Below are 68,721 nucleotides of genomic sequence, written 5' to 3' on the forward strand. Positions count from 1 at the left end.
CAGGAAAAGGCCGGGTTGACATTTTTCTGCTATTTTCCTCCACCGAAAGTATTTTCAGCTTTTTTTGCCATTCTGCATTATACAAATAGCTTTCATCACATCCTTCAGTGCTCCACAGCTGGAGTTCAAACAATTTGGTTAAAACCTACTTGCAGTTACCTAATGTCAGTCAATTTCTACTGACTGGACCAATTGAGGGCGGGGGGGGGGGGGGCAAATATTCAAGTGGCTCTTGAATTTGCGAGCATAGCTCTTCTCTAAGAGGTTTTCTAAATCTCCATTGGAGGCTTAACAGGGGTATTCAGGTGCAGTTGTGTCAAACAGTTTCCATACAGCACACCAAACTTTTGGAAAGGCACAACCTCTTTTAGCTTACTTGTTAAACTAATATTTTTGGTGAGGTTGCCTGTAATTTATCTGTGAGGTTTGACTGAATATTTACCTGTTGTTTACTCCATGTTTCCTCATTGGCTACATGCAGTGATTGGATTAATCAACTTTAGCCAATTTGTAAAAAGAAACATGTCCTTGAATCAGCTCCCTTAACACTCAAGCATTTAGAAGGATGTCATGGTGATTGAATGTATTGTACGGCTTCGGCTGCGTTCACAATGCAGATTAACATTTGGCATAATGGTAATGATTTATTGATTGATGTTTGTCTTCATACCTACCTGTGCTTACTTAAGGTAATTGGAAAAGGGTGACAATTGCTGTTGACATGTTTGGTTTGACTCACAGCCCAAGCACAGCAAAAATCTACCATTTGAAATATGTTTTCCCTAGAATGACATAATTAGACAGGGTTGATTATTTAAAATATGGCTGAAATTGATTGTTTTTGAATGTAATGGCTTGGAGACTTGCGGTAAGCATGCTAAATTGTTACAGCAGATGAAATTCACTTATGTGCAATAACACTAAGCTGACACTGACTTCATCAAGGCAGCCACATTCCCTATGCCTAGCGCATATGTTTTCAAGGACGGAGGAAAAACAGCTAACATGCTAAACACACAGTGGACATTGATGGTCTTCATATGCAAGACCTTTCTTCCTGCAAGGCAACAGAACAAACCACTGAACCACCAGGTCACCCAAAGAGTTTAACTGTGTTGTTTTGCCTCTTGCACAACATAATCCAAAACAATATAATAAACACCATGTCACGTAAACATAATACACATGGAGTCATGGTGTGTTGTATCATACAATACTTTTGCACACCGCACTTTTCAGTTTTTCATTTTTAAAAATGTTTGAAAACCATTTTTCCCACTTCACAATTATGCACTTTGTGTTGATCTATCACAAAAAAAAAAACATTAAAATACATTTACATTTGTGGTTGTAACGTGACAAAATGTGGAAAAGTTCAAGGGGGGTAAATACTTTTGCAAGCCTCTGTATATATCATAATATATTGCATTAATGTATGCTAATATGTATATGTATCTATAGCTAATATGTATCCCATTATAATGTGTTGTATTGTATTATAATACTGTAAGATGTATCATAATGTATCATATTCTTACCTGTTTGTGAGAATGTCCAATGGGATGACGGCCAACCTGACCTACAATCCCAGAGCGTCAGTATTTGAATGACACCCAGAAATCATCTTTCTCACAAACTGGACCTTTTAAGTCAAAATCCTGACTTGAATAGCAGAGGGCATCGCGTTAAGCGGAGCAGGACGGGAACAATTTCAAACTCTTTCTCCTCCAAACTCTTTGGAAGCGAAGGGCTTTGTGTGATGGATGAGGAGAGGGATCCTCCTGCTTATCATTCACACATTCTTCTTTTCCCTTTTGCTTGTTTGGTTTACTCATCAGGAGGCATTGTGACGGGCCTGAATTGTAGCTCAGATTGTAACAATAGACTCCTTTACCATTGTAAAGTGCCTCGCTCGTCTTTTGATGCTCTCTGCAGCTTCGCATGTCTGTGCACCCTCCTCGGTGACGTTTGGACGGATGCTATTCACGGTGACTTTGCATCTAGTACAGAGACACCGAAATCTGATCACTCTTTGAAGTTTAGGCTTTGACAAAAACAATATTTTAGGACTCATTTGACAGCCAAGGTAATTACTGCTTTCCCCCTTTTTATTTGTGTATCGAAAGCCTTTTCTTTGTTCTTCCTCGCTGTTGTTTAGAAGGCAGTGATACCTCGGTGGATATGCAGCGCAAATAAATCAAACTTTGTCGGCGTAAACAAAGACGTCAGATAGGCATAGTCATGAGACGTGAAAACAAACAGGATGAAAGAAAATGTTACCCTGTTTTTGTTTTTCATGAAGTTCCCGAGCGCGCTTCGTGGCACGCTTCCCAGACTTTGCCTGCTTATTTAGTTTAAAAGGTAAGAGATGAGACAAGACAACGTAAATGTTCAATCATTTCTGCGGGGAAATCAGGTTATAAATACGGGCAACACATGTATTACATCCAATTAAGCATCAGATTCTAAATTTGTCGTGTCTCGATTAAAATTTAAACAAAGGAAAGGACTTTTGAAAGGCAGAGAGAAGTTTACTGTACAGTGCTGGATTTAAAAGGTATTTCAGATCCCGGGGAGGCTGTAAATAAAGTTTTTGCTAACTGTCAGCACTAACACATATAAGAAAATAGTGTAATAGTTTGTTTAAAGCAATAGTTAGTGGACATATTAAGAGTTAAACAAGAGGGTTGATGACACAGTGGGCAGTGGTGGACTCAGGATGTTTAAGGGGAAAGGGCAATCAAATAAAAAGGGCACCAGCGTGTCGAAACGGCACCACTGAAGGCACTTTATCATGTTTTACTTACAATAGGAGCATCACAGAGGGCCTCTTCCTGGCATTCAACCAGGTTAGCATTTTTTTCTGTTTCCAGTCTTCATGCTAAGCTGAGCTAACAAGCTGCTGGTTGTAGCACTACACTTAGCATAGAAACATGAGAATGGTAAAGATATTCTCTCCAACTCTCCGCAAAAAAATAAATAAATGTATAACCCAGAATGTAAATATTAACCCTACTACAACTAGTAGGCTTAGCTTAGCACAAAGTCTGCCACATGACATGAGATATAATGTGCAACTTCTGTTACCTGAGAACCAGGTGAGCATTTCTTCTCTGTTTTCCAGTCTTTACGCTAATTGGAGCTAACCAGCTGCTGGCTGTAGCGCTACAGTTAGCGCATAAACATGACCGCGGTATTGATCTTCTTACCAAACCCTCCACAAGAAAATGAATAAATGCATTTTCCAGAAAGCTTGTCTTCGTCCATAACAGAGCTTTCAACCTATTACCCACCTTGTCAATGCTAACTCATTCTACCGCTGTGAAAGTAGATTACATGTATGGACCCGCTTCAGGTGTTTATTATTTCTCTTCCTTAGAGTCGTCTTTATTGGAATGATTGAGCGATAACTTGATTTCTGACAGCTATGTAGTTGATGTCCTCATCTTGTATCTCCCCCCCCTCGTCCTCAACCTCCTAGAAGAGCAGCGGTGGGAAGAGTTGATTAAAAAGCTATAAAGCAACAGAAGGGAGAGACAGACAGAGAGACGGGGAACGATTATTTAAGACAGAGGATGACGGAGAGTGATGTATGATTGCGCTGGGATCATCTCTTTTTTTTGGCCAGACACCCTCTTGAGTATTGCTTTTGATAGCTGACTTCATTGAGTGCGAGTTTACCAGCAGAGACACTCTCGGCTGATAATGAGTAATGCAGTCAATATTCTCCTGACAGATAAGACTCGTTCGGATTGGACACACAGCGGCGCAGCGCTGCTACAGCTGCTCGCTTCAAATGAAGGACCCGGCCCAGGGGATCGGTTGGTCATCTGTTGCACGGCTCCCAGAGTTTGTTTCCAGAGCTAATAAATCAGGACAGATTGAAGTTCCAGCCTGCAGGGGAAATGCCATTTAATTTACAGTTAATGAAAACAAAGTGGCGCCCTCCTTTTCAATGTTCTCTCCTCGTCACCTGGAGCTACGCTGACTGTATTTATACGGAAAACGCGATTGATTTTTTTGTTTTTTTAAGCCCACAGAAGGGGCCGACATGATTGCTTTGTAAATGCAGTAGATCACGGCGCAATTGTGGTGCAAAGTCAACAAGTTCAGTGTAATACTGTTTGAATCATTGGTCCGTCTGACAAAGAGCAAAGCCTCAAATAAAACACTCTATGACAGAAAACTTGTCCACGCTATGATTTTCGATGTACTTCGATTGTACCTGGAAAAAAAAAAACACTCTACTTACTTTTGGCCCTGAATATCAGGCAGTCAAAAAGAAATGTATAAAAGCTGACAACAGCAGAGAGGTCAGCTGAAAAATTGAGGAATCCTTGGCTGTGAATTCTCTGGTTTCAAGTCTGTTTGAAACCAATTTCACTATCAAATTGACAAGTCCTTCTGCCCGTCTCACCCTCTGAGCCGTCTGCTATCATTCTGCTTCGAATCCACGAGCTACACGAGCCTACAATCTGTGCGGCAGTCGGGATGGAGAATTACAATTTCCATTGTTTACCGTTTATAACGAGCCCAAATTTCTCATCAGGGCTACCAGACCCCCACAAACAGGTGCAGCATTATCATAGAAACATGCTGACTGCATCCTGAACGATCTGCGTACAGGCCTTCTGTCTTCGGACCACACTGCTATCACAGCACTTACTGTCCAATGTGGCTATTTGTAGTCATTCTAAACCGTGGGTTCATTAAGGAACATCTGGTGCAGTAGTTTGGCTTTCTGGGTATAAAATTACCTGCATCTCCTGCATAGCCACCACACTGCAGGGCCCATTGCACCAGAGACTTCTGACAACCGAGCGGCTAACTTTAGTTTAGCCTTCTGCTAACTTCAGTGGGAATATCATAATGAAATGGTGCCGATCTTTGAGAATTTCTAAATGTTATCAGATCAGATACTGACAGTAAAACAAGTCCTGTCACAGGAACGCTCAGAACAATGTTGACATCATATTACTACCCATTATTTCACAACATTAGCTTTCTGGCCAGTATGCATCAAGTAACGTTACAATTACAGTTTGGCCTCAAAGCCTGAGTAACAAAGTATCATAACAACTGATGCACAAGGCTTTAAAAGAGGTAGCTAAGTAGGCTGAAGCAACAGAAATGAGTGTAGGTAGTATTCACTCAATAAAGTCGCTAACCTGGAGCTCTCTGAATGAGTGAAACCCCTCCATGAACGAGACCAGGCGTCCTGTTAGTGGCAGGATGATCTGGACATGGCACCCATTATTCAAGCACTCTGTACCACTGCCAGCTGTAATGACATGTTGCTAACGGGATAAGTTAGCTGTAGTTCACACTATAATTAAGCCAACATCAGCTTTACGAGTGGTTAAATGAGAACACTGTGAAATGGTTACTGAATATACGCTTGGCGGCAGTTTAAACCCACATTTCACAGAGTGAGAACTGCTGGTGTCCTCGTGTGGATCCATGCAGGACACATGGGAATTAAAAAAATAACAGGGTTCTTGAATTGAACAGTGCACTTGAGCGGCAGTGGGGAAATGCCACCACACTATGTTTTTCTTTTCCTGAAACTGGAACCTGAAAAAATGGAAATGGAAAAAGGGACAAAAATGCAGTTGTACCATTCAGCTTCTAATAGTTAGCCAGACATGCTAACCTTTGGATAAGCACAGACAAACACTAGTGTCGTCCTTACATGTTTGCTGTTGTATATTTGGTTTTGAAATATTATAAAAAAAACTTATCTTGCACCAGCCTCTTATTTAACTTTTATCAGTGTAACATGCACTTGTTGAACTGCTGTACAGTTGATTTACCTCAGTATGTGACTATCTCTGCATTGCTGTGTGTGTGTTTTATCCTTATATTCTGCTCATACTATTAAATTCTTGTTTACATTCTCTTTTAATATACGTTCGCATTTGTGTTCTGTCTGTATTGTATAAGCTATTAGATGTCTACATTTCCTTGGGGATCAATAAAGGATCCATCTATGTGGAGAAGCACAAAAATCAATGAAGTCCTCGTCCTTTGGCGCCGTGTGGCAGAAGGACGGCGTGAAACAAGAGCCAAAATATGTGGAAAATGAGAATCCCAACAGTTTTTAGTTGAGTGACCACAAGTTCCTCCGCACTTTAATCTCAATGCTCGGTGTGCAGAACCAGAAGTTAATAACTCTGCGCTGATGCTGACGCAGCAAAAAAGCCCAGGGCAGCCCCCAACGTCTTTATCAGCTACACACACCAATCGTCTCTTTCTCTTATTCCCCCTCTTTGCACCCATTATAAACCGCCATGGATTCACATCACCTTGATCTCTGCGTAAGACGTGGAACTTCATGTACCCAGCAGGCGCCCGAAACCAACAGGAATCCTGCTTCTTTATGCTGTCAGGCCCACATCCTTCCAGCACCTACACACTCATGCCCAAACCAGCCTCGGAGTGAGCTCTCCATCCCAGAGCACATTTTTAATACATCACAAGCATCAGAGGCTCTCCTGTCGGTCAAATTATATCCACATCTACCTGTGTTGGATACCAAAGAAAAAAAAAGTTTGACTCTTTTTTTTTTGTCCTCCTTAGTGATTTTAAGAAACAATATGTTCCAATTCTCCAGATACAATCAAAGAGTTCTGCTTTCAGAGCGGGCAGACGAACAAATGCACTCAGACGGAGGGATTTTGGGACTCCTCTGCCTTTTGCGTGAAATATTACAGACCTGATTGGAAGTGACACGGCTATAATTCAGCATGGTGAGAGGGACCAGCCTCTTGCGCCAGCACACATTCACACACACACACACACAGACCATATGGGCGCTTTGCAAGGTACGAGTCATTTTCTCACATTTTCATCAGTATATCTTTACGCTAATTAGAGCTGTGAAATCATATCATTTATAATTTTACAGCCTGCTGGCGTGGTGACAGTGCATGAAAATGAGCGGTGACATACTGCTAATGTTTCAGACAAACAAGCACAGAGGTGGTGTTTTTCTAAAGACGCTCAGACGAGATTCGGCACCGAATTAGGAACACTTTTGTTTGATTTGAAAAGTCTAGAATTACAGGGGATCAGCTCTGTCTTTATGTACATACTTTTCACCTGCGATTGTTGGTCTTGCATTTGACAATTTATATTTGTCGTGGCCTCGATTTTGGAAAAATGCACCTTTTAATTAGTAACAATTTTTAGATTGAATGGGGACATCTTAATTAAAAAGGACTAAATTACACACGCAGGTGAGACATGTACTATCTTTTTTTTCTCTGCCGAAGGGGAAAATGTGCTGACCTGATGAGATCAATGCGAGAAATGCACTTTGCAAGAGGCACACTCGGTTTAATTTCACCCTCAAAAAACGCTTAATGCTCTTCTAATCTCCTCAGATCTGTTAGTCAATAAACGGAGCTGTTCGTGCTTGGTTATGGATCATGTTGTAACTAATTTTAAACAATCATTTTTCTTGTGAGTATACATAATATATAAACCTGCTCGCATGCGAACCCCCTTCGGCCTCACGCGCCTCACTTTACGAATATAGCTCTCACAAGGCCACTTATGTAAAATGCTAAGCTTCTAGGTGAAAATGTGTTTCCCCCAAGCACACATTTAAGATCTCCTTACATCGGTAAATTTCTTTAATTATTCTCCAGAAGCAGCGTGACTGAAGCTTGACATGTTGTGCAGCTAGAAACAGCTGCAATTATTCAAGCTAATATGCTCAGCAAAGGGTTTAAATTGGCACGAGGGATGTATTCCGTTTCACCTGAAACATTGCTGCAGAATTCCAGCGTGGTCATTGTTAAGTGAGACGTATTATTATGCTTTTTCATGGTTTTTTCCTCTCCTTCTGTGGTTAATCGGAGTTCTTGTGCATGTACAAGATACTACAAGTTAAAACGGTTAAAGTGGAATCTCCTCTCTCCTGCAGAAAACACTGCTCCCATCAGAAGTCCCGCCTTTAATTCCATGACATCGTGACATTATCCTATGTCACACATTTGCGTAAGCCTTTTGAATAGATTTAGCACATCTGCTCTGTTGTTGTTAGTTGTGCTGGGTCAGGCATGTGTGAGCTAACCAATCAGAGCAGACTGGGTATTCATGAATGGGCGGGCCTTAAAGAGACAGGAGCTAAAACAGAGCGTTTCAAACAGAGCTGCAGAGCTGGACAACATGAGAAAAATTGATGTGTTTTTGGAGCATTAAAGCATGTAAACATATTCTAGTAGTAATCTAAAATAATTATTCTGAATTTCAACATAATATGTCTCCTTTAAACATCTTAATTTGACTGTTTGCTGGCTGAGCACATGTTGCTGTTGACCACCTGAAAACATGTGTCCTTGTTACAGGAGTTACAAGCTGGGTCACTTGAAGGCAGACCCCTTTAATGTGGGTCGTGTTGTCACTATGAAGAGAAGGGGGTTTGGCGAGGACACTTAGATTCTCACCTGATACGTCTTCTAAGACATGACATAAAGAGAAAGGACTCAAGATTCAACATTAAAAGTGAGTGAGGGCAGTCGTATTAACAAGTAGGAAGCTGTGCAGACGCCGGCAGTCAAAACTCTGCTGTCACAAATGCAAAGAGCTCTCATTTAAAGTGCGTTTGCTGGGAGTTGCCAACGCAGACAGCCAGTCATTACCCCGAGTCCAATTTCCAGCCTATACTTCATAGTTTTTTCGCCAGCCTCTTCTTTTTCTCGCGCTGAAACAAAATCTAGCAATTAGCCCTTATCTTCTCATTCTGCAGACAATAGCTGGAGCTGAAATGAGTTCATGGTTCATGGTCACGGTGCTTTTTAATCACAACCCCGGACATTAGCCATTAGGGGGAAAGCAACAGCTGTGCTTACACCCACCCGGCACACAATGGAGCCCACACGGTCATTATGGGAGGTTCATTTGGCGAGGTTGAAGTTACTAATAAGGCTGTCTTATTAACATGGGGAATCAAAAGAGGGCATTAGCGGCGAATATGGGGGATAGTTCTTCCATCATTTTGACACGCAGGGTTATCCAGCCCTCCACCCGGGAGGACGCAGTAACACTGAGCCCTGTAGGAAGCTGAGGGCAAGTGCATGTCACACGATGTGTGTACACCGCCTGGTTCACTGAACTTAACAATGAAACCATGACTATGATGGAGTTCATGTGAAGAGAAAAAGCCTCCCTCATAGCTGAAATTCAGTTAGGGGAATTAAGCTAAGCTAGCAGGCTGCCGTCCACGGGAGAGTACTGGTCTGCTTATCCAACTCTCAGTACAAGAGCAGAAATACACATATTTAAAAATATGAGTATTTTATTTAAGATGGAACATACTGTACAGAGGTGCAGTTAATGATGAAACACATGTTGTAGAAATGAAGGTTTATCAACCAATTGGAGTTTTTTCCCCTTTTTTGTAGGTTTTTCCAACAAAATATTGATAGAAAAAATACATAATTGTCTCCCTCTTGCCTTAACTGCTACACCAGCTCCTGTGGGTATGCCCTGAGATCGGTTGGGTGGAAGCGCGGATGGATGATTCCTATTATCTTAAGATCCGAGCTTCGTTGAGCTTCGCAGCCCGGCTGTTCGGCTTCTCCGACTTACAAGTTGGACTCTTGCGTCGAAAGATCAAGTCTCTGGCTCTGGCTCGCGTGGAAAGCAGAACTGAACAGGTGGCGTGACTGTACGAGACCGCAAAAACAAACATACACAAAGGATTACGTGACCGCAAACATGGATTAACCATCAGGGCTTTTTATTTACCTGACCTTTAGCCCTGATTATCATCTGTCGACATGTGGTCTTGGTGCACTGGCAGCAGCTGGGATCAGGGCTGCAATAACTGCTCGTGTTAATACACTGACAGTCCCTCATGTCTCTCCGACACGTACGCACACACACACACACACACACACACACACACACACACACAAACAAACAAACATGCTCACTTTCATCATCACAAAAGCATCACAGGATTATTGATTCAGTGCAAACAAAGAGCGAAACAATTGGCGCAGGAAAAATAAAAAAGTCAAGGCTTGTCACTCATTGATTTACTTGTCAGTGCAGGTCTCTGATCAGCAGCTGTAGTGTGTGTGTGTGTGTGTGTGTGTGTGTGTGTGCGTGTGTTTGTTTGTTTACTTGCTAAAGATAAAATAGGAGGCGCTGGACACAACAAACCTACAGTAAATCACTTCTAAATGAATGTGAGAGGAGACTGATCAGAGCAGTGCGAGGCAGCAGTAAGTAAATAATACTTTCTTATTGAATTAACTAATGCCCTCCTCCGCGGGTCTGCATGAGGAAAAAAATCCTCCTCGCCGTAACTTCAAGGTCTGAGCATGCTCACAGGCACAACACTGTGCATAATTAAGCATACAAATTGCACATTACTCATGGAAAATTCATAAAAGGCGCCTTGTCTCCTCGACTGACATGAACAATTCAGGAGCCCATTTCGCAGGGCAGACGCACACCTTGAGAGGAATGATTCTGCACCAAACCTCATTTCTAAGGCAAACAAAGAGTCACATTGTCCCTCTGCGACTGCCCCGCTCTTTTGTTTTTCCCCCGGAAAAACCCAAGATGCACTGCTTTCTGCTGCCTAATGTGACGTGAGGCTGAATCACATTAGGCTGTGCCAAATGGTAATGATGAAAATATGGATATTAGAGTGTTTCCTGAGCATTGGGAGTCTCGACTGATCAAAATGCAACAGGTTAAAGGGTCACTTCAGCCCTCAAAATATACAAAAATACATATCCTCCCTCCTACCTGTGCTCTTTTTTTATCTGTCTCGATTGTTTCGGTGTGAGGCGCTGAGTTTTGGAGATATCGACTGCAGATATGTCAACCTTCTCTCGCATATATACGATAGATTTAGACTGAGCTCAACCATCAAAAAGCACATTTGAAAAACTCAACAGTAATGTCTCTTTCCCAAAATCATGAACCAGGAACTATTTTCTACATCCACCAACCGCATCACAGCACAGAGGTGTGTGTCTTCTCGTGGATGAGAAGCTAGCTAACTAGGCTAGCTAATGTTACATTATTTAGAGGGTTCAAATCACTTAGAGGTGCAGTGTGTAAAATCGGCTGCTTGTTGGATTTATACCAATGAATACTGGTACAATGTATCACTGGAGGAACTGCTGACTGCTGCTAACTGTAGCTGCTGTTAGCCAGTTAGCTGTGTTAGCTGTCCAGCTAGCAATTCCAGACTGGGGCTGGCACAGGAGCTGCGGGTCAGGATAGGCTGGGGGCTAGCTGGCTAGCATGCTAACTTCGGCAACACAATAAACAGACATCATAGTATCAAAACTAATTAAAAAATGTTATTTCTTCATACTCTGTTGAATACTCATGCCATCATGAGCACGGACCTCTCGTCCGCGGGTGGATGTGTGCTTCCTCCTGCGTAGTGGCATGGGTAGTGGGTGTAGGTCAGTAAAAAAAAAAAAATACAAGTTCTCACACGAAACTGCTCACGATGAGGTCTGTGGATTATCATGAGTAACAGGGTCATGATTTCTAGAAAGAGACATCGCTACAGAGTTTTTTATGAATGTATATTTTTGGCACTTGATTACCACACTACAGTACAAGTAAGAGTACAAAAAATATGTATTTTGGTTTTGGAGTGAGCTGTCCCTTTAGAGAAAAATGAAAGTGTGCCTTGATTATTATTTTATTTTTTATTTTTTACTTTCGCATTAAATAATAAGACTGTGTTTAACCTTGGCTGCTCTCAGAAGTAAAAGTTAATAATTACAGCAGCATAGAAAGTGATATTTTACTCTCCACTCTTACTTATTAAACACGCTGTTTAGTCTCATTTCCCTCAGATCATAAAGAACTATTGATTCTGAACAGCGTCTCGTGGCACAAGAGCACAAAACATTGTTGGTTTGTGGGTTGGGGAACAAAATTGATGGAGGTTTATGAGGCAGGTGAATAGTCCTCCTGGTGATTTGGTGCACTGGTGCACATCACGTGAGCGCAAGTCTGAGTCATCATAAACTTTGGAGCTAACATCTTACCTGAGGCTGAAACCCTGACATCTGATGCAAATATGTGAAAATATTTGTCTTTTTATGTAATTTGCACTTAATAACCATTCAGATAATTAATGCATGAATACGGGCAGAAGTGATCTGTTACAAAATAATCCATAAGACCTTGATTCGCTTTTATTTTTGTATGTCATTTGTCTGCAAGCTTTAAAGGAGCAATTTGTAGTTTCTGGAAAGAAGTTTTTATCAGAAGAGAACTGATTTTGTTATACATTTAGAAAAACAACTAAATAAACAAAAAAATGACTGGATAAACTGAATAAACAACACAACTTCATGCCGTTTTACTTTGCTTACATCTGGCGGTCCGCTTAGCCCAGACATCTTTACAGTATTTAGGTCAGCATCACTGGGTTTAACGTTCAGACTTCGGTTACATGACGAAGGACAAACAGGTGTTATGAATTACGTTTCAGTCATTTCATGAAAGTTTCTTGTGAAAACTGAATTGTAAATCAAGCTCCTGCAGCCCACTGAAAGAGGGAGTTTTGGGCAGCGTTTCAGCCACGAGACGATGAGCCCAGATAGACAACACCTCACTGTAACAGAGCAGACTGTCATGATCGCTTCAAGTTGGAACAGAAGCACTAAGACAACAGTCACGTTTCTGGCTTCAAACAGCGTTCTGGGGACCTTGTTTACATCCGAGAGCAGCTTGTTTATTCCGTTATGGAAACGATAAATACTTCTGAGTTTGTATTATCACCTCATTAACACTGTAAATATTAAAATTCTGAGTTTGAATTTCTTCTCCAAAACTACATGCTGCCCCTTTAATTTGTTCCCAAGATGCTGTCTGGTTTATGCATTACTGGCTGCAGTGTTATATTATGTATATCATTGGAGTTCACCGGAGATATCCGCACTGCACATCCATGCAGAAACAGTGATTTCATCTCCAAACCACTGTGTGTGTGTGTGTGTGTGTGTGTGTGTGTGTGTGTGTGTGTGTGTGTGTGTGTGTGTGTGTGAGCCCCTGAACCAAAACCATGCAGGCTGCGTTCTGAAGCAAACCACTGCCACCTAGTGGACAAACTGTTCCCCTGACAGGATTGAGGCTTGTATGTGTGTGTAAGAAAGATACTTAGGGGATATATCTTGTGTGAGATGTGGCGAGATTCACGAGGGACGAGTACATATCTGGTAAAGGACGTGTTTCACTGCTGTATGAGGATTTGCGATCATTATCAGTGCACGTATCGATCTCAAAATGTCGCCTGATTTCAATCTTTTAAGACAGAAGTTTGCCATTCCAATGTACCCAGACGAAGGTCAAACTCAGCTCTTGTGGGCTCCTACTTCTGCTCCTATCTGAGGGTAATTGGCAGCAAACCTCAAGCCTAAAGAGTCCCACCGGTCTGTTTTGTTTACTGAGAAAATTTGGCATCCTTGAGACGCCTCTCTGCTTTATCGCCCCGTCTTTCTGAGGCAACTGCAGTATGCTAATCCTTGAAGGCTTTCGCTCCCACCTGCCAACCCTCATTATTTTCATGCTATTTTTGAGATAAACAATGTAGAGTAGCTCTGTGCCGGTGAGATTTCCTCCTATCATGCGGTAATGAAGACGGAGATGGCGAACCGACCCACAGGTAAAGAAACAGACAGAAGCTTCATCGAATATTTGCTAATGCCAAGGTCAGGTGCCTCGGTGGATCTTCGACATCTCTTTCACAAGTCTTTAAAATATAAATAAACTCTTTAAAAGTTTAAAACGCTGTCGATGCCTGTCAGATCTTCATGTTCGGTCTATTCAGTGGAATGACAGACACATTATCTGCTGTGAACATATGGCCGTCGTATCAAATTTTCATCCATATGTTGGCATTCAACTTCATCGGAGTGTTCAAAGGATTGATTCGCGTTTTTGTTTTTTTTTCAAACAACAGTCACAGATGTTACATGAAACATGTTGTTGGTAGCTGCAGCCGTGCCTCTGGTTCACGATGGCTGTGTTGTGACCAATTTCTGACATGACCAAGCGTCTGTTGCCGGCATGAAAAAGAAAAATATATTAACGATTACAGACTGCTGCCACCTGGTGGTACCGGAGAGTTATTTCTTCTCACAGAGGCTGCAGACCGGTCGACCTCGCCGGCCTTCAGCTGTAGTCTTTGTGGTGCGTTCAAGGGCAGCGTTTTTGGCCGGAGCAGTCTGACTTCGTAGCTGCGAGATCTTTGGTTTTTGTTTGTGTGGGCCCCAAGACACTGTCACTTTAACTGTGTAGAAAAACACGTTCCTCTCATTCAGTTTCATTGAGCCAGTCTGATTTAGCATGAGTCCCAATGTCCCAATGTAACGTGGCATAATCCAGCAAGTCGCTGCATTGGCCATTCACATACACGCCTACCTCCACTGTTGGTATTAAAGGATACGATATTTACCTGTAATTGACGCCTTAAAAATGTTCTTAAGTTGTATAATCCTGTCTCTGGGTCAGAGATCAGTTTTGGCAACTGATCAGCGTTTAATACTTTAATTGGACTTCCTGGATTATAGACTATTTCATGAGAGACCGAACCACCAACACTCATCAAGTCTACTCCAAAATTCAGCTGGAGCTAATATCAGGCGCCAGCAGATCAACACAAATCAAGTTCACAAGTTTCACAAAAAGAGACAAAATTCACTCAATACAAATGCAGAAACTTTCGAAGGTACTGATTTATCTTTCTCTAACTCAGACTGAAGGTATTGCATTTTTGTTCAGAGTAATCTGGGTAAGAGGAGGGATGTTTTAAGACTAATCTGCAAAATGGGAGTCTCTACTTTAAGAAGAAAGATGAGAACACTCCCATTTGACTATTTAATTATTGCCACAAAGGCCGCCATTCCTCCGCATGTATTCTGGCAGTTTCACAATCAATACACTCAGGTGAGGTAATTATTATAGGTAACCACAATCAGCACAGTAGACACGTCCCGACTGGGGGAACAGAATACCTGATGTCACCAGAAAAATCCCTGCAAGACAACACGGTTTGTATGAAAAGCACAAAGAAAGAAGCACATTCAAACTCCTCATCCATCCCAGCAGAACTGAGCAGAACCAGGGAGTTTATCAATGAGCCTCCTTTCATTTAGTTTTCCCAGGAGCACTCATTCCTGGACCTTTTTTTTTTCAAATCCTGGCACCTACGTTACCCGCAAACAACCCCGCTGAGTGACACCGGTGGAGGAGATTTAACAGATTATGCGCAGGTTATCTTTCTGTATTCCATCAAGTTGAGAGAAACTGTTTTTCACTTTCTAACCACATATATAAAAACAACACCCTTGACATCAGGCTCTTAACTTGGACTGAAGCTTAACATGCTGAAGGGGAGTTCAGTTCGGTGCAGGCTAACCTTGACTGCATGATGTAAAAAATAGCAAATAAAAAAATAATATTGCTCCACAACTCTGATGAAAATCACCTCACCTTGAAAATGAAACTGGTCTTGGTTGATCCTCAGATTTGATAAGATAATTTCTAAACTGTTCACACTCTGAGGTTTTCTGTTAAATACACATATAGATGCAGGTATTTCTTTTGTCCCTCAACATAAACAATGGCAGTGAATACAGAGTAAATAAAATAGTGAAGATGAAAAGGCTGTACGATCATGCAGCAGCTGGTATTATTAGAACAAACATGGTTTCTGTGTTGATTTTTAAGACAATACAGTCTGTATCACAGATCCCCCTCTTCCCTCTCTCTACACCTCCAGCCCTCCCCCCAAACTCTTGGATGTTCCTGGCCTTATCTCAAACACCTCTATCCTCATGCATACAATTAACCCCTTCCCCCCTGTATGTACTTAATTCCACCCTCTTGACCATTACCTTCATTACCATAAGCACAATAGCTAAACAGAGAAAAGGCAGTGAGCAAAAACCACAACACAGAAAAACAGTCTCAAAGCTCGTTGCTATTCTTCAGCCACTGGCTCGGGTTGACCTGTCTGTTTGCACTTCAGGATGTTTTTGTTAATTTTGTCTTTTGCTTCGTCATTTGGACCGGCGCACTGTACTGTCATCGTAAATTAACATGGCATGGCCCAGTTGTCTTCGGGGTCGTGACACCCTGCAGACCTCTGCCACGAGTGCGTGATGTGTTCATCTGTCCAATTTATCCAGTCAGAGAATCAAATCGAGATGCAGCTGATGGGGCAGAAGATTAGAAGTGCTTAGCGAGGGGTTATTGGTATCACCTCAGCCAGAACAATGGCTCACTCACTTGGAAGGACGACCAATTGATTTAGGAAAATTACAAAGAGGTTTTACAGTGGCCTGACTTATTGCGACGCCTGCTTTTTCGACACTGTGGAGCATAAAACACGCGGTGGCTTTAACAATTTGTCAGGCACGGTTTGTGTTAATGATCTGACACGCCGAAGCACCATTTCCTAAGGTTGTGCCCAACACCCGGCAACAAAATGCTGCGTTAAATTGCCCATGATATGAGAATTTTTTAAGCAGGAATGAAGCAGGGTGATGCTGGTTGATGGTTTATTGATATACAGCCTGACAGCACAGATTCCTTTACCGACTGAATGACTGGAAGGTATCAGTTAAACATTATAGTCTCACAGAGTACTGATTTCAGATGTGAAATGAAAAAGAAAAATAAATACACCAAGTACAAATGCCAACTGAGATCTATAATTCAGGAGGTGTAACAGAGGCTGAAAAACAAACTGCCAAGGTAGCTTATAAAGGCTGATACTCCCCAACATAATAATGAAATAGGTAGTTCTGAAATGAAGGATCGTACAAAAAAATAAAATATCTTCATTTATATTCCGTTTTTTTTCAAGTAAAGAAACCAAGTAGACATTTTTCAAAAATAGACCAAACTTAACCAAAAGGGTGCATGATGGTTAAGACAATACATTCAACAGTGTGATGGGAACTATTTTAGTGCAAATAAAGTGACAAAACTCACAGTTTATATCATGTTCACAGAAAAAGAGGCAATCTTAAAAAGTTGGTCTTTAAAATGGCACAAAAAAAGCACATAAAACCTGGGTGCACAAAGTGATTCCCTGAGGTGTTTACATTCAATAATCCAAAAAAAGGGAGGGGGGGGACTATGAGAAAAGACTGGAAACCTGTTTACACAGAATATATCTGAACAAGAGCGAGTAAACCATCTCTGAAAACAAATACTGGCAGCTCTTTACAGTCAAATAATCAAAAATCAACAAACCACCAAGACTTTCCTGGAGCAGTATCACATGCATCAACAAAAAAAAAAAAAACTCATACATTTAGGCATTAACAATCTTACTACAAAGAAAAGTGAAAAAATAAAAAAAAAAAGGACCACAAGTACAATGCTGAGCGAGGATTAAAAAGGAGAATGGAGGAGAAACGGCTTCAAACAAACTGCAACTAAACAGCAGCTTTGAACTGCCTGTTGCCTGGAGGGCAACATGCAGAGTTTAAGCGGACCAAGTTTCTTTTCACACACGTGCAAATGTCCACGAGGGAGGAATGAGCTGAGGTGGGGGGAGAGACAGAGACAGAGGGAGGACACAATGCATTTGGATGCAAAGCCGGCATACTCAGTCTTCAAGAACGTGTCGTCTACAAGGTGAATGTAGCCGGTTGTTTTCAGCAAAAAAGGCAGTGGGTTGAATGCCAAGAAGTTCTTCAACAGAGATTTCTTTTGTATCCTGAAAGCCCATTTTTAAAACTCTGCATGCTTACCCATGAACCAGCGACACCCCGTGATATAAAGCTCGCTTCCACATGTAGTACGTCGAGCGCGGGGTGAAGGGGAAGTAGGACCGGAATTCTTTGAACGTTGGGAAGGATTTCTCCTCGAAGCGTCGCTGCAGGAACAGCTTGGCTTTGGCCTTGAAGTTGGCAAGGGCGACAACATCCATCGCAAACATCTGCTCATCTATGGGTGTCATTCCGTGAAGGGTGTGCTCTGTATGTGGGGCATCAAAGGGGGGCATGGAGGAACTTTGTAAGTATTTAGGACTCTCAACAAATGGAAGCCCATGCTGACTATCCACCCTTCTCTCCATAACGTTGTTTTCCGTCACAGTGTTCTCAAGACGCTGAGGAAGGTGGATCTCTGAGTCTTGTGTGACCGTCTTCTTCTTGCCCTTCTGCCCGCTACGCCACAGCCAGTAGAAACAGGGGGACATGGATGGGAACTTGAGCTTGAACTTTGTGAGGGACCATTTGGACTTCTGGACATGCAGTTTTGCAGCATCTCGGAGCTGCTTTTTACTCATGTACGCTAGCCTGAAACTTCTGTGCTTCCTCCTGCAGACCCGCATTCTGGTAAAGACCGGCTGGTTGCCGTTCGGCAGGACTGGCGACAGACTTTTTGGACTTTGGCTCTTGTCTGCATCGGAGCTGTCCTCGCTGCTGCCGACACTGCCCTTGTAACCTCTGTTGAACAGCATGGCTTCTCTCCTCCAGTTGTAGTAGGTGGATCTGGAGATCCCTGGGAAACTTCTTTTAAAGACCCTGAAGGGGAGCGAGGCATTCATGGCGATGCAATTTTGCAGGCAGCGCTTAGCTTCCTGCATATTAGCCACACTCTGGGCACGCTCCAGATCCAGCTTGCCTACGCTGAGGCCAAACATACTGGCCACGCTGTCATGGTGGTCTGGCTCGTCCTGCTTTGCTTCCGGTGAAGACCAGGCCTCCTGCTCTGTGCTCTCTCCCGGACTGATCTCTCCGGTGGATGATGAGGTGGAGAAGTTCCCTCCGGTTTTCAGGAGGTCGTGCTTCCAGTTGTAGTAAGACGACCTTGAGATCTCTGGGAAAAACTCTTTGAACTGGTGCAGAGGGATGAGCTTACCCTCCAAGTAGCAGGCCTGCAGGAAGTACTTTGCTTCGTACCTGGCAGCAGACTTTTTGCAGTGCTCCTGCGTCTGCCTCTTCCAGCGGTAGAAGGTCCGTTTGGTGATGTTGTACTTGTCCTTCAAATTCGGGTACGACAGCTGTGAATCCGGGTTCAAGAGCTCCTCGCCGTCAGTCGGAGATTCTCTCTGCTCGCTATTAGGGCTTCCAAACGTGAGGTCACTTGTCTGGACTAGTGCCACAAAATAATTTGGCCTGAACAACGACTCAGACTGCAGCTGGCCAGACCACATGACATGAAGGGTCAGCGGGTCAGAGTCATTAGGCCAGGTCCTTGGGCGGATGACGCGGTTGAAATAGGGTCGGATCTTGAGGTTGAACATGGGGTAGATGGAGTAGATGTTAAACTGCAGCACAGATGACAAGGCGTACACGTGCCACATGTTGGCGTAGGAGCCGGGAAAGCAGGACGCTTTGACATCCGCATCAAAGATGGCCTCCAAGACCGTCACAGGCAGGTTGAGCATGTCCTCAGACTCTTCGGCACAGAGACTGAAGCGAACGGCCTGAAGCATCATTTTTGAATCTATCATCCCAGACAGGTAATATCTCTTCCACAGCACCATTTCCACCACTGTCCGTACCTGCAGGGGACCAAACAATGCGGTTAATATTACAATCATAAAGCACTGTTTTAAAGGGTTATTCCATCAATTTTAACACATTTAAGCATCAGTGCAGAAGAAGTAGCATAGAGCCTTTTGTTGTGCCTGCACATAATCTGATATAGTCCCTCCAGTGGCTAAACTGCAATATGAGTAACGTAGTGCTATAATATACGTTTAGATAATAGAAAGCAAGATATAAACAATGGCCGCTCACCTGTAGCTCCAAGCTAAGATCAGTGCTGCCCACCAACAGCATGCTCACTGCATCAAACAACAGGTTGCCCTCTCCTTTGCAGTTCAGAGGCAGGAGGCTCATGGGTGCGTCGGCCGGGTACAGACCGCGGGCCTCATCGTCCACGCCCGCCCAGTCAGGGAAGTCCTGACAGGGGGTCCCGGGCAGCTGGAAGGGAGCGAGGACCTGCTCCACCTCCAGGGCCGCTCTGGTCAGAGCGTCTAGGCCCGAGCTCTCCGTGGCCTCCTGGAGCTCCCCCAGTACAGACAGCACGACCTCCTTCCTCTGAATCATACCTGGTCTGATGAGAGCTGGAGGGAGGGAGGAGATGGAGGAGGGGGGAGAGACGGTGAATGATTGTGATGGTGATGAGTAAAAACAGATGGTTCTGGGAATCTCTCGAGTTAGATGTTTACATCAGGCCTTTTACTGTAGACTGGATTATGTAGATTACTGTGGTTTGTCCACTAGAGGAAAAAAAAAAACAACAGCTGCAGCTTTGAAGGTGCGTTATAAAGTTTTGGGGAAACTTTAAATCAGAGGAGATATTGACTTATATTTTTTTAATGCATAAACAAAAAAGGACAACACAGATTCATGCTGGTTTACTTTGTTTATATTTGGCGGACCCTGCCACCTTTCTAGCTTTAAACCAATCCAGTTATGCAAAAGGTAAATGATCCTCTGTTTCATTAAAGTTTGAGTTTCTTCTCCGAAAACTACACAGTGACCCTTTAATTAAATGCTGCCGGTGCCTTTAGAACGAAACAAACAGGTTTCACTAATTTATTGCACTGGATTCATTCCTGCATGCTGAATAATTTAAGTGATATATGAGGTACTTAAGTGCAAGTTTAACTGTTCAGCAACACCACAGCTGTTTCCTCCGCTTAAAGGTTTATCTTATCTTTTACGTTAGGCCTGAAAACAAATTACATCCAAGCAAATGTCAGTAAAAATCGATGATAGTGTGTTTTATGGGCTTTTTTTCTGGGAAAAAAAAAGGAGCCAGTAGTGTGAATTGTTAAAATAAAACTAATTCAACTTCTAAGTCATTACCTGAAACTGTGTGGCCTACTTTTTGTGCTGCGCCCTGATTGTGCGTCTGGGGCTCTCCGTGCGTAATTTCAAACGCCTCACTGAACTTCCGACGTTTGAATCACTTGAGGGTTATTGTTTTTGTAAGTTGGTATCACTTGAACACGCAACACGCAAAACGACTGCTCGTTTGGTCGCAACGCAGAGAAAACAGCAACACTGGGAAAAAAAACAAAACAATCGTGCTCCTACCTGAGCGTCCACAGACTGAAAGAAAGTGGCTTGTTTGCAGCGGGCGGCTTCTCAGCTGATAAGTGTTGATCTGTCTGTCTCTCTCTCTCTGGGAGTTTTAGTCCATTGTGCGCGTCCAGCCCCGGTGTGTGTCCTGTCCTCCTCCGGTGAGCAGCGCAGGGAGATGTTCGGGAGTGATAAGCAGCACCTCCCTCCAGGAAATTGTCAATCGTCGATTCGCCTTTTTTTTTTTGTCTCTGTCGTCAAGAAACACCTCCTCCCTCCTCCTCCCTCCTCCTCCAGTAGACTCCAGCCAGGGTCAATTTCAATGTGAAGTGTTAACAAAAGCCAACGTGTCATCAGGGGCCCACAGAGGCAGCCTGTAGGTTTAACAGGTATCGGTGATTTAAGCTTTTATCAACGCTTCAACGTTGTTGTTTTTTTCTGCTTTTCATCTGTCAAAGCCCTCTCCAGATGTCCACAGGTCACTTCCAAGGTTATTTGTCAAGTGCTTCCCAGAGCAATCTTGTTTTTTCATGTCTTTGCTCTCATTTGGTTGCACAAAATGATATTGTGCCTAGATTTTAATTGTATCGCTGGTTAAACTCGATGAAATCCCTCTTTAACGGTTAGAATATAGTGTGAGAAGCATCTGAAACAATGAACTTGCACTGCAGTTTTGTATTTTCTTTCCTCAGTCGGCCACTTTCCCCTTCAGGTTTTTTGTGGATTAGATGTGCAGACAGGGTGTGGACTTTATGAGAGGAGAGAAGGAGCTCCTGAGCTCCATGTCTGCTCGTTCCTCCACTGTATCACTTTTAACACCTCCTTCTCCTGCCTTTTGCAGGATTTCAGTCATCAAGGCCTTTTGTTCCACACACGCACAACAATCCCGGCCACTGTCCCCCAACCCCCACGCCGCCTCGCCTCCATTACTGTATACCCCGAGCACACTCACACACCAGGGGGAGAGCAGCATTTGGCCCCCGCTGATCCGTCCACTCCGAGCACCGCCTGGCAGACGAGCTGGTGCCTGAGTTCACCGAGGTTCAAGGCTTCGACCTGCAGCTTATCAGTGTGATTAGTGTGTGTGTGTGTGTGTGTGTGTGTGTGTGTGGGGAGGGGGGTTAACAGAAGAATGGGCACAATTCCACCACACCGCTGGTTTGTATTTCTGACGTTGCAAGCTGAGATAATGTAGACACCCACTTGTTAAGAGGTATGGTAACGCGTGTGTGAGCACAGAGCTCTCCCTCCTAATGAAGAGCTCCCCTCACTTGCCGCCTCTCAGCCCGAAAAAACTCTCAGAAGTCACTTGAAAGTCTGCTGAAACGCGAGCGGCAAGGTCAGCCTTTGACTCGGTGTAAAACCTCGAATGATGAAACGGGTTATCGGGAAACGGCCAAGAGGAAAGTGTCTGAGGAGCGGAGCGTGAGAGAGGTCACACCATCAGGACGCGTTTCATTTTAAAGGAGCGATATGTAGTTTAAGGAAAGACATTTTAATCAGGAGAGAAAGATCTTCGCTGAGCGTGAGGAGCTGTCTTTGTTTGACTGACTGAATAAACAAACTGACCTTAAAGAACGACACATTTTCATACTGTTTTACTTTGTTTACATGTGGCGGACCCTGCCACCCCCCTAGCTTCAGACAGTGTTCTGAGGACTTTATTTCCCTCTGAGAACATCTTTGTTTCCTCCTGTTTATTCAGTTATGGAAAAGATAAATATGTACAAGTTTGTATTATGACCTCATTTATATTGTAAATACTAAAATTCTGAGTTTGAATTTCTTCTCCAAAACTACATAGTGCCCCTTTAAAAGCCCATTTTTAATTCAGTTTTTTTTTTTTTTCACCCCCATGTCGATGGACAGTCCGGTGAAGCTTTGTAGCCAACAACAAAACATTTTTGGGGAGTTTCACAGCAAAACAGTGTTGCAGCATTCTGTTAAACACTCTCAGATTTGTTTTAAAATGTAAGAAAAAAGTTTTTTGAATGTTGAAAACGGCTTCATACAGCTCATCCCAGGTAGTCCAAGTCTCCAAGCTCATGCAACCACTTTTCACCCACCATTTCAGCTTAGTGGCTACAGAGATTTAGACTTAAAAAAGGGTTTAAATAAAATCTCTGCAAATCAATTTGGGATCTCAGGGTTTGTGTAGACTTACCAGATGAGCTATGGAGCCACATTATGTTTATGTTTAGTCCCCAACTACTTCAATTGTTTAGTAGAATGCTGCGACACTGTTTTTCTGTGAAGCTCCAGAAATGCATTGTGGGTGAGCAGATAATGACTACATTTTTATTTGGGGGTGAAATTATCCTTTAAGGAGGCCTGAGATCCAGTAGCAGTCTTTTGATTAATTCATTATTAAACCAGAGACGATTCGATCCAACTTCATTACACTGATTTTAAAGAAGCTTCACTGCTTCAATACGTAATAGTGTCCAAATATACTGAATATGCCACATGAGAATCTTACTCATGGCTGCTTCTGTCTTACATTCCCTCCTTGCTTTCATCTTCTTCTCACTGTAAGGCTGTAAACAAATTGGAGGAAAAATCTGTCTGCTTTCCTCCTTTGCATGTTTTTGAAAATATAAAATCAAGAAATGAGCATATCGTCGATCCATTTGATGTGATACGCATCAGGCGACTGCAACCTCTGCCAGTACAGCTGCTCAACTTTATTCATCTCCCCCTTTCTTGTGTCTGCACACCATCTCTTCAACCCCCTCAGACTCTTGGCTGTAGCCAATCACACACCTTAGGTGTGTAGATTAGCTGTGCTGCGCTGCACTGTGAACACAGTAGTGGGCTGGCTGCAACATTTAAAATGCAAATAGAGCAACGCTGGGACCGGCTCCGGCAGTCTCTCACCTGCTGTGACTGAGTGTGTCTGCCTGTATGTGTGTGTGTGTGTGTGTGTGTCTGCAGGTGTGACTGTGTGTGTACTGACAGAGCTGGAGAGTGACGCCGGCTCCAAACAGAATTTAACTCAGCATGTTTATGCAAGCAAATTTTCAGGTTTGTGTCCAAGATATCACAAACTTAATGATCAAGTTTGTCATGTTTTGATTTATTGTAGACCTGAGTACAGTTTTGAAAAGAAGAGAAACAACGTCATTGACAATGGATGCTGATTTCAGTTCACAGGCTACGTAGAGAGTCAAGAAATACGTACAGGTCAACAATAAGTAATGTGTGCTGAGGTAGACATCATGTAACAATCGTCCAAAAGTCAAAATGCAAAGTGGCTGAAAGGGGCAAAAGACCTGAGGTCCAAACTATGCAGAGAGTTATAATTCAGGGGATTTGATTTGGAGCAAATCAGCGACTCAGAATGTGTACAGCAGACTAGTACCGGATGCAGGCGTATTCAGTGGTCTCACTCTCGTGGGTCCACACACAGTCAGAGGCGACGGGGAGGATAACGTCAGCGTAGATCACATCGTCTGCACTCGTCACCTAAAGGGAAAACAAAAACACACACTCGACGTTAACTTTCAAAGTGGCCAAAGGCAAGAAAATATCTCCCTGTGTGTGTTTTTGAATAAGAATCGACTCACGTTGTTGGTGCTGGTCGTGTTACTAGACTCATCAGGCAGCTGGTTTCCTAGAATAAAAAATACATTTATACGTTACAACAAATTGTGTTGGAACAGTGGAGACTCAACTAGTAGGATATTAGCACATCTCCCCTATGATTGCCTCAAAGACCACACAGAGCACACGGTGGTGCAATGTGACCAGCGGTCATGTGGACACATGTTTGGAGGTGCGTGTTTAGTTTCGTGTGTGGTCAACAGGTATGTGACAATTTTCCATTGTTTAGCGATTTCCACAGACCATTTTCTTTAGGTTCAGGATGTTTAGGAGGACTCACTTGTTCTCCTTTTGTTCACAACAAACGCTGCAACCAGCGCAGCCAAAACCACACATGCCACCACCCCCACAGCAGCGCCGCTCAGGTCCTGGCTGTCATCTGAAAACCCAAACGGACGTCATCGGTTAACATAATAACGACCAGACATCGAACCATATCTGACCTTTAAGGATGAGAGTTAAGATGAGAAGACTGATAACACTCTGCGCTACGCTACAGCCACCAGCCAGTTAGCTGAGCTTAGCTAACTGTGAACAAGGGGAAACAGCCAGCTTGGTTTGGCAAAAAGGAAGCAAAATCACCTAAAGCTCACATGATAACATGTAATTTTAATTTGTTTAAATTTCTATGAAAATGAAAGAGAAGAAACGGCAGATAGTTTATGGTTAGTTGTGAAGTTGTAGGTTGTGTGCAGGAGTATTTCTTGGCTGGAAGCAGTGACTTCCTGCTGAGCTAAGCTAAGCTAACCGTGTCTTGTCTCCAGCCGCATGTTAGATATGAGAGAGTGGTGGCCATCCTCATCAAAATGTCAAACTATTATTTTGATATTTAGATTGAATTGAAACCAGTGCCCCTCAGTGTTTGCATGTTTTTAAACCAGGGCCGCCCAAATCGAGGCCTGTTTGCTGTCATGGTAGCAACACTGGTTTACATACCTTGATCTTCAGGTGCCAGATCTATGATTAATCCTCTTCCTCTTCCTTTAAGAGCTACAAAGAAATTAACATTTGTTATTATTCATTCTTCTGCTCTCCCCACCTTGAAGTCAGTGGGTCAGGATCGAGTGGTACAGACCGGGGACTCTGACCCGCAGCTCTTCTGAAGTCTGGACTTGATCGCCCGCAGTCGCCTGGCACCTGAACCTCCTGTCTTGAGGACTTTGAAAGGTGACAGTCAGAGTGATATCACAAGAATCCTGCTTTTCAACCTGATGTTGCGAGTCCTCTTGTATCTCAGCGCCGGTTTCATCCACCCACACCAGGCTGACCGGTTGCAGCTGTGTGTCGCAGTGTCCCAGGAGAAAACACCGCAGTGACACCGTTTTGCCAGGCATGAGGTTCACCTCAGGGGCGGCTGAGGGGGCTGAAACCAAGAAATAATGTATGTTTTTTGTGTGTTTTTTTTCTGTCTTGGCCTTATCAGGCGAAATGGATTATATAACCACCCACACAGCAATGCAGCTTTAATCTTCACAGCACTCACCCATGTAGGGAGAGAAGTCGTCAGGCCTTCGTTGGCAGCGATGGCGTCCGACGTCCTCCTCTGTGAGATCCTGGATTTGCATGGAGCATTCAGGGCCCTCGTCTTCTGATTCAGCTCTCTGGATCTCTCCAATAATGACGATGGCGATGTACGTGCTTGTTTCTCCAGCGCTGAGGTGCCATATGTGGAAGCAGACTAAACCTTTCTCACATGGAAACGTGATTCTGTAGCTCTGTCCAACAAATATCAGACCACCATCCCCGTCTGCGCCTGAGAAAAAGAAAGATAAGATTAGGAAAAAAAAAAACAAACTAAGATCACAGGACGAGATTGTGTTGACGCTTGACTTGCCTGTTCTGATAAAAGAAAGCAGCAGCAGCCTCATGAGGTTGTCAATGAGTCCGGCCATCCTGCGTCTCAATCTGTGCATTATGAGAAGTACACTCGAGGGTCAGTGCTGTTACGCTCAGCGTTGGGCAACTAAAATGACACTTCCTGCATCTGTCAACATCCTCAACCAACCTGATGTGGAAAACCTTAAGAGATGCTGGCCTGGAGCTGAGGTTTCCCTCCTTACTTCTGTTGTCACTGAAAATGACGAAGAAGAAGGAGAAGCCCTAATTTCTGTCTGTCTGTCTTTCTCTCTTCCTTTCTTTCTCACCTCCTTTATTCCTCTTAATGTGGATGAACTGGATGACCCTTTTAAGACATCGCTGCATTTACTGCCTCCCGTCACCAGATGGCGCTTTACTCCAGTGATTAAAAATCACAGTCACTCTTCTGGTTGATCATGTGACAATATGAATCTTTATGAGCTCATTATTGGAGTTTTTTCCATTTTTCATTTACAGTTGTGAGCAGAGGGTTGTGTAACTGTGTCTCGATGCGCGCATGCCCTTTTTTTTATTTGAAGATGTGTCCAACAATCTCTGAATGCACACTGAGATTTGTGAACATTTCAAAAATCGCTTAGTTAACACGAGGTATGATGATAACAAACGTTTTGTACATTTGTAAAAAGATGCTTGTGAAGGGGGTCATGGGAAATGGTTGTGCTACATGCGATGTACAAATCTACAAATCTCGTTTCATCTAATATGATGGAGGCACTGCAGAGTCAAAAGATAGTACAAAATAAAAAGCTTACAGCTAGAGCTCGTCCCTGCCAGTTTCTTCACCTCTTCCTTTCCTTTCTTCCTGTCAGGTGTCCTTTCTTCCCACCTAGTTTACAGTCTGTTCAGGGCTTTTTGTGGTGCAAGGTAGCAGAATAAATGTGGTATGGCTTCACTGATTTGGTTGACGCGTTGTCAACACAGCAAAAGTGGAAGGGGAAAAACCTGTCACAAAAAGTATAATAGCTGTGACAGTGTGACTGTAAATGTCTAACTGTAACCAACAAGGACACATTCTGCACTTATCATAAAATGCAAAATGTTGTCTTCATCAGTACAACAGTAGAGAGGGTTAGATTCAAGACAAACAAGCAGCTGCTGAATTCACTTTTTATTCATTTGTACAGATCCTCAGTGACAAATCTAGACAAACAGGTTAAAGTTTGACTATGTTACAAAAATATCTCAGTTTTTCAGATAAAATCTCTCCAGTGTAACAACTCAAACTGGTCAAATAGAGACTTTGAAAACTGCTCAAACTCAGACATTCAGGGAACCACACAACTACTTCAGACTGAAAAATATATGTTATATATGTATGTTTATATATATATAATTTACAGTACCACTTCAGAATGAGCTCGCATCAATAAAGTTACATCCTGTACATATTGCATCCTTCACATCAGCAGGACTAAATATTAGCTGTCAAATGGTGACCGCCAAGTTTCAGATCTTTTTAGCGAGAGGTAACAGAGGTGGAATTACTGATCAAACACAAGCAGCTTCTACAGACTTTCCACTTTGTTTTGCCACCACCACCCACCATCAAGCCCGAAAACATAACAAGAGAGACATTCAAGTGCCTCTCGGCTGCTTTCAACGACTCAGACTGCTGACATTTGACTTAAATATGATTAACAAGAGTCCAAACACCTGTGAGTGACCACAGGTATAATACATTCAACACACGGAAGGGTTTAGTGCATCTGGGGATTCCCTTCTCTATAATATCCTCATGACAACAGTGGTTTGATTAGTTTGCAAGCTTTTACAACTTCGGAAAAAGCTCAGAAAAATCTTGGATCATCAGCTGTACTGATGAGGGGAACTGACACGTATGCATTTGTACGGGAGATTGCTTTACAGCGAGAAGTTCAACATTCAGGCATAAAATGCAGACAAGGTCATCTGATACTGATCACACACATGCAGGAAGCAGACAATTCCCACTCATTAACAATACTTGTACATTATTCGTATACTATAGTAACTTCAAAAATAAATATGTCTAATTAAAGCCCCGATCCAGATTAGGTACAGTATAATGTACACAAAAATACACATTGGTCAACTTTAGGAAAATAAAGAATCTTCCACAGGGACACTGAATGCAGGTCTGTTAGCTCAATGAACAGAAACTAACATCAAGAAATTAAGTTTTCTGCACCGTTTAAAGGGTCAGTTTTTAATTCCTCAGACTTTTCTTTTCCCCCCTCATACTGCAGGTTGTCTAATAACAAAAATGTTTCAGTGCTTGAGGCTACAGTCAATTTTATTCAAATCTGCCCCAATCAGATTGCAGTTGAAACCATCTCAGATGACCACAGTGACCCCTGGGGGAACATCATGGGTCTTGCATTCAAATTTGAGATAAAGTTAAAGCTGCTGTAAGCCTTATTTTCTTTTTAAAACATCACTGTTACAGAGTGTTCGTTTAGGAGCCCATGTCTCTCCTCTCCCTGCCCATACACTAAGAGAGAAAAATAAATGATCTGGTGTCCCATCAGGACATAGAAGTCCATAAAGAGGCGATCCTGTCTGCTCGGGAACATGCACAGTCCTGCAGTTTACGGACAATGGCGGAAAAGGTAAGCTTCCAATTCCAGCGCTCCCTGTGACTGATAATGCTACCAAACACAGCAAGCGAAGAAGAAAAAACAAACACTGGAGTGGTGCAAGAAGGGTGATATGGAGAGGAGGGAGGGGACGGCCGGCTGCCAAACACACAGGAGGTTAGCTATAAGAACAACTCTACAACAGCTTTAAATTCGTTGGCCCCTCAGTTTCAACTGCTTTGAAAACTCTGAAGGATCTCCCTGGCATTTTCTTTTGACCTTTCAGTACTGTTTCACGAGCAGCTTTAAAAGATATATATGTTTAAATATATAAATAAAAAATACATTAAAAAAAAACTTTTTTTTTTTTTTTTTTTTTTACAAAACGTTCCACCTCTGGATCAGGCCTTTAATACAGTAGTAAAGTCACAATGACAAAACGTTGCATTACTCGGTAAAACACAACATGCCAGACGAACAACCAAACGAGACATAAAACATAGTGCCATCTATGATCCCGACTCACACAAACACACTTTGCACTCGGTCCCTAATCAGCCTTTCAGACCAGTGGATTCTGTTCACCTGTCCTGTGTTGACTAACAGTGCTTTAGTGACGATGCGATTATAGCTGCAGTTTGTTGTTTTGGTTAGAAAACAGACACAAGTGATAAGTTCCGCACACTTATCAAATGCTACATTCCTTCCCTCTTTCTTGCCTGGCTCTTCGGAGGATACAGTTTAGGTACAAACAGCTGCTTCAGCTTCCTTACACAAATCTTATAAGGCAGGAAAAATGTTTCCAACGTACATTTAAAAAAAAAGATCGATGATATATACAGGTGCAGTTAAACACTGCACGTTTCAAGATAAATGTTGTCAAGAGAGACAGACAACCTTCAGTGTGCACACTACCATCACCAACCGTTCTGTAACAACAGCCTTTTATAAGACGTCTCTCATAGATAAAAGCTGCAGATAAGAACCGTCATGAATCTCATAGCTCCTCTCTCAATAGAGGTAACACCATCTCCTTTACAAGTCTGCGTCTTCAGAGGCAAACCAGAAACTTAAACTACTGCTTAAAATAAATGTTATTCCTTTGCTTCCTTTTTGAAATTAAAGTTTATATAAACCCGGCACAGTCTGAATTAAAATTGGGAATGACTCGTCTGACAGTAATTAATGGGTCCTTAGGTATGTTTTGTCTTCCCCATGCTCTTGTAAAGTGCCCAGGTTGAGGGTGAGCCCCTCTGTGCTGTCACAGGCTGGAGGGCTGGGCCTGCTGCTGGATCTGTGCATGGTGGCTTGGCTGAACCGGCTCACAGTCTTTAGGTCCTTCCTCCCGCCCCCGGGCGTACATCAGGATGAGGGTGACGGTGGCGAAGGTAGCTGCATTCACAGGGAAGGCTCGTAGCAGCGTGGAGGTGAGGCCTCTCGTGAACACCATGTAGCCCTCTCTCCTGACGCTCTGTCGTACGCAGTCAGCAATGCTGCTATACTGGTTGACTCCACCCACTCCATCTGCCTGCAGCCGTGATTTGATCACGTCCACAGGGTAGGTGGAAAGCCAGGAGGCGATGCCAGCCATGCCCCCTGCAAACAGCAGTTTGGGGATCATGAAAGGGTCGTCCGGCTCGCAGCCGAGGCTGCGCGTTAGCACATCGTAGGCCAGGAAGTACACACCGAAGCCAGGTGTCTCGCGGATAAGCGTGGTCACCATGCCTCTGTTTACACCTCTCAGACCCTCCCGCTTGTAGATGCGTGCCAAGCAGTCCAAGGAGTTCTTGTACAGCTTCCTGGAGGACTTTTTCTCTCCGGTACCCTGCATTTGCATGCGGGTTTTAGCCAGCTCCATGGGGCAGCAGATGACACACTGGATGGTGCCTGCTGCCGCACCAGCAAGGAACTGGTTTGTGGGGGTGTCAGCTCCCAGCAGCCGCATGGTGTTTCCCTGAACACCAAACACTATGGCATTGATGAATGTGAGTCCCATCATGGGGGATCCAATGCCTTTATACAAACCAAATACCTGTGGAGAGGGTAGGAGACATCACATTAGACAAGATGTGTTAACACATCCCCATAAAATTAAATCACCAGCACCCAGGGGATCACTTTTCTTTTAATCTAATGAGAACATTCAGTGTTTGTCAGCAACCTGGGTTAAATTTAGCATCTCTTTTAACTTTGTCTTTTTGTTACATAACCCTGAATATGTGCTTTAATAACATAATTATATAATATCCAAAAAAGCAGGTTATCCCAGCATCAGGAAAAAAAGGAAAGGAAAAGTGGCAAAAACTCTCACAGCATGGATCACTTGTGCTTCCATCCCAATAAGAGACTCCTTCTTTCATGAACTCCACTTTATCTTTGTTGGCTATACAGTACAAGACCAGACTCTACAGGTATTTCATCTTTTCAGGATGGCCATTTTTGCCTTTCTGTAATACTTTTCTTTACTACAGGAAGTAAAACTAAAACTAAAACTACTGGCCCTGCAGCTGGAGGCCTCATCCAACGTCTGCGAATGAAAGGGATTTAATCTTTGACCGCAAGAATTCTAAGAAGTCACTTTCAAAAGAATGTCATGGACATAAATATTTATGTATAGATGACCCAACTATGTGCATAAGGCTGCAACTGTCACTGATGCAGAGGCAGTAGAATGTGTGAATACCTGAGCTATTTAAATAATGGCCCTAGAAACAGGTGAAACAGGTCTGACTTGATCTTTTTTCTCTACATGAAAGGGTAATGGTAAAGGGAGATATTATTATCTGTATAATAACAAATCCTATGATATAAATTAGATTTTAAAATGTACTTCTCATGCTGAAAACAGCCATCTTTGTTGCCTGGAAGAAAAAATGATAATAAATGATAAAAACTAAAAACAGTAACAACTCGAGAGAAAAGAAAGTTTAAACAAGTCAACGTGGGAAAAGCACAGCCTAACCAAACAAGTCCAACCATATTCAGTAAAACAACACGCTACCCCCACTCAAACTGTCTCCTGCCTTCAGTCATATGACCAAGAGTGATGTAACTCCACTATCAGGTCACTCTGACCTCACAGATTTCACAGACCATAACAGCTATCACTCACTGGACCCCACTAAAGATAGATTCTGTCAAACACAAATATTACATACTGTACATGTCATCAAGAGCAGTAGCTGAGCAGCTGTGGCTCAGGGGCAGAGCTAGCATCTTGTTATCAGAAGGTCACTGGTTCTAATCCACTGGTCTGCATGTCAAAGTGTCCTTGGGCAAGATACTGAACCCCACACTGCTGCTGATGTGCTGGTCGGCACCTTGCATGACATCACCACTTTTAATGTATGAATGTCTGTATGAATCACTGTCTGTCGCTTTGGACAGAAGCATCTGCTCAATGCCCTAAATTCCAAAATGTACTGAGCAGACAGGTCACAGATTTACTGCTCCAAACAGGTAGTAACCTGTGGAATGTTCCAAACAGGTATTTTTGGAGCATTACTTGACTCCTATAAACTTTTGCTGACTTTACTGACCAGCTGACATATTTTGTTTAAAATGTGTTGCTGGGGTCAAATTCAGAATATTCATAACGTTACAAAAATTGATGAAGTTGACGAGGCGAAACATTAAGTATATTGTTTTCGTACTGTTTTGTGCGTATCAAAAAAATATCAGCGAACAATCATATTGTGTTTTACTTGTTTTACAACTTTTTTGGAAACCATAACACTGCCATACACATGTATCAGTAATATTGCTGACTGTGCATATCAGCAGTAGATTTACAACTGAATTTATTCACGTACCGACTCCTGCCGTATGATGGACTGGAAGCAGTGATATGTCCCACGGTACAGAGGCTTATCGACACTCTGGACCTGCAGCCTCACCTGGAAAATGATGACACACTTCAGTCAACAGTTACACTTTGAAAATGTTTCCCTACTGACATTCAATCCCTCGTAACAGAGGTAAAGGGAGTAACCAAGAGACCCTTTTCATGGCAGACATTTTGACTTGTGTGACCAAACCTTTGCCTACCTTTACTGTGTCAAATGGGTGTCCAACCAAGACTCCAGCAGCACCTGGAAATAAAGACAAAAGACAACTACATTAAAAAAATGATGACTATTTAATCATATCAAAAGACAGTGTGGCCTTTTTGTTACCTTGTATGTGAGTTATGCTTTTTTTCCAGAAATCTGTGTAAGCTTTAACATCGATCGTGTTTAGCTTTTGTACGACCAATAAAGTCATAACTCTGACACCAAACCTCTGTTGAGCTGTCGTTGCCCACACAGTTACAGCATAAATGTCACTGTTTCTAAATATTTTAAGAGATCTGGACCCAATGACACATCAGACCTATTACTCTTTGGGGGCCAAAGTTCCCGCTGTTGGCACTGTTGTGTAATGTTAGAGCCTGCTGCCACCTCCTCCAGGGTAACCCTGCCTTATCGAGCCAGCTCGCTGGGCATCAGCAACCTCTAAAACTTTCTTTAGGGCGCCTTTGAAAGTTACATAACCTTGGCTTGTGCTGCACATGTTGTGATGCCAGTTTGGGTTTCTCACCTGTTAAAACTTTATGTAAGTTCCCAATTTGACCACAAAGAGCATTGAGAGTATATACAGAAAGGAAGGAAGTAACTATATAATCAAATAATTAGCTGTGTAAGTTTTTTACAGGCAATGTGATGATGTTAATTTGTCTTAAAATACTTGTGGATGTGTTAGATTGTCGTGGCCAATGTTGCGAATTCATTTGACGTCAGGTAGCCTATTTAATTTGCTGTATAAATGGCAAAACACACATTTCTGCATGATTATATTATAAATTAACAGAGTAAAATAAAACTAGCTTTACACCGCAGCTCTGGCATCCAGGTAATAATTTTTGACAAGGTGTCCATTAACAGGAATTAATGGACACCTCGTCAAAATACTTACATAAAGCAGTGACAGCTACTTTTTTTATGTCTGACCATATTATTACTGTTATCTGTCCATTAATCCTTTAGTCAACAACAAGTCAAACACAGTGACAAATGCTCGTCACAAGTTGGCAAACATAGTTGTTTACAATTAAATTTGTTTAAGAAAAAATAATCTTAAAATGTAATTAGACTGCCATAAGACTGAAAAAACATCATCATAAAAGGAAAACAGTTAAATTATATTGAAACAAAAATAAACTTGAGTGTACCCGTGTTGACAAACCGCAGCAGGCTAATCCTACATAAGCGCCTGCTCTGTCACCTGACTCATTTGTAAAAAGAGCCAATCAGGGATGAGTCCCAGCCGTAAGCCAGGAAAAGAACCCAGGCAGGCGTGTGTCTGACACAATGATGAGCGGTCATTGACCCCATATACTGGTATCATCTGAGCACATGAAAAACAAGCAGAGGAGGATGTTGCATCATGGTTGATACCACAAATATCATCAGTATGACAACACCCATCTTTTATGGTCTGAGGGATGCAGGCTTGAAATGAAACTTTACCGGTTTTGAAAAATCATTCCACTTTGCTTAACCTCACTTTGAGTGTGAAGCTAAACACAAACTAGGCTAATCCTAAACAGCAACAACCAACTTCCTGTTTGACTGCAGATGATACCCTGAATTCCAACACACTGTGAGAGGGTGGGAAAACCACATGGTCTGCATGGGATTGGTCTGAGAAGGGGTGTGTGCTGTGTGGAAACTCTGAACAGCCAGCTCGGGTTGCACTTGTGTTGTGTTTGCATGCTTTCAGCTCTCAGCGAGTGGCCTGATGGAGAAATACTGAAGGTTGGAGCACCCTTTGTGAGGAAGGACATACATATATCATCCCCATGTAAACCCTTTAACAGGATCTACAATGAACATTAACAGATCGGGTGAATTGAATTAGATGTGTCTGTGAAGGTAAACATATTTGACCAAATTTCCTAGAGGGTCAGTTTTAGCAATCGAAAACTTAAACTTAACATTATCATATTCTAGTTGTCCTGTGTCTGAAGCAGGATGAGACAGTCACAACTTAACGCTCATTGAACGTCACAGTCTGCCACCAGGTGAAAAGCCATCAGTGGTATTGAGGGAATTGCCAGTATTGTCTTCGGTTTGCCGACACGCGGTGGAATCTGAATAATGCACTTGCAATATTATGATAGAGTTGCATCACATCAGTTTGTTTGTGTTTTGATGCTGATACAAGAGGATCAGATTGTCGTTTCCCCCTCAGCTCCATCACCCTGTAATGCCTCTCAAATGAAACGAGGAGCGATGTAAAGTGCGGATGCACTGACTTACCTCCGATGCATCCCGCAACGAAGTCCATCACCGCTCCCGCACGTCACCTTCCTTGGGGACTAAATGTTACCTTACGCTAGCTGAAGAGGCTCCCGACACTTCTATGCACTTCTGTTTCTGGACAATACTTCTTACTTCGTACAGCTGTCAGTGCCCGTTTCTATTTAGCTAACGGTTTAAGTGACACTTTCGGTAAGCGTCTCTGTTAGCTTGCACTGGCTAGCTAGGTAACGAGCCCCCTCCCCTCCTCGAAATAAGACCTGACAATCCACAAATGCTGACAGTTTTACTTTCTGCGCCCGGTTATCGAGCTCGGCCACTATTAAGTCGAACAGAACTGTCCTCTGGACCTACACGACCTCCATAAACCGGTGTGTCGCTCACAGTCAATGCGGACACCCTGCCCGCTGCCTGCACATCAAGGAGGTTTATTTCTGTAGCAGCCAAGCTAGCGTCGCAGGAAGTACCTAGTAAGGGGCGGGGCCTGCGGGAGACGGTTGGAGTTTTTATCCAATCCGAACGAAGGGATGACGCCGACGCCTCGCTTCAGTCGTAATCCTCGTCGTTGATTGGCTACAGACCGCGTCATTCGTGCTTTCGCTTTGGAGCGGGCCGGTGTGCTGCAAAAAAAGTGATCGTCCGCCAGAAACTGACTTCTGCAGGTGAACTACTGCTTTTAACAAGTTGTATTTGCCCTTCAAAGGTATCTCAACAGTTAAAGCGGACTGGATTCGTTATAATCTGGGGCACAGAGCAGGTAAAAGAATGGACAGTCACATAAGGATAATTGCAATAGAGATCAATTCTTTATTTAATACATGACGCATCCGCAAATCATGTTAATAACAGTCTATTTATATCAGAAATATAAATACATAATAACACTGTAATCAATACTATTGCCTGTGAGCACGTAAATGTCATTCCCTGACCTTTGCTATAACCACGGACATGGCGTGGATGTACCGTAACATCTACAGCAGGCCGATAATAAGTCATGTGGAGCTTTTTTTTATTACTGTTTCATATGTACCTCCAGTAAACGACACCAAATCAGTTGATATGTGGTGTCATGTGTGAAGAGTTTATTCAGACGTTTTTTTTCTTGTTTTATTTTCTTCTTTTTTTAAAAAAAAAACGGTAAAATGATACAAAACACGATGACGTGGCTCTGAATATGTCTCCCATTTTTTTAAATCGCATATTATAAGCAACTTCCCGGCGCTTACGACCCGTTCACGAAGCGTGACACGTTCGGCTATCTTCGGCTGAAGTCGGGTCCGACGCTCGAGGTCGACGCTGTTTGGCTGGCAGCGCGTCACTCCCACACAGAGATACATAAGCATCTGCTACACGTGATGTCACCGCAACACCCACAAGGTTACGGCTCCGCAAACGCACGCTGGATCAAGAATGGGCTCTCAATTGACAACCGTGCGCCGGGCGGTCACCATCTGACAGGATGCCCATCGTCGACTTTCTGTCTGGATCGTTTGCAGGTAATCGAGCTAGCTTGTGCGCTAGCGCGTTAGCATGAACTGTTAGCTACACAGATTAGCTACTGTATGTGTGTGTGTCTGTGTGTGTCTGTGTGTGTGTGTGCGTGGCGCGATTACAATAGGACGACAGCGTGTGAGGAGATAAGATAAAAACCTGAACTCGGATGCGTAAAACTGCCTTCGTTTATTGTACATGTTCTGTGGCATCTCCACAGCTAACACGTTTAAACAAGTGCCTATGGTTTGACTGGCAGTTGAGAGTACACGTGTGTTGGAATTTCTATATGCCTAGAATAATATACAGTATTTATGTTCATAGTGTTTCTGTGGGCTAATGAAGGCGCCATGTTTGCTCTCAACCATTTAAATCTTTTTGATATTTGGGAAAGGTATTGTGCCAACACCTGGAGGAAGCACTTAACAGATCAGAAAACTGTGGAAACATTGTGACCTCAAAGTATCACCTGTGTGTCAGGTCCAGAGCTGCAGTAGAGTCAGGGGATCAGGAAGAATGCAATAAACAGATGAAGATTTGCTGGCGTTGAATTACCTCTTTAGCGTCACATTTGACCTCCCTGACAAAAAAAAACTCCAAACCTGCAACCTTGAGCATCTCTGTGCCAGATGTGTCCTTGACGCTCTCTTCTCTCTGGAAACACACAGGGGCATGTGGAGTCGTAGTGGGCTACCCTCTGGACACCGTGAAGGTACAGTATGTAGAATGGTTGACTTATATAAAGAGTTTTTCATATATACATGTATACTTCAGCGCAGTACTGGAGCACTATGTAGTTTTGAAGACGAAAGCCAAACTTAGAATGTTAATAATCATATTATAAATGAGGTAATAATACAAACAAATAGTCAGCATTTTTGTTTGTTCCATAACTGAATGAACAAGGTGTTTGAAGCTAGAAAAGTGGCAGGGTCCGCCATGCATAAACATGTTTTTGTTTGTTGTTGTTTTTTTGTTTTTTTTTCCAGTTTAACCAGTCATGAAAACAAAGGGTTAGCTGTAGTTTATGCATCCCTAGTTTGTTTATTGAGTTTGTTTAGGTCTTTCTCTTCTGATTTAAAATATCTTCCCCAACACTACGTAGTTCACCTTTAATCATTCCTCACCTTATTATTCAGTGTTGGTTGTGCTGGTTGCCAGCTGTAGTTTTGGTTTACACTGCAGGAAAAATGTAAACCGGACTGTCAAATTCCTTGTTCACAGCATCGGTCATGTCAATCACGTGCTTCGTCTCTCTAGGTCCGGATCCAAACCCAGAAACAGTTCAGTGGAATATGGCAGTGTGTGGCGACAACGTTTTCCAAAGAAGGGGTGGGTTGACCTATCGTGGTAATGTGCGCTTCTCAAATTATTAAGAAGTTTGTTGAGAAGGAAAAGCAACAAGGAGTGTTATGTAAGCCAAGAAACTGAGGCAACTAACTATAAGACAATAACCTGAAGTTAATGCGGCCACACCCGAAGAGTCTGCTGGACCAGTTGGACCATGATGGAAAAGTAGTCTGTGTGGCACATCCCGAAATTCATGTCTTACAGTTTTAATCATTTGGACATTATGATTCCTCTGTATTGTGTTGCAGAGATACATTTACTGCTAACCAGCTAATTCTCACATACTGCTCCTTTAATGAAGGATAAGATATTTGATTTCTGGCCACATTCACATGAGCTGGACATTTTCTTGGCATTAGGTGATACTTTAAAACTTCCTTCGAGGGTGGCAGGTCTGTATGTGTCACTGTTGGTTGTATAATGATGTAGTAACAAAATGTGAATTACTGACATTTTCAGCAACCTCTTTCTATGAAGAAAGTTTCTGGAATTGGGATACAATTCGCCCACATCAGAATGAAAAAACAGATAATTGCTCATTAGTCAGAAATGTTTGAATGTTTTGTTTCTCTCGCTTGTGTCACCAGGCGCACGGCTTCTTCAAAGGCATGTCCTTACCCCTGACCACAGTCACCCTGACGTCCTCGATGTCGTTCGGCACATACAGGAACTGCCTGCAGTGTCTGAGCCAGGTGCGAAGAGGTGGTTCCGGTCCAAACACCAAACTAGAAGTCTTCCTGTCCGGTATGGCCGGGGGTATAGCTCAGGTAACTCACGCAACTCCACAAACTGACTGAAAGCTGTTGAATCGTGTGAAGAATGTGTTTCATTACGCTGTACGGGTTGTGTGAAATTATAGGTCAACTTCACCTAAAACACACACAAAAATACGTGTTTAGCGCTCGCTGTTGAGACTCCCGCCGCTGAGAATCTCCTTTATCTGCCTCCAACAGACGTCGGTGATGTGTCCAGGTGACCTAGTGAAAGTACGCCTGCAGTGTCAGACAGAGTCCAAGCGAAGTGGAGCCAAACCCAAGTACCACGGTCCAGTGCACTGTCTACTGAGCATCATCAAAGAGGAGGGGGTCAGGGGGCTCTACAGAGGAGTGCTCCCGCTCATGCTAAGGGACGGGCCATCGTTAGCCACGTATTTCCTGACGTACACGACCGTCTGCGAAATGCTGACGAGCAGCGGCAAGAAGAAACCAGGTGAGTGAAGGAAAACAATTCTCACTCGTCATCACCGAAATCGGGGGTTGACGTGGTAATCGAAGAGTAGGAAGTCCTGTAATCTGAAAAGTAACGAGTAATTTAAGCTGTCAGACAAATGAAATGGAGTTTAAAAGTACAATATCTGCCTGAGATGTCGTGAGGTGTGAGTATAATGTTGCATAAATATGGAAATAATCACATTCCATCGCTGCTTATATGTGTCAGCATTTTGAATTTACCTTTGTGGATGTTTTCATATTTTAACGCAGCCCACAGGAGAATTTTTTGCTGTTAAATAAAATCAACGACATCACATGCATAGCTATTAAATATCTTTTAAATGCAGCGATCGCTGGGCTTCTCCGTGCTTATCAAACTCTGTCTGCATTTGCCATTTAACCCCTTCGTCTTTTCCTTTTCCTCCAGACTGGGGTGCCGTGATGCTCGCAGGAGGAATAGCAGGAATCGCAGGTTGGACGTTAGGGACCCCCATGGACGTGATCAAAGCCCGCCTGCAGATGGACGGCGTTCGGGAGACGAGGAGATACAAAGGTTTATTTCACTGCATCACGGAAACGGTGAGGGTGGAGGGACTTGGTGTGTTCTTCAGGAGCTTGGGCATCAATTACCTGCGCGCGTTCCCCGTCAACATGGTGGTGTTCACCGCGTACGAGCTAGCCACCGGCGTCCTCCAGGCCGGACCCGACAGCGCTGAGCCGCCCCGTTTAGGGTTTGAATAGTATCGACTACCTCGAGACACAATGACTCGTGTTTTCTTCGGGTCTTTCTGTCCGTGTTTGTTTGTTTTAAAGGTATTCAGCAGGTACTCAGGTGAGTTGCAATTATTTTAAGGAATGATTGTTACAAATGTGCAGTTAGAAGGGCCATGTATCGTTACACTCTCAGGAGTAATTGTCAGTAATGGCCACAGATTGTACCATAGGTTGGACCAGTGGGGCTCTGACCACTAGATGGCGCCCCTGGCCAGCTTGTTACATTTTTTTTTTTTTTTTTTTATTTCTGCTCTCTGTTTTATGACAGGAAGACTGTTGTACTGGGCTGCTTGAGTTTAGAATTTATGAATGAGCTGCAGCACGCACAATTTTAAAGCAGCGAGCATGAGACCCGTCCATGCCCACGCAAGCACGTCCGCACATCAGAAGCGCAGCTGCAGTTTATTTCCGGCTGAGTAGCAAAATGGCAAAGCCGGATAATCTTAATAGAACACCATATGTTGATATTTTAACCCCTGATGAACTGGATTTTTTTTTTTTGTAAAAAGGGTGTATAAATGGTATTACAGTAGGAAGGGTTGATTTATCTGGGTGACTGTTTATATTTCAGTGGACAGATTGAAAAAGGAGCAAACATTATCGATATTAACTTATTTATTTTATTCCATCCCTCTCTTGAACACATTGAGAACTGTACTTTAAAATACAAATATACATTTGTAGACATACATAAGTACAGCTAGTCATCTGTGTATGCATTTTAAGGGCTGAAGATTGGTTTCAGTCCTCTGAGCAACCAGTGGAAAACAATTCTCAATAATTATATATATATTTATATAATTATGATGGATATGCTTAGTGTGCCTTCCGTAATAAAGGTAGTTCTTCAAAACGATTAAATGTTGTGTTGATTTCTGTTACGTCACTGCACAAACGAGACAAAGCCAACGCATGTGGTTTCACAGACGGAGAATGTTTGTGGAGGAAAAGTGAAGCAGACACTGCAGTTTTTAGCTAGTGAAAACACTTTTGTATTTAAGACTGTTCCCCTTTACAACCTTACAAGATAAAGATCTGCACTGACTGATTGACTCATTCAGTTTCTGTCATGTGATATCTACAATTGTTTTGAAATCTAAAACAGGGTTGTTCGAAAATTGACATCGCTGCAAACTACAGCCAGAGATATTCAGATGCTCTTGTCTGACTTTAGCTGGACCATGCATTTTTTTCCCTATACAGCTAAAAATGTAAAGGGGCAATATGTAAAAAGTGTTAGCTGGAAAAACAGGAATCATCACCAGAATGTGAATCAGTACCATTTCTGATGGCATGATGTCTGTGTGTTGTGATACGGTATCTACTGAACCAGCTAGCCATGGCACATCTCTGTCCAAGGCTCCTGTCAGCTCTCAGTCTGAATCGCTAGTTGCATGGCTAACTGAGCTAAGCAGCTAAGGTAAGCTACAGTTAGCGGTTACTCTGCTCATATACCCTGAATGTGACAGTCAGCCATTTGTATTTTTTTGTCCACATGCACCTTTAACTGATTTCTAAGAAGGACTTGCTGATCTGCGTTGATTATTTCTACCTGGAAGCTGTGTGTGGAGAAAAGTCACCATCCGCCTCGACATTCCCCTGAAAATCAAAAGCTTCTTGAACGTGACAGCCACCTCTTGTATTCCCTGCCAGGTTCTAAATTAGAGGGACAAACAAGCCTATTGTTTGATGAAATAATTAGCCGAATCAGATTATCCCGCGAGCAATGTCAAGTGGAATCTAGGAAACATTTTCAAGAGCTGATTGAGTGAGTGACCCGCCACCGCTCCTCCGACCGGCCCAGACGTTCTTACTCCCTCTGCCCCTCGCGCCCTCGTAGGACCCTTGCGTGGACTGAACTCCACGTGAGATACGTCTGAGAGTAATGTTTTCATCAGCTCTACATGTGTAATTGGCTCATGTTTATCCCACCATGGGTGCAATAAAGACCCATTATAAGGAACTCAACTGTGATGATTTAATTGCCTTACGAATAACAGATTTGCTCAGTGGATGGAGTGGGGTCGTGTCGGGTGAGACCCCGGGGACATGTTTTCTGTCGGTTGCGTGGCAGGACTTCGGTTGACAAGCTGCAAACAAGAGCAAACTGGAGACAAAATGAGCGTCTTTTTGCAGATTTAGTTTGCCTCTGTGGGCCCACTTTTGCAGATTTGAGTGAAAAAAACAGCCTCAAGCAGTCGTTTTCCACCTGGAAGATGTACAAATTGGTGTTATTTAGTTAATAGAGACCTAACAGAACAATTAGGAGAAGTTTTGTTTGGTTCATGGCGTTTGGTCCACAGGGGCTAATGGTTTGGCCATACATAAAGGGCTGCAACGTGTACGATCTGCACGCCTTTCTTTCAGTTCCAAACCAGCGCTGAGCTTCATAAACCGGGCTCTTTTTTTTTTCTTTTTTTTTCCACAATGGGATTCTTGCTGAAATTCTAGGAATCGCAGTCGATACTGTGAAACAAGAAAACCCCTGAATGTTGCCTTTGTTAGCTGTTTTTAATTAAACCCTGCATGTCTTTTCCACTTATGCAACAACAGCCCACAATTATGCAAGCATCTAAAGATCTTATTGAGTAACGTTACACGCTGGCTGGTCATGAAATTAGTAGAATTGAGTGACACCTTCTTTATTGTTAACCGGGATCTGACATTTGCCTTGCTTCGGTGTTGCTGTGTTTTTTGCTCACATGTGCCCCGCGGATAAAGCACACAAGCGACACAAGCGACACGGTGTGTTTTTAGGACTTGGCATCGGTCAAAAAGGGTCTGTTTGTGACCTGGCCTGCTCCGCGTTTGGATGATGTTCAGACGACTTTAAAGTAACAAGATCATATCGCTTCTGTTGCACAAAGCAGATCATGAAACAGATTATTACCCCAGTCGTGAATATTGTGTTGGTGGTATTTTAATAAGCAAATGGGTGGAATGAGTTCGAGCACATGACTCACATCAGAGGAGCCTTTCATGTCTTTCAGCTGGATTGCAGTATGTGCATCTGTGTCGCTCTACTTTGTGCGTTTGGTGGATGGCACAGAAGCCAGGGTTCCCCTCGTCACAAGCCCCCGGCTGTCAGGAGGAACAAATTCATTCAGAAGAGTGGCTTCAGAATAAGATGTTAGGCAACTTTCGAATGCTGTTCCAAACAAGTGCCATAGCACATGATAAATCAACCAGCAGGGTTTTGCGTGGGTGATTAAATGATGGGTGCTCACATGGTGCTCGGAAAGCTTCATGTTGTTGTCAGAAATCGGTCCTCGGTAACTACCACTTGGGCCCCCTTTTCACCAATTGCTGTTTGGGCTATTTTGGGAGCACTGCGCTCCCCTGCTAGTGACGTGTGCTGCTGGGTAAATTTGCAGCTCCGGCGGCCTGGGCCTGCAACCTCAGATGGCATCAATCGGGAGAACATAGAGGGGTGGGAGGGATGAGGAGGAAGGGTAACAGCGAAGATGCTAGAAGGAGAGGGAACAGAGGGGGTGGAGGTGGAGTGGAAGCATTAAATATACAACTATCGGGAGATGACATCAGGAGATGAACAGGGTTTGAAGAGGAGGGGATGATTTTCAAAATGGCAAGAATAGAAGACAAACTAATCTAATAGAAACAGTCTGGAAGGCGAAGAAGGCTTTTTAATCTGAAGAGAGAGATGAATGATGCATTCACAAGAAACTCTTTTTTTCCCTGCTGATGACTAACAAGTGTAGGGAAGAGTGATGATGTTGATGATGGAGGTGGAGGAGTGGGGGCGCTATTGGACTTCATACTCAAGTGGAACTAACTGTGGCAAGGGGAAGGAGGAAAGGACACACTGAATAAATCTTTTTGATGCTCGGTGCAAATTGTGCCTTAAATGACGTGCTCGGTAATGTGTTTGTGCTGCACTTGTTTTGTCTCTTGCGTGGCAGACTGCCTAATGGCAAGCAACAGCGCTTTTAAATGGAAATGTTCTCAGGGGACGAGGAAGAATTCGTCATTTGTCTCATCTCTGATACCTGAAGTGATTCCCTCCGTTAAAATCATCCAGTGCAGGTTTATTTATCTGTGAATACTCACTGAGATCAGTATTAAACATAACCTGCTCCCTCATACAGCCACAGATATTATTCACATGATCAGCGTTTAAAAATTTCCTCACTGGGAAGACTTTCAAGACCTATGACGACTCGTTCCCGTTACACAGAACTGGAAACCAGTTGAGTTTCTAGTTGCGGTTATTAGCTGTGAAATTAAATCTGTCTAATTAAGTTTGCTAATAACTAATGCAGGGTAAATAAGTGCAAAGCATCATCCAGCCTGTGCAGGAGGTCAGATGTGCCACCATTAAAGGGCCACTCTAGTTTTGGAGAACAAATTCAAACTCTTTAAAATATTAATCAGGTAATATTACAAAAACATTCTCTTTTTTCCCATAACTGAATAAACGAGCTGTTCTCAGAGGAAAATTTGGCCTCCTGAACTCTGTTTAAAGCTCGAAAGGTGGCAGGGTCCGCCACGTGTGAACAAAGTATGAAACTGTGTTGTCCTTTAAGGTCAGTTTGTTTATTCATTCATGAAAACAAAGAGAGTTTGTTCATGTAGTTTGTTTAGCCGTGAAAAATCAGGCAATGACCTTTTCTCGACTGCAGCTACACTCACTGCACAGAGGATGCCTGCTGTGATTTTTCATTTTTTTTATTTTGCTTCAGTGTAATAAAAGGCCTAACCCGGCCCGGCTGACTTCCTGTATGGTGAGGACTGCGGAGTGTGAATTCTGTGCCGAGCTCCTGGCACTATGTAATTGCATCTTCTTCTTATTTATTTATTTATTTATTTATTTATTTATTTATTTATTTATCCTCATTTGAACTAAATTGTCTCCTGTTTTTGTTGTATTGTTGTTCTTATTTGCTTTAAATAAAATGCATTATTACTATTATTATTACAAGTAAATTAAAAAACAAAAACAAAATTAAAAAGTCCACACCAACAGAAGCTCCTCTCTCCTACAGAAAACGCTGCTCCTGACATAACTCATCAGAAGTGCCTCATTTAATTCGTTCAGATAATTCGATTTTAGCATGGTTGCTCTGTTGTTGTCTGTGGTGCTGGCTCAGGCGTGTGTGAGCTGACCAATCAGAGCGGACTGGGTATCAGGGAGGATGGGCCTTAAAGAGACAGGAGCTATAACAGAAGGGGGAATACAGAGCTGACAGTATGAGAAAATTATGGTGTTGTTTTTTTTTAGCTTTAAAACATAAAAACCTCTTGTATGAGTGACCGAAAAGGAAATAATGTACCTGAAAATTAGCATTATATGTCTGCTTTAATGACTTGTGCAAATATTTTGATGGACAGGAACAGAAACAGACACACAGGTGGTCAGACAGACAGACAGAAAGAGAGAATATTTGATTGGGGGAAGATAGATCAATAGAAGAACCAAGAGAAATAAATAAACAAATGAATAAAAGAAGAATAATATTGTAGAGAAATGATTGAGACAATAAAAATAATATCAATAGCAACTATAGAAGTTATATATTAAGATATATTAGGTAGATAATATAGATAATGGTTCATAATAATAATATCTACTAAGAATCAATGCAAAGTCAAGCATGCATCTAGTAGTTTGTGTGTGTGTGTGTGTGTGTGTGTGTGTGTGTGTGTGTGTGTGTGTGTGTGTGTGTGTGTGTGTGTGTGTGTGTGTGTGTAGGAGAGATTAGTTCACAGGTTAATTTAATGAGATTATGAAAGAGACCCAGTGTGGTTAGATCCGAAATCTAAAATCCCCACTGAGATACGTTCTGAGAGGACGTACGTGTGATGTTTTCTCCCTCGTTGACGTGACAGTTTTCTCGGTGATGGCGAGGGCAGCGGCCACTGGTCTGTAGTTTTGGACATGCGGTTTGATAACTGAGAGGTCACGTTGCAGACAAAGAAAAACAAAGACGCAGAGAAAGAGAGAGGGAGAGATGCCACGGCTCGTAATGAGGGATATCCTGTCAGTGACGCATTTCCAGAAGTAATGAGTTGGTGGGCACTGTCAGGTGAAGTGGAAATAATTGTCTGATGTGTTTAATGAGCATGTATTTGAACCTGAACCCATTATATACATGTTGTGTTGTGTAATGTGCATTCTGTGGATCAATTCTGTTTGTATTAGCTGTCTTGTTGGTTACTGTTTATATAATTTGGGGAGTTTTCTCTCTTGGAGCTTACTTTTTAAAAAAAATTCATTTCATTTGCATGCTGGGGCTGATTGTAAGTTGATGCTCGTCATTATGATTTTACATTTTAGGATGGATTGGGATTGAAGTTGCTGAACATATTTCCACCCTCCACGGAGTTATTCTGAAAGATGTGCTGGAGATGTGTGACGTCTCGGTGGTGAAGGAGAGAAGACGCTCTTAGCCCCATTCGCACGGGACGAGTATCACCTAATTTCAGAGGTCATAAGTGATCTCAGTCCCATTAAAACGTTCACATTATGTTTCCTACCTTTATGAGTCAGACAGAGTTATTGCAGACCACAAAAAATTTAACCATCCATGCAGTCATTGATAACTGGACTTAGATCAGCCACGGCAGTAATGGAAAGGGTCACTAAAAAGAGGCTGGTCTACAGACTGAATGACGTGGGACCCAGTATGGATCCTTGTGGAACACCTTTCTCAGCACACAAACACTTACACACTGATGCGTTAAAGACCAGCTCGGACAAATCCCTCTGACTCTACCTATTAGCTTTGGAGAGAAATGGCTGGTAGAAATGTCCATAACAGCGAAAAATGTACTTTTATACTTTCAGTCAGAGGCTGTAAAGGTGTGTACATTTCCCACCTCTACAAGCTACTGTATCCACAAATTTTACCATCAGAAATGTGATATTTGATCAGATGAAAGTGATTCAGGGATGTTAAGGCAGATTACTGCAGTGATGTCACAGAACAAGCTGACTGTCATTGTTTTCTCTTAACTAACTGAGCATGTAACGGGCCTGAGTTAATATTTGGTGGTACAAGTGATGCCTAGGTAGATAAATTAAAGTCTTGAGTCTTGAGTTACAGTCTCCAGAGGGATTCTTGAGATTCATAATTAATCTCTGGTGGGAGTGTGGCTTTTTTATTTTTCTAGTTTTACTGACGCACACTGCAGGGTGGTTACACACGGGGACAAAGGCATCCGAAGAAAAGGGTGATTTGTTTCTCGGAATAATATCTATTCAGACTGATTTAACTAGATTCTTCATTCAATTGGTCTGCATGGTCGGGGTATCAGCTGAGACAGATTTGATTCAAAACAGAGGTCGTTCTGCTCGTATGTGTGCCGGAAAAACCAGTTGAGGTTAGCGTGACCAATAATAAGCAGCTCAGAAGATCTGTGCGGCGACCATGAATTCCTGATCTTCTCCATTGCTTCCCTTAATTGCAGAGACGCGACAGTAAACAGCCACAACAGTGATGCAAGAATCCCCGCCACCACAAATGTACCCAATAAAGTATTCAAATTTCTCAGGAAGTGGAGTTATGACGACGTACCGAGAAGTTTGCATAAATCAATTCAACACCTCCTCTTCTCTTCCCGGTCACAGTGCATCTTCTGCTGAAAGACTGACTCTGAAGGGACACAAACACCCAATGCACATATTATTTTGGATGCTTGCGTCTCTCATGTTTAGGTGCGGAAGTCCAAGCTCATGCTGTATCTTTAACTCAGGTGAGAATTTCATGTCTGCATTAAAGGAGCACTGTGTAGTTTTGGGGAAGTAAATTTAATCCGAAGAGAAAGATCTTCATCGACTGAATGATGAATGACTTTTTATGCATAAACAAACCAAACGAACAAACTCTCTTTGGTTTTCATGACTGTATAAACTGAACAAACGACAACAGGAGAACAGCTTGTTTATTCAGTTATGGAAAAACATTTTAAAAAGTCTGTTTGTTGTATTGTCTCATTAATATTGTAAATATTAAAACTCTGAATTGAATTTCTTCTTCGCAACAACATTGTGCCCCCTTTAAGACGTAAGTAAGTAAAGAAGTTGCTTGTAATGAACTGACAAGTTAAGAGGTACTTCATTTCAGTTTTCCGATCAGCCTCATCGGTGTTGTGTTGAATGCTGAGCTTAAGCCGACAGACAGCATTCTGATGTAGCTGTTCCCATTCTCCAGGTGTGTGAAGACTGAGTGGAAGGTAGTAGATATGGCATCCTCGTCCCAGGCACTGTTAGGTAAGTAGCTAAAAAAAAAAAAAAAAAAAAAACTCTGCTATTTTCTTATTAAATTACACCCATGGTTGTGTTGTGTATGTGAGAAAGGGATGGGTGGAGGGAACCAGGTTGCCTAAACTGTACAAACTATAAACATTAGGGTCAGGGGGACATATATAAGGAACGGACCAAACGGACAGGTCACAAGAAGCATTAAGAATCGAAAGGATTCAGAGGTTCAAAACGATTACTGTTAAGCCTAATAATACTTTAAGCTTAAATACTCAAGGTTAACAAGGTCAGTGGACGCCTGAGGAAGCAAAGAGTTATAGTAATAGTGAAGCCCTTTACATAGGTGACTGGTTTCTCAACCAGACAACCAGACAACGTGTAACTTGCAGAGAGTGAGGGAAGCCAACCCCCCCAACCCCAGCCTCAAATATTGATGGGTAATACTTACTAAGAATTGCCTCAATTGTAGTTTGCAACAACATCATTCACTTCCAGTCCATGTTTATAGGAGCAATAGCAGGGGAAGTGCTTGAGAAAGTGAACTCTGCAGACCCTCGCCAGTTCAGTTGAGTACACGAAGAAACATGGAGAAAATTAGCGAGAAAGAAGAAGGCTTTGTCTGGGGATAATGAGCAGGCAGAGAGGGCAGGAAAGGCAGAGGTACACAGCGGCAAGCAAAGGACATGCATGACAGGGTAAACAAAGAGGAGGGGAAGCATAAAGACGAGATGTAAGAACAGGAGAGAGGTGAACGGAGGGAGCCGTCATGCAGCGCTGGGAGCGAGCCTTTCAGCGGCCTTGATGTTGACATCTCTGATCGCCTACTCGCTCTGACAGCCTGGTGCGTCGGTGGAGGGTTCAGGCCAGGTCAGTCACACACAAACATGCAGGAGATTCTTGTCTCTGCTGACACGCTGGCAGCAGAGAGCAGGAGGGGAAGGAAACCTGAAACACTCAAACCATGTGTTGAGCAGGGGTGGGAGAGATAATTGATTCTTAGATGCATCGCGATGCGGACGTGGATGATTCTGAATCAATTCTCAAATGTCGGAAATCGGTTTTCTAAAGGTTAATTGACAACGTAATGTTGACGGAGCGCGAGAGGCGGAACTCGGACGCGCGGCAGTGCAGCACCCGGACAGTCGATGGCGTGCACACAACAAGAAAACATGGGATGGCTGAGCGCAACATTCAGCCGGCACCCTCTGCTTCAAAAGCAAGCGTGTGGAAGCATTTTGGCTTCTATGATGTTGAAGGGAAATCGGAACCGGACAAGACCCACACCATATGAAACTAAACTAAAATATTTTAGAAACACTACAAACATGAGAAACCACATTAAACGTTTCTACCCAGAGGAGGAAGAAAACCAGTCAGTTGTAGTTGCTTCCACACAGCAGATCTTGGGGCAATCGATATCAAATTTTCCACCCAACTCGGAACACAAACTCTATTGCAATCCCAACACTCTTTTTGTATGAGAGCTGCTTTTTGTATTGTTTAGCTGTGACATCAATATGCTGTAAACAGGTCTGCAGGTAACCGCTGAGTCGTCAGTAGGTTTACTGTCCCGCTGTCCACAGAGTCCATCAGTGCAGCTGCTTAGAAACAGTGACACAACATTGTGACTTTTCTCTCTGCAGGTGTTTAATTACCTAAGATCTTTTTTGTATGTAAACTATATTTGAATGTGGTATACAGCAAATTGTTTGCTTTTTGGTCTGATGGATTCTATGCTCAGGATTTTGTTTATGGTGAGAAGTCTTGGATTCTTTATTATGTATTTGTGAACAAGGGCAGCTTTTTATGTTGTTAGTGACTCAGAAAATGCTAAAGTCCACAAATATTATTTTTGTTTTAGAGCTGCTGGTACAGGATTCTATATTTTTGAATGAGCTGTGACTTTGGTACAGCAAAATGTTTTGGGGTTTTTTTGTCTGAGGAATGATTTTGCTCATTGCACATAACAGGAAGATTGTTTATGTTAGTATTTCAGAATATGCTGAGGCTGTGTTAATTTACTACATGTATGCTGCCACAGGCACACTTGTTGTTCTTGTTGGTTCTTTGCAAAGCTGGATGTTTGCTGTGTGTTTCATTTGTTTTTTTAATTAAATATATTGGAAGTGAATTAAGTATGGATCATTACAAATACTTTGCTTTGAAAGTAGCAAGTAGTCACAGAGTGAGAAAAAGTAGAAAGTGATTAGCAAACTCAGATTGAATTCTTCTTTTTTTTTTAAAAATCATGCATGAAAAATTGCTGCATCAAAATGCATCGAAAATCGGTTTAGAATAGAATTGTTGACCTCTGAATCGGAATCGAATCGAATCGAATCGAATCGAATTGAATCGTGAGATGCCAAGAGATTCCCACCCCTAGTGTTGAGCCCGAGATTTGCTGTAGATAAATTCCACATTCCTCCATTAATTGAGGAGAAAATATTCGCTTAAAGTTCACAAGATGATGAAATTATTACATCTTCTCTGCAGTGAAAACTCACAGACGTCACACTGTAGATTTATATTGTAAACCAAGTTCAGCAAAGTCAGAGAATCACAGAATCACTGCGCATAATAGGCAACACAAAAATAACAATAAAGATGCTTTGTTGTCTTTTTTTTCTGTCTTTTCCCCACTAATTAATGCAACACAAAGATCATTAGCTGCAAGCCTCACTGGATTTTACCATGAGTGTGCAGCTTCTTGACAAAAAAACAAGGGTGAGAAGGAAAAATGAAAATCAAAGCGTTAGTATTTCTCTATTGTCCAGCAAATGTTTAAGTCCCCCTGGACTTTGTTGACATACTTAAAATTACTTAATGTCACATTTATCAGAGAAGGACCTCCAGCTGTGTAAACTGTGATTCTCATCTGTCGACAACAAAGATGAGAGAAGCGCGTTGTTATTAATAGTGTAGCTAAACCTGCATGTTTCTATTCTACTCAGAATAATGATTCTGTGTGAACTCAGACATTTCTGCACTTGCAAGACCACCAAAGGACAACGTAGGTGAGCAAATCACGACTTATCTCTTGTTGTTTTTATGTGATATTTGCCTTTTGGACTGGTGGGAAAGAAAAAAATCCTTTAATGTCTGGTCTCCTCTGTTGTTCTCAGAGCTTTGATTCTCCCGCTTTGCATCGAAGAAGACCACCCTGTATGAAATGATGACTTCCCTCTGCAGACCACACTGGAATACTGTTCAAACATATTGCCCAAAGGTATCTAAGATTGACCGAAACATTTCATTGACTTGCTGTTTATCATATAAATAATCTTTGCACTACTGATTCTACTCTAAATGAGTAATATGTAACCAAAAGGATGTTCGTTTGACCAACAAGAGTTGTTTTGTTTTAAAGACTTTTTCCAGAACACTGGAAAATGTGCCATAGTCTAATGTTATCTTCATGGTAAATGATAAGCTGTCAAATGGTTCTAATATATCACCTCAACATGTGTTGGCGATTGCACAAACCCTCATAAACCCGTTTATGTGTCTGTTGGTTGAACCCTCGAGTCTGTACGGGTTCCTGTACCATCTGACTTATACTGTAGGGTGAGGCTGTGCAAAGTGCACAGAACATGTACATTGCACATGATGTTGACATGGACACAGGACCTCAAACATGTGCCCCTGGTAATAATTACAAATTTCAACATTTAGCATGAAACAGAACTTAGGACTATAGACAGGATCCCCTATAAGGACAAACGCTAATCATTCCAAGGCTGAGGTGAATGTTCAAACTGATGTCAAATGGGGACTGTTTAACAAGCAGAATGTGGTTGGGGAGTTATCTCCAAAAGCACAGTTATCTGGGAACACGGCAAGCAAACATGACAGTCAGGCACGTTTGTATGACCAGGTGATGCAGACGAAGCAGGTTCTGAACATCGATTGGCCACAGCATGTTCTTCTGGGAAACCTAGACCCTGACATTCATGCGGATGCAACTTGACACCCACACCCACCCAAACTTTATCACAGACCAAGTACAAACTCACATGGCCGCAGTACTCTCTGATGGCAGGGGCCCTCCCAGTGCAAAAAGTGCTTGTGAATGACCCAAGAAAGCGCAAGATTTCAACGCAGTCATCCCTAAATCCCAGTCCAGTCGAGCCTTTATGGGACATCCCATGGAGGCCCCATGTTGCAGCTCCCAGGACTCGAAGGATCTGCCGAAGTGTTCATGCTTCAGTTGGTCAGAGCCAAGTCCGATCCACAGCTGGGCCTCCACAGATCAGAAATGTTCCAGGATGTTCCAGGACACATCTCATTGTGTCCAGTGGTGCAGCTTTGGACTCCCCCATGTCTGAGATGCTCTTTTTAAGCTCCTGTCTCTTTAAGGCCCCCCTCCTTCTGCATACTCTGTGTCTTCTGGTTGGTCACTTCACACATGCCTGACCCAGCCTCGCTAACAACAACAAATTAATTTCTACTTGCCAAACTAGCCGCTAGGCATAAATTGCGCAAATCTTTGACATGGTGACGTAACCACTGATGAGGCGTTTAAGGAGCAGTGTTTTCTGTGGGAGAGAGGAGCTTCTGTCGGTGTGGGCTATGACCTTTTTAACTCTGAAGATCCTTCACATGCACAAGAACATATGAAACACTGAATGGAAGGGAAAAAGAACAGCACAATAGGTCTCCTTTACTGTCAGTCAAGTCTGACCGTTTCAGCTCTAATATGGTTAAACTGGCCTCAATAACATTCCTCATTATCTGAACCAATTCACCAGTTTAAGTTCAGTTCAGTTCACGTCAAGTTGAACATAACGTTCTCTCCTGTACTTGCCAATATATTAATATATGCACACGAAAAGAGGAGTAATGTGGAAGCCTTGAGCTCAAATTGCATCTTTAAAAATGAATGAGTTTGTGCACACTTTTGGACAGAATAGCAAAATAAACACTGCAGCTCATAACCTGTTGCTGTTTTAATGCTATTGAGTGAAGTCTTTTTGGTCAATGAAAGCTGCTTTGCTGTTTGCATCTACGGTGTACTGCGGTGACGGAGCAGTAAATATCCAACAGTTCAGCCAAAGGTTATATGGAGTAAACTACATTCAGTACATGATGCACAGCGAAAACAGGATGAGATGCGGTGGGAGCCCTGGAGGTGTGAGGGGTTGGTGGGGGTAGTTCCAGCAGAGCCCAGGAGGACATTGGGCTCCTCGACAAAACAGTCCAAGTTGGTTTCTTTCAACTATGACCTTGTTCTTTCCCTGACTGTTTGCTGTACTCACATGAACCCACGTAGTTCCATCCGAGCCCAGGAGGACAGTGGGCTCCTTGACAAAGAAGCCTTGTATCCTTTTGGAAGAACGCATGAGGCCGCAGCCTTTTGTTTCCCCTCGGCGCAGCTTCTGAAGCAGACCTCCACTCAACGTCAAAATAAAAGTCTGGACCCAATTAATTACAGAATATATCAGATCCTCTGCAGTAGCGCCCATTTCGTTGTAATGCTCAATTATACATTGTTGGCACTGGCAGCATTAATTTAGTTTTCATGTGAGGTAATTATGCGGTTGTACATTCCCATGTCCTCTTTTGAGACAGATGAGTGTTTCTTTGTTTTTAAAATTTAGCTTTTTCTTGGACTAAACAGCTTCATTACGTAGCAGCTGTTGTTTTCTCCTTTGATTTAAAGATAGCGCTGTTTCCCGTCTACTCGGTCATTAATTTTAAAAAATTTAAACTGTGTGAAACAATGATTACAATGCTACTAAACGATCTAGACAGCGACACTACAAAGGAATCCTGAAATTGAAATAACTCTGCTCCTGTACTGTCAGGAGTGCAGGCGAGTGGGCAGCGCAACAAGTTCATCCTGAGAGCCATCAAATCATTTCTCCCAAAGTATTTCATGATGAATTGAAGAAAAGCCACATTTTGATCCGAGCTAAAATAAACAATGGGGTTCTCATGGCCCAGTGGCGATGCACTGTGCGGGACGTATGGACGATGTAGGCTGGCACGGTTAATAGGTGACATTCCTCTGGTGATGGCTTTCATTAAACATGAAATGGCGGCCTGATTATAAATCAGACCTCTTTTGTGTCTTGCGGTCCAGCTGACCTACTCACAGGGTAAAGCAGAGAGAAGGAAGAAGAGAGGCAAGATAGATGTGAAATTGTCTCTATTTTGTCTCTCCGTGGACATTTTGATGAAGCTGTCTCACAATACAGCATTTAAAATGGTTGAATTGTAGAAATGTAGGGTAATGCTGACCATCATATCTCCTGTGCGTGTCTTTGCAGCCTGCTGACCCATAGTTGCAGTATTAGCTCTGTGTGAGTGTGTGTGGGAGGCTAAAGCTGATTTCTGGGAGTGCAGGGTGCAGCTGGAGGAAGTATTTCTGTCCGTTCCACTGGCTCTACTGGTTCAACACCTCAGGTCATGGACATCATTGAGCCAGTCGGTTTGTGCGGGTTACAGATTAAATCTCTAAACTGGTTGTGTTGTGGCTACTGGTTGGTCAGTGTTTAGTTTCAGGCAGGAAGTTTTGTCGATCTACTTTAATTGTCCGTTTGTAGCAGCCTATTCTGATCCAGTTACACCTCAGATGCAATTCAACTTTTAATTTATGTCCATAAGCTTTGACTATATTGGATATAGATAATCACATAAAGAGAAGCACACCCATAAAAATATGTAATGTTTGATGAAACAAGACTGGGAGGTATATTGAATTTAAAAAATGGAAGAAATGTGAGGAAATAAAGGGGGGTTGCTGTCATTTTGTTCATATAGTATAGTCCAGATGTGCAGTCACCAACCTGGACGTCTGCATATGTTTCTCTGTCTTCCTGCAGAGTGCAATAAATTGTGCTGATAAAAGTCCTCTGAGTATTTCTAAAATACGCACTGCATATTGAGACAATAATATTTGCCATAGCTTTTATTCAATGTCCTGTAAATTGTAAATATGACACATCTGGAAAGTCAGTGAAGGCTGAACCCATGGAAAGCAGAAAAAAAGTTGAAAGTTAAACTATTAATGTATTATTAAATTAAATGTACCAGGAATGTCTACTTGCATCTGATTTGCCAGTGTAATGTCTTTGCCAGATCATTTTTCATTTTTGAGACTGCAGTTGTGGGCTGCAGAGGATTCAATGGACTTCTTTATCCTTATACACACGGGCAATTATTCAAGAGTCAGATGCCTCTGCAATTGCATTTGTAGCCTACTTTTCAGCCATTTGATGCAATGATACAACTGCCACAATCTCATAAAGATAACAGCAGAATGAATACCAGTGAAGGATGCGGTGTGTTTTCTCTTTCTTTCTTTCTTTCTTTTTTTTTTTTACCCGTCCCTTGAGTAACTTTCAGCAGCTCTTTTTGAATGCAACACTATTTGGCCACTCGAGGAGTCACTGAATAAGTCGAGAGAAAACACGTGGGTAGTTTGGACTTTGATATAAATGTTACATCGACAGAAAAAACAGTCATTAGTGTTGCTGAATGTGTTGTTGAGGGACTCTCAGCGGGTGAGCGCAGATACATTCAGTCTTTCTGAGGTGGAGATACTGTGACGATGGCCAGTTAGACCATCATTTGGCATTATTCCTCCAAAAGGTGCAAACTAAACTTCATGTAACCGAGACGGCAGCTCAGAAATAAGAAGAGCATGTGATATTTTCCTCATCCCGACGTCTCCTCAAGAAGCCTGTGAGAGAAGCCGAACAGAGTCGTCACACCTCTGCAAGTGAAACCACTCGAGATGAGGTACTTAGAGTGAGCGCAGACAGTAACATCCTTGTCAGTGCCACAGCTGAAGGGGATTAATTACGTTCAACCAGGAGAAGGGGAACCTTTGTTGAGAGAATGTACCCCGTGGTTTTTCCTGAACAGTATGTCCAGAACCAGAACATGTATCCGTGCAGGGTATTCATCAAGCCCACTGGTGAGGCAGCTCGGGGCACAGTCGTGTGTGGTGTCTGATAATCTCGCAGCCCCGTTCATTAGCAGGCTTTACAAAGCGTTTCAGAGCTAAATACTCCTGCATAGTCTGCACGGCTACTGGAGACAAAGTTCAGTCTCATGATGCTGAGGGTGGGAGATTTACTCTGAGGGACAAAAGCGAGCCATGACATCGATGAGGCTGTCGCACAGTCGCTTGTTTACCAACTTGAGGCCCTGCATGCCTCTTTTTGATGGCACAGACCATATTCACACGACCACGACTGTCCTCTGGGTAGGAAGCTTGAATTTTGTTGCAAGTCCTACAAACACAGTGAATCTGACAAAAAATGTTCTTGGAATTGATGTGTTGTGACTTGTGACATATATATATATATATATATATATATATATATATATATATATATATATATATATATATATATATATATATATATATACACTACCATTCAGTATTTGCAGACAGGCTGGTTCCCAAACAAGATTATAAATACATTCTGCGGGAGGTTTTTCCTAATTTCACACTGTCCGTGATGGAATCAGGGCTTTCAGATGTCGCATGGGGAATACACTGAACAGTCACTGTAGAGGTGAGCATGAATGTAGAGACGGGGAATTATCGTACGGCGCTGGACAGATCTTGATGTGCGGAGATGTCCTTCAGCACAGCAGGAGGAGCTGAAACAACCCTGGCAAAGAGCAACTTTCATCCCAACATCAAACGAGCCAGACGAGCTGAAGTTAACTAGTCCTTTCATGAAGACGACAAATCATTCCACTGGTTCAAAGGACAAAGACAAACAGTGAGACATTGTGTTTTCCTTAGTCATTAGATGTGATGCACATCTATGACAAATCATAGTTGGAAGTCCCACACCTTCCTCTTAAAACATGAGCACTAGACACCAACCTATCACTTCAAAATGTGTACGGCAACATCAATTTCTCAGAGGAGCTCTGTAACAGCTGTGGAGGAAAGTGTCCAAATGCAGCCGAGCAGGCCGGCAAAGACAAGTGACACTGTTGACAGTGCAGCACTGTAGCTGTGCTTTACTTGTGGGTAATTACAGGTAAAAGATACTGCAGTGTATGATTATCTCAGTTATTGTGGCGGAATCTCAGTTATAAACAGCCCGGAGTGGAAAAAAATTGAAAACCAGCAGCAAAAAAAAAAAAAAGAAGAAGAAGAAGAAAAACACAATAAAATCAGAGCCAGAGAAGATAGAATGACTGGAACAAAACATTTCTAACTGTGGACATCAACATGGAGACAGGTACAATACGCACCTCGCGTCATGTCACGTTTCTTGTTTCTCTCACTGCCAGGAGCGAAACTGTGACATGCAGGGTTGAAACGTGCTTCATAGCTGTATTTTAGTTTCAATGTTTGAAAAGCTAATTGGGTTGGGGGGAGAGATCCAACTGTTTTTCTGTTCTCGTCCGCGTTATTATTATTGCAGAGCGCAGTGGGGGAACTGACGTGAAACAGAAAAGACAACAAAGAAACGTTGTTGGGCATAAGTAGCTACATTTTCATCATCAAAAGAGGAATATACTGATGAGAGCGTCGCTTTTGGTCAGGCTTACATTTATATTTGCACTGCTTTGATCATGCGTCAGTGTACATTTTGTTTTTTGAGTGAATGTACGTTCAGCAGATATGTTCACTCGTATTCAACAGACAGAGGTGATTTTACTGTTTGGGCCCCTTCATATAGTCGATCAGTTATTATTTGTATAGCGCCAATTCACAATCAAAGTGATCTCATGACACTGTGCGATCTGAAACTTTGAGTAGAACCAGACTTTTTGGTTTGGCGGCCATCTTCCTGCTCAGATTTATGTGATTAACTGTATCACCAAAAACACTTCATACCAACCAATCATTAACAAACAGTGCATTTCTAGTTAATTGAGCTTTAGTTATTATCTATAAACATTATTTGGATGGCCATTATAAAGATGTAACTGATGTTTATAAACCTTTACAATTGTTTAATAACCGGTTTATAAATTGTTTAACAGTAAAAATCTATAGATGTACATTTTGTTTATTGATGGTTATTATATAGTGTTACCAAAATCCTCAATTCAGAATTCAAAAGGAAAAGTATGTAGTAGAAGTTTTTCCATCAGTATGTAAAATGTTAAGAATAAATTCCCATTATAAAAAACAATGTCCCCTTTACAACTGTTACATTATTGATAAGGAAAAGCTTATATGTTGGTGAATAGTTTAATCTGAAGCAGTGTACTCAATTTTGTTGTTATCACATGTTTTGTAGTGGAGTACTTACCTCTGAAATCATGTGGAGAAGGAGGATGAGGTTGGAAAAAAAAAAAAAGATCACAATCTCAGCACTACTTGATTAAATGTTTAGTTAGTTAGTGAAGCAGACCGACTCAATTCAACAATGTCAGGCTGGCAGGTGTTTGAGAAAAGAGGTCGAGGCACTGCGAGAGCTGGCGGAGCTCTGAGGCTGAATGGGGAATGAGAGACACGTCAGAAGAAGACGAGTCCACTGAAAGAACAGTTCAAGGAAAAAGCCACAAACGGGCTAATCTGAACCACAGCAAGTGGCGAAGGAAATGTTATGCCCTGAAATAGAAGGTACTGAGAGGATCAAACTGGTAGCTCAGGCTGCAGCTCAGCCGGCTGGCTCAGGTCGGCCAAACAGAGGGCCTAAAGGGACAAAAAAAAAAAAAATAGGCCTCTGGTCTCATAAGAGCTGTGGTACTGTCATTACTTCCCTGCCTCAAGCTGTGCACAGTTTGCAGAAGTGTGGGAAAACATCAGTGGTAATGGTGTCATTAATGATGCTAAAGAAAAGTGAGGAGAGACCAGCGTATACTTGCCGCTTTTTCAAATGTGTAGCCAGTTGAACCACATATTCAGTGCATGGACGTTTTCCTAGCACAAAGATGAGTGGTTGAAATCCACAGTTTGGAATAATAGGTCATCTATGTATTTAGGTTAGGGTTAGTGCTGTGACACAGTAACAAGTTCACATTGTGACTGATAATGACCAACAGTAATAACAGAGTACACCATGTTCTCTCTGGTTTCCATGTGACAGAGTTGAAGTAAGGCCACGGAAGCCTGGGACCGAGGCTAGCCTTCAGTGAGGCCCATGGGGTTAACATACCAGCGAGTAAAGAGGTCACAACACCAGACGTTTCAATTATACAAAGGCTCGACACAGCAGGCTTACATCATACAGCCAGTGCTGCTGTGATTTTCATGTCAGCAAACAGGCAGTATATCATGTAAAACCCACTCTGCCCCATTTAACACTTTCAACCCTTTGAAAAAAGGCCCAACTGTCAGTGCAACTTGAGAGAATCAGCCGACATTATCTTTCAGTTTTACCCCTTATAGGAACGTGAGAACAAATGAAGGGGCCTTATTATTCCTAATTGCCACTGTCGTTCCGTTGTGGCACGGCCAAACACAGACAGCAACGTTGATTGACTTTGACTATATTGATTCGTTTTGGGGGTTTATTCCCACTTGCATTAGACTCGCTCAATGAACCTCCGTCTAAATGACCCGATTCAACCTCTACTGCTCAATTAGCTTGTTTGTTATACTGTTGTACTTGAACATACAGGGCCTTATTTTGTAAATAGCTCCCTGCCAGCAACAGGCCTTTTTCCATTTTTTTTTTTCATCAGGAGACCACCAACCCAAGCCTCATTAGGGAAGAAACACACAGAACCCATAAATTGTGGAGGAATTGGAGCTCTGCTAAATTACCACGTACACACGTGAAGAAAAAAAAAAAACTCAAAGCGGGATGCACAGGAGGAGGGTTGCACGGAGCATAGGTCAGGGATGATAATTTCTGTGTATTTAGAAATGAAACAGAATTTTGTTTCAGAAAAAGTTCCCATTTATCATTTATTGACAGGTACAGACTGCAAATTATACTCATGGGCAAAGTAATTTGTCAATAGGATAAGCCTGTTTTCACTGCTGTAGTCATCAAATCAGTCATACATTCAATTACATATTACCATGGCTCTATTAAACATTGCACTATTCAATTATACATGAATTACTCTGTTAAACATTACCATTATTCACTAATACATTAACATTATTATATTAAACATCGCAATATTCAATTACACATTAATTACTTTGATAAACATTACCACTATTCAATAACAAATTACCATTTTTCAGCTACACAATACCATCACTCTGTTACACCGTATCATTAGTTAGATACACACTCTAATTTTTCAATTTATTATCAGTCTATTAAACATTACCATTATTTGGAAACATCAGCTTAAATAGTGGTTGAACATTACTATTATTTTATTACATATTACCAATAGTCTATTACACATTGCCACTTTTCAATTACATATCACCATTATTTAATTAAACATTACCATTTTTCAATTGCAAACTACCATCAATTTGTTAATCATTACTATGATTGAATTACATATTATCATTATTTAATTGTACATTACTGTTATATTACCATATACATATTACCATTAATTAACATTGCACTATTCAATTAGATGTGAATTACTCCGTTAAACGTTAACAGTATTCAATAACACATTAACATCATTCTATTGAATATAGGCACCATTTAATTGCACATTAACATCATTTAATTAATTAAACATTGCCACTATTCAACAACATATTACGATCACTCTATTAAACATTAACATTATTTAATAAAAAATTACCATTATTAACACTGTTCTATTAAACACTGTCGCTATTCAGTTATTTAATTACACATTGCCATAACTCTATTAAACATTACCATTGTTCAAATAAACATCACTATTTTTAGTTAACATTATTCGATGAAACAATACTGTTATTTGGTTAAACATTACATTACCTCTATTTAACATGGCCCCCAGTGAATTATTGCCATTATTCAATCAAACAACAACAATATTTAAAGACACAATAACATTATTCCATTACATCGTTACAATTTATCAATATTCTATTGAACCTTGTTGCTATCCAAGTGCAATCTTTTTGATTGCACGTTGCCATTATTCATATGAACTTTATTTTACTTAACATTAACGTTATGCTATGCACTGGGCAGCATTATGCTCGACAAAAGCCTGATTAAGTAGTCAACTAAAATAAACATCTCAAAGAAATAATGTTGTCCGTATCTTTGGACATCTTTTTTATATTATAGAACAGTCTCTGATACCAAGGGAGACCCGGCACATAAGCAGTGACCTTTACTTTGCAAAACCTAACCTCCCATAATTCTGATTTGTCAAACGGAATATTCTACATCAAAGAAAATTTCAAGACAGGAAATGTGAAAAGAAAAGGGCTTTCACCCATATAAACATCAGAGGGAGATAGCAGACTCAAGGGCTTTTGAAGTCATGACAAAAGCGAGACACGGTGCAATATCTAGGCAGCACCCTGAAATGTTTGTGGACAACTCTGAATCAAAAGAGAGCAAGATATGGGTTAAACTCTATCTTTAAACATTTGTCTTCCTGAGAAATACCGTGCCTTAGAATAATTAGCTGTCTTATGTCACCCGTGAATTTATACGTTAACTAATCTAACAGCTGAATAAATATCTCACATTATACTTCAAATCCCTTGTAAGTCTCTTTTAGGATTACCATTTTTTATCAGATAAACACACGGTTAAGTAAGCAGATTCAAAGTTAAATATATAAACATCTGTCAAACTCACTCTGTGTAATCACTCCAAATGCAGAAAGATTAAGTCCCCCCTCCAACTATGCTTTCAAACATGTATAACACATCCCAAAAAAGCATAAAGTCTCCAGATGAAGACTTGACATTTGTATGAGGTAATTATTTAAAATTATTTGTTCCAAAAATAGGGGGCAGATCAACATTATCATTACCCGCTCAAAATGGGTTGTACCAGCGGCTGCAGTGTCTGACTACGCTTAACTCTGGCTCATCAGAAATAGGCAGAGAGGTGGAGCATGGGTGGAGCTGAAGCCAGCCTGGTTAGTTAAACAAGAACATCAAGCTTGAGGCTACAAAGCTAGCTAAGGTGCAAAAGTTACCTGTAGCCATTTTCATACTGGGCAGCAAGCCGTCAATTTGGCTGTCCTTTTTGCAGCTAGGTAACAGATTTAGACAGAAGGCGGTAAATTAGGGGTCTGTTTTAGTCCGCCAATTTAACATCGCACCTTTTTTCCACCTCCATTGCTATCTAAATCCGAGCTGTCAATGAGCCGGTAATTGTGTGAGATGGGCGGAAGTGTCGATGATCTGCACTGTTGTGCGACCCACAGCTGGGGGAGTTTTAAAGCCAAGAAACAGCTGATCACAGCAGTCAGTCCATCATGTCATCCGCGGACGTCAAGATGAGCAACTGGACAGCTGCTGAGATCCAGGAGATGCTAGCGTCTCCTCGGTCTCTGTAGCTGTCTTCATTGTCCGCTTGTTGTTGTAACGGCAAGCTACTAACGATCGCTAGTTTCAAATGAAAGCCCCACCACTAAGAACCCAGTTCTAAACTCTAATGGGGTGCAATGTAAAGCTCTTCCTTTGAAGACAAATTCGATCTGCTTCACTGTTCATGCCCAACTTCGTGCTTCACATGTTTACACTTACCCCAGTGGCGGCCAAGTGGTGGCTTCATGGAAAAGAAGGAATATTACACCTCCCTTTTAGAAGGGGCTTGTGATCATGTAGAGAAGCATACACGAAAATTTGCGTTTGTCTGAGCGACCCAAAAAGAGTGAAATAACTTACTCCACATAACCCGCAAGATAGTGTGCACCAGGTCACCGAGCATGTGTGTCTGTGTTTAGTTGGTTGTATCTGACCAAAGTCAGCACACACCAGAAAGTCCTTTAGTTTAAAAAAAAATCACCCCTGTAGAGTTTTTGGTACTTTAGTGTTGGCTTAATTTTTCAGGCCCATGGCTGTGGCTGTGCCAAAATCTGTGTTTTCTTTGGCACACAAGTTTTACAAAAAAAACTAAAAAAAACAATACCCAGTTGGTCTAAATTCTTTGAATATTCTACAATAATCAGGTCAGACAAAGCTGATTAATTCCCACTTGCTACCAGCTATCAGCACACTCAGACTAGACCAAAGGCCACAGTTATGAATGGGCTGCCTGCAGCTCCGCGCAAATCCATTGCTTTTCCTTCACCATCTGTAAATAATTTGATCTGTTTCACATACACAGTTTCACTATTGTTTCCCGCATCTGTATATGTGATATTTCAGCCTAAAAGCCACATTTGTCCCGGTCTAGTCTGTGTGTGTGTTCATGTGGCATACTTAAGAGGGAGAGCAAGAGAGAGGTCATGACGGTCAGCAACCGCAAAGCTGGGTTTTTGCCAACCACACAGCCACTACTAATTGCATCAACAAATAATTGTAAAATTGAAAAGGGTGGCAGTGGCCAAGTTGATGTTGATGGAAACAAAATGAACTGATATTTTTACACTCTGACCAGAAAAGTATAGACCTGATTTGCCAGCTGAATATACTGCAATGTCATAAAATCATAATTTATTTATGGCTCTCCACATATACATTTCAAGATTTTATGGAAATGTAAACGTGCAAGATTTATATTCCTATAAATTATTAACTGTAGCCGTAACGCATGATGAGTTGCAATGAAGTTTACTCTCTGCAGGGAAAGGTATTCGAGCAGTTAACCATATCCTGGGTATTATGGCAATTTCCTGAGGGTCAGATTTATGTAGCGTGAAAATGAAAACATGTAGGTCATATGTCTTTCTTCATATATTATAGTGGAAGCAGCAGAATTAGTTATGCTATGGAAATAGAAGCTGAATAGTAAAAACATACATGGCATGTAGTCAGTTTGAAAAATGAGGCATTGATTCAAATGTAGAGATCTGTAGTGTTATTTCACTACACTTGCACGGACGTCATTACAAATTAATTGAATCAGTAAACAGGCCATATAAAAAAAAAACCCACAAGTTTTGAGTGTTACTTAAAATTCAGTAGTTTCACAACTCATAAGCTCACTGTTTTTTGGGGGGGAAATCCTACAGATTGCTCAATGGCGTCATCAATCTGTGTTGTGGAAGCTCCCTCACAACACTGTGGAAGAGGCGGAAGTGCAGCAAATCTTGTATGGTTTACCAAAGCTACGTGGAAAAAAAAATAAATCATCAAATTAAAAATGTACTGTACATGTGATGCAAAATCATAATAACACATGATACAAAAAAAGTTACGTGCCAGTGAAAAACGGCACTCAGTTGAGTTTATTGCAAAAAGTGCCGACGTGTTCAGAGGTCTTACATAAATCAGAAAAATGTAATACCCCACTCTTCATGGGAAACTGGAAGGAATGTCAGCTTTGCTTTTGTATAAAACAGAAAATATAGGATTTGTCAGTGGAGCTAGTCAGTGCTGGGTATTTGCTGTCAACACCTACATACGGACTACACAAAGGTCCGGTGTGCGGTGGTGGCGGCTTGACAAATGCATCGCTTGGGCGTCTCTTCACAGTGTCAGGATGAGGAAAAGAGTGCGGGGGGCAGTCAGAGAGGTTTAATTACAGCAGATAAGCTCTGTTAAAATACACATTTAAATGAATGCCATGCCTTTTATGACATCTTCTGGAAACTTCAGCTTTGAGTGTGACTACATAGCACACTGAGGGGATGGTGCCCATTAAGTGTCTGATTTACAGGACGTAAGTCATAGATGAAGGGACGACATTGCCAGTGTATTTGATGATTAAAGTCTGCTCCTGTCATGTCTCACCACCATTGCGTAACTTCATCATATTCTGACAGCTGGGAGGACAAGTAGCTCTTACTGAGCGGCAATTATTTTGACTCAATGCAGACTTTCAATATGAAAACCGATCCAATAACAGGCACGTCTACGATCTGCGTTGTAGAAGACGGAAGGTCGACAAAATCAGGAAAAAGACTCACGCACACCGTCCACTTCACTTCCAGTTAAGTTTACGGTCAACAACGTTTCGGTACTTCGAACTTCATCAGTTATTCTTGGTCTTTGTGTTTAAAATAAAGCTAGTTAGCTTGGTGATTCAGGAGCTCAGGTCAAAAATGTTATCATGGGGCAAATGAACTGCCTCGCTCCATTTTCTTCTGTGTGGTTATTTGATCCAACACATTAAATTTAGGATCTGAAATCATCTCAAAACCTTTCTGACCTCAGCAAAGCCACCACATTGATGCCCCTGTATCAGTAAATATTGCACTTTTACACATTTTAATGACAGTAAACTTTGGTCTTAATATTGTGGACGCGGCCAATATGCGTCATCACTTTGTTTGACGTCGATGCAATTAAGTCGCAATCTTCTTCAGTTCCAGTAGAGGGTAGTCACCGCTCACCACCCAGCACAATTCGCTCCACTCTCACGTCACGTTGTCTTAAAACATCAGCACGATCTGTTATCATTGTTGGCTGGCGAGAGACTCTAAATGTGACTCACCCCCAGTTTAATTCACTCTATCTCTCAATCGAGTGTTGCAATATGTTGATGAGACGTATCTGCCGTCAGAGTGTTTTTTTTTTCTTTTTTCGCTGCAGTTGTTTGTGTGCTTTTCGGGGTCAGTTCAGGTGAACCTGTTCCCCCGCCGCGGTGACACTGCTTGAAAGCCACATCAGTAAAAAGGAACATCGCCGTCAACAAAAAGAATTAACACTTGGGGTTGTGTCCCCATTGCTGGCTCAAAGAGTCCCTTTTGGGTCCAAATACTCTGGCCTGGGAGTAAGGTTTGGGCGGGTGGGAGAATACCAGCAGAGAGGGGGCATGGGATACCACAACAGGGACAAACATGTTTTTGAGAGAATGTCCTCATTTCATCCGTAACAGACCATCTCATATTTTAATGACTCTGTTGTTTACATGGGAATTGTTCTGGCAGATGCACTGGCAGTGAGATGTTAAACATACAAGAAAAGGCCTCCATAAAACATTTTATTGCAGCACACACATATAATACATATATTATAGTGCGACAATAAAATTTCACATGGCATCCATTATTCATCAACCAGACTGTTTTATGTGTGTTTTATGTCTGAAGGATTCCCCACGAAGCGGAGCAAGCGGTTTAACATCTGTGGGGCTGAAGCCGAAGAGGAAGGGCACACTGCGAGGTGAAGTCAGGATAACACGTCGGAAAGGGGTTAAAGACGGCAAGACAGGAAGAGAAAGCGAGAGAGGATGTGACCGGAGAGAGAAGGGGAAAAAAAAAAGGAGGAGGAGGAGGAGGGGAAGAAAGTTGAGAGGAGGACAGAGGACGAGAAAGGAGGACAGGAAATGCAAGGGCATGTTGGCTTCGTCAACGATCACAGCGTCTGCGTGGATTCACAGTCGCTGCAGCTGAGTAATTTTCCGGTGCATTTGCAGGACACCTGGCACAACACCCCTCCACCCACAGCACCACCACCACCACCCCCTCCTACGTGCACCTAAACTGTGTTGTTAATTAGTTTGTTATAGCAGCTGAAAAGACCATGAACTGTGACTCCGGCTCACTGTGGATGACCCCGATCGTTTGACTGGCTATCACAGCTATCTTATTGTTGCAAATCCCACCACCTTTGGAATGTGTCCCATTCCAGCCGGCATGGAGATTTATTGCACAGAGGGTGTTAACAGTTGCCGTCGGGTGGGATGAGATAGGGTCATTGAGTGTGGGGGCCCCAAGCTCCGGAGATGTATAAAGTTCAAAAGGACTGAAAGATGTACTCTCAGCAGATGGAGTTAGCTGAGGTCAAGTGGTGATATACTGAGTAAGCACACGTCTCACGTCCTCAAAAAAACAGAACAGTCTGCTCTCATAAACATCACGACAACACCAGGACAGAGGATGTTGTAATGTGCGTCTGATGCGTGCCGTGACTCATCCGCAGCCTTATTTCAACAAGTCCTTATGCACACTGCTGGGAAAGTTTGGTATCTGACTGCAGCATGCAGTGTTTTTTCAGGAAATTTCAGATGTTTATTGTGAAATGACAGTCAGGTCAGTGAGCAAATTTGTGCCTGCAGAGACGCCTGGTTTCCACTTCGCTTGGAGCCAAGATCCCGACAGGTTGGAGGATTTAATTTCAACGACAGGACGTTAATCACGAAAAAGGACACAATGTTCTACTGTTAATATACAGTCTACATGTATGTGTATTCTATTCTGGCCATCGTGAAGGACATCTCCTCACGAAATGTTTATTTTTGGCATTGTTCTCCGCCTGACACCGAGGCACATAAAAACCCAGGAGGACAGCTGTTCCTGAGATTGCCAGTGTGCCTCCGGCCCGGTGTCGCTCAGTATTCGGACATCACTTGAATCGTCACGCGCAGAGTTTGATGTCTTGGTCATTCTCAAAAAAAGAGCATCTAAAGGTTACAAACAAGGAGGTGGTCAGTGTGTAAGTTAGTTGGTAAAGCGTGCGCCCCATCTACAAGAGGCTGTGTTTGAGGTCTGAGTCTGACCTGTGTCTTCCACCCATTCCCTCATCCTCCATTCCTGTCAGCTTTACAGCTGTCCTATTAAATAAAGCCAACCCCGGTCCCTTGTAGAAGTTATTGCTTTAACATTTCAGAATTCAAACACAGATAACATGTTGAGCAAGTCTTCATGCTAAGCAAAGCTAACCTGCAGCTGGCTTCATATTGAACAGACGCGTGAGTTTGGTATCAGTCGTATTTCCCACATTGTAAAAGTGCTTTTTTAATGTACGGCTTTGCTTTAATGCCCTTGAAAAGCGATGTCTTGACCATATGTGTCACAAAGAAACTTCACCCAGATCACCAAAGGAGCACGTGACAGAAACGAGGGCTTGCACAAGACAATGTAGATGTGTAAAAATCACAAGATAAGGGTTACTTTCGAAGGTAAAACCTTACTGGGTACAACTTGTCCTCAATTTGACTGTATTACTTGTTTTCCGTTCATCTGAAGAGTGTGTTGAACTCTGACTCCGCAAATACACCCCTGCTTTTTTTTTTTTCTTTCTTTGTGATTTGGAACATGCCATTATCTATATGTGTTCTGCCCGCTCTGCATGTTGAGAACATGTACTATAGGTGCTGCACGCTGATAAGAAGATAAGACTGGAATGTCCTGAGGCCAAGTTTAACCCCACAACATGACGTGAAAACAACTAAATGCAAGAAAGTTTCATTTACTAAAAGCAGCAAATCAGCCTGACGAGAAAATAAATCAAGCCCGGGTCAGGCTGGGGAATTAGAAGTCCATATCGTTAGGCAAGGGTCTGAAGAGGAAGGTCAGGTAAACCTAAAAGATGGACAGATTGAAAGCAAGGCAAAGACTGAATGGAGAATGAATGAATTTGTC

General features: G+C 42.3%; 4 protein-coding genes and 3 long non-coding RNA genes across 11 annotated transcripts; 4 read left to right on the forward strand and 3 right to left on the reverse strand.

Moving 5' to 3' along the window:
* Window positions 1-16,542: 16,542 nt before the first annotated feature.
* On the reverse strand, window positions 16,543-21,236 carry vrtn (vertebrae development associated). Of its 2 annotated transcripts, none has more exons than XM_037086325.1 (3): window positions 21,069-21,236; window positions 19,761-20,089; window positions 16,543-19,522 (listed from the first exon to the last, which is right to left on the reverse strand). In XM_037086325.1, exons 2-3 carry the CDS (start codon window positions 20,070-20,072, stop codon window positions 17,759-17,761), a joined length of 2,076 nt encoding a protein of 691 aa, XP_036942220.1. In that variant the 5' UTR covers window positions 20,073-20,089; window positions 21,069-21,236; the 3' UTR covers window positions 16,543-17,758. The 2 variants fall into 2 exon arrangements, with proteins under 2 accessions (XP_036942220.1, XP_036942221.1); XM_037086326.1 differs by lacking the exon at window positions 21,069-21,236 and adding an exon at window positions 20,838-20,979.
* Window positions 21,237-21,311: 75 nt separating this feature from the next.
* Window positions 21,312-22,634, forward strand: LOC119012469. Its single transcript, XR_005072479.1, has 2 exons — window positions 21,312-21,442; window positions 21,895-22,634. It is a non-coding gene; the product is annotated as an uncharacterized LOC119012469 (long non-coding RNA).
* Window positions 22,635-24,108: 1,474 nt separating this feature from the next.
* LOC119012467 lies at window positions 24,109-27,329 on the reverse strand. Of its 4 annotated transcripts, XM_037086330.1 has the most exons (8): window positions 26,662-27,328; window positions 26,491-26,561; window positions 26,140-26,409; window positions 25,732-26,019; window positions 25,593-25,646; window positions 24,937-25,035; window positions 24,620-24,666; window positions 24,109-24,518 (listed from the first exon to the last, which is right to left on the reverse strand). In XM_037086330.1, exons 2-8 carry the CDS (start codon window positions 26,546-26,548, stop codon window positions 24,408-24,410), a joined length of 927 nt encoding a protein of 308 aa, XP_036942225.1. In that variant the 5' UTR covers window positions 26,549-26,561; window positions 26,662-27,328; the 3' UTR covers window positions 24,109-24,407. The 4 variants fall into 4 exon arrangements, with proteins under 4 accessions (XP_036942225.1, XP_036942223.1, XP_036942224.1 ...); XM_037086328.1 differs by having other exon boundaries at window positions 26,140-26,561; window positions 26,662-27,329; XM_037086329.1 differs by having other exon boundaries at window positions 26,491-27,328.
* On the forward strand, window positions 24,773-26,129 carry LOC119012470. The gene is made up of 3 exons (XR_005072480.1): window positions 24,773-24,859; window positions 25,703-25,823; window positions 25,919-26,129. It is a non-coding gene; the product is annotated as an uncharacterized LOC119012470 (long non-coding RNA).
* A 298-nt stretch (window positions 27,330-27,627) lies between the features above and the next one.
* slc25a29 (solute carrier family 25 member 29) lies at window positions 27,628-35,850 on the reverse strand. The gene is made up of 4 exons (XM_037086332.1): window positions 35,389-35,850; window positions 33,137-33,180; window positions 32,902-32,985; window positions 27,628-31,121 (listed from the first exon to the last, which is right to left on the reverse strand). Exons 1-4 carry the CDS (start codon window positions 35,414-35,416, stop codon window positions 30,351-30,353), a joined length of 927 nt encoding a protein of 308 aa, XP_036942227.1. The 5' UTR covers window positions 35,417-35,850; the 3' UTR covers window positions 27,628-30,350.
* Window positions 35,851-36,009: 159 nt separating this feature from the next.
* On the forward strand, window positions 36,010-41,073 carry slc25a47a (solute carrier family 25 member 47a). The gene is made up of 7 exons (XM_037085435.1): window positions 36,010-36,145; window positions 36,600-36,887; window positions 37,551-37,594; window positions 38,143-38,214; window positions 38,820-38,999; window positions 39,186-39,441; window positions 39,871-41,073. Exons 2-7 carry the CDS (start codon window positions 36,851-36,853, stop codon window positions 40,182-40,184), a joined length of 903 nt encoding a protein of 300 aa, XP_036941330.1. The 5' UTR covers window positions 36,010-36,145; window positions 36,600-36,850; the 3' UTR covers window positions 40,185-41,073.
* Window positions 41,074-48,241: 7,168 nt separating this feature from the next.
* Window positions 48,242-51,690, forward strand: LOC119012583. Its single transcript, XR_005072527.1, has 3 exons — window positions 48,242-48,447; window positions 51,390-51,452; window positions 51,561-51,690. It is a non-coding gene; the product is annotated as an uncharacterized LOC119012583 (long non-coding RNA).
* Window positions 51,691-68,721: the final 17,031 nt, after the last annotated feature.

Source organism: Acanthopagrus latus, chromosome 22 (assembly GCF_904848185.1).
Source record: "Acanthopagrus latus isolate v.2019 chromosome 22, fAcaLat1.1, whole genome shotgun sequence".
Taxonomy (NCBI): Eukaryota; Metazoa; Chordata; class Actinopteri; order Spariformes; family Sparidae; genus Acanthopagrus; species Acanthopagrus latus.

Excerpts from the sequence above, each read along its gene's own strand:
- slc25a47a (XM_037085435.1), top strand. The coding sequence starts at position 36,851 with ATGCCCATCGTCGACTTTCTGTCTGGATCGTTTGCAG. Across the intron at positions 36,888-37,550 it reads TCTGTCTGGATCGTTTGCAG|GGGCATGTGGAGTCGTAGTG; the intron begins GTAATCGAGCTA and ends GGAAACACACAG. Across the intron at positions 39,442-39,870 it reads CAGCGGCAAGAAGAAACCAG|ACTGGGGTGCCGTGATGCTC; the intron begins GTGAGTGAAGGA and ends CTTTTCCTCCAG.
- LOC119012467 (XM_037086327.1), bottom strand. The coding sequence starts at position 26,569 with ATGCACAGATTGAGACGCAGGATGGCCGGACTCATTGACAACCTCATG. Across the intron at positions 25,647-25,731 it reads GCTGCGGGTCAGAGTCCCCG|CTCTTAAAGGAAGAGGAAGA; the intron begins GTCTGTACCACT and ends ATTTCTTTGTAG. Across the intron at positions 24,667-24,936 it reads TGTGAACAAAAGGAGAACAA|GAAACCAGCTGCCTGATGAG; the intron begins GTGAGTCCTCCT and ends TTTTTATTCTAG.
- slc25a29 (XM_037086332.1), bottom strand. The coding sequence starts at position 35,416 with ATGGACTTCGTTGCGGGATGCATCGGAG. Across the intron at positions 33,181-35,388 it reads CGTTGCGGGATGCATCGGAG|GTGCTGCTGGAGTCTTGGTT; the intron begins GTAAGTCAGTGC and ends CTTTATTTCCAG. Across the intron at positions 32,986-33,136 it reads ACCCATTTGACACAGTAAAG|GTGAGGCTGCAGGTCCAGAG; the intron begins GTAGGCAAAGGT and ends ATCATTTTCCAG.
- vrtn (XM_037086325.1), bottom strand. The coding sequence starts at position 20,072 with ATGATTCAGAGGAAGGAGGTCGTGCTGTCTGTACTGGGGGAGCTCCAG. Across the intron at positions 19,523-19,760 it reads ATCTTAGCTTGGAGCTACAG|GTACGGACAGTGGTGGAAAT; the intron begins GTGAGCGGCCAT and ends GGTCCCCTGCAG.